Source organism: Dermochelys coriacea, chromosome 7, assembly GCF_009764565.3.
Source record: "Dermochelys coriacea isolate rDerCor1 chromosome 7, rDerCor1.pri.v4, whole genome shotgun sequence".
Classification (NCBI taxonomy): domain Eukaryota; kingdom Metazoa; phylum Chordata; order Testudines; family Dermochelyidae; genus Dermochelys; species Dermochelys coriacea.
In genome coordinates this window covers 48,676,286-48,745,681 of record NC_050074.1, presented here as the reverse complement: position 1 = coordinate 48,745,681, position 69,396 = coordinate 48,676,286, and the positions used below count along the sequence as shown (strand labels likewise).

The window sequence follows — 69,396 nt, the reverse complement described above, 5'->3', positions numbered from 1 at the left end:
AAGGTGCCACAAGTACTCCTTTTCTTTTTGCCCTTTCCCTCTGTATCACCCCCTGCACCAGGACCAGAAGGGGGTGATGTAGAGCCATTACCCTGGCCCTGGGCCACTGGGGGATTCCCACTATTTTGAGAGAATCCTACAGGAGCCAGATCCATGTTTCTGGTTCTTTGTGCCCCCAGAGCAGGGCAAAGCAGCCAGAATAGAGGTGAGTGTCAGGTGCCGGGGCTGGAGTCATGTACGGTACCTGATGTCTCCTCTCGTGCATGGCAGCAGGTAACGCAGAGGCCGGCAGGCCAAGGCAGCAAGCTCCGCGGTGCTGCCTGTCAGACAAAGGCCCAGCGTGCATGCAGGAGGCGACTTTCCATATAATCCCCTAAGAGACAATATTTGCCATTCGCAGAGGATCAGCAGAGGCCTCAGGATTACTAGCCTTGTTACCAACTGGCGCTGTGGGGTTATCACCAGGAGAAGTGCCCGCTGGGGGTCCAGCTCTTAGACATGGGATGCCAGAAACTGAGGGAGGCCAATGGCTGTTCTGGCAGAGAGGCCCAGCACAGGGAGCGGTTCGGTGGCATCTCGCTTCATCGCTCAGCCCTCTCAGAAAGGCTGGATCCCCCAGTGAGACATGGAGACAGGCCCCATCCAGTCTCTACACGGTCACTCTCTCCTCCCCACCCCCACCCCCAGCTCTGCCGTGCGGACCCAACACCCCAGCTCCCAGTGCTGGGCTGGGACCCAGGAGCCCTGGGGAAGCTCAGGTCCAAATTCGAACTCTGCACCTGGACTCTACATCTGTAATAGGCAGAGCCAAACTCCTGGACAGATCTGGAACCCAGGAGAGCTGGGATCTGGATTGGAACCCCTTAGCACCAGCCTAGCTGTCCTCTCAAAGGAAAGGCATTTTTCATTCACAGCAATGCAGCCCGGACCTGAGGAAGGGCCTCTCCTGGATGGGAAACCCTGCTGGTGCATTAGTAGGGGAAGAGCCAGGGAAATTCCTCCCTGCGAACATCCCAGAATGTCCCTAAGGAACAGATTCCACCAACCCCCCTCCCCCCCCCCACTTGTTGGATCATATTAAAGAAGTTCTGTATTAAAATCACAAATCAGTTTGATTCCCTGTAGTTTAAATTCCAGGGTATTACTAATTAAGAGGTCTCTTGGTTTTTGGTACTGTTTTTCTCCCTCTCTGTATGAAACTTGCAGGCTGATAATTGTGTTAGTACGTTCTAAGACAGAGTCTGTTCTCAAAGCAATTCTTTGTAACAACAACTACTCTCACAGAGAGAGACTCAAAGCAATACTCTGTAACAACAGAAACAGCACCCAGAGACTCCCCGCCCTTTTGTTGTATTCATCTCGCTTTGTTAACAATTGTGATTAAAATAGAGATAGAGGTTGTATGTGGATGGATGCTTGGTATGGATAATAACTGAATGATCAGGGAGGTGCCAGCCTAAGAATCCAGTGTCCATCGGCTGAAGAAGGCATCAAGTGGAAAAAACCAGAGGACCCCCGGAGGGCAGACTGGAATCCACCCAACAGCCTCAAGGATGGGAGAACCAAAGAACAAGATAAGATCTGGCAGCACAGAGCTGTCAGGAATGTGCCATCTGCTGATTGATTCAGCAACAGCATGATGAAGCAATTCCCATAGACTGGCATAGGAAGAAATTCCTATAAAATGGACTCTAGAAAGTGAGAACTTTGGGGTCTGATTCTGCAAACCAACTTCCAGGAGCATCAGATGAGCATCTGACAAGGCCCTCCTCCCTCCTCATGTCCAGGCCACCTTGTCCAGCCTCATGTCCAGGCTTGACATGAGCAACTCTAAGGCTGGTAACTATGATAACAACCTTGCAGAACCTGTGTGCGTGTGTGTATGAATGAATGTGTGAATAAATATGAAACTGAATGGAATGTTATAGCTATAACTAAGTGCTTACCATGATTCTTTCTGTATTCACAATAAATGTGGCATTTTGCCTTTTTCTCTTTAATAAGATCCTGCTGGTTTTTATTTTATTGGTGTAACTCCCTCATCCTTTGGTGCTGGAGATCCCACCCCTGGCTGGACCATGAGCTGCAGGGACTGAAGCCAGGAGCTCTAGATCTCAGAGCATGGGCAGCTGCTTCACAAGCTCAGAGACCCGACCTGGGAGCTGAGGCTGTTACAGGCTCATCAGCCTTTACGGGGGGCCTGGCCTGGCCCACGGTCACCCAGCACCTTGCTCCGTCCCACTCCACATACCCCTCTCACGTAAGTGGAAGGGCAAGTCCAGCCCTATCCTTCCCTCCTCACATCCTCATAGGAGGACCTGCCGCTCCCCAGCCCCCCAGCCCCCTGACGAGGATCTGACCCCAAGCCCACCAGTCCCATGAGCTATGAGCTCTCACACCCCATAGCTTGTGACACACAAAGAACAGTCATTGATACGCTGCTCAAGGACCCACATATTTCCCAGCTACTCCATGCACAGGAGCCCAAGCCGTCAAGTTCAGATCTGGGTGCTGGTGCCTCTGCCTGGCCATTCCCTGGGCACAAGAGCTGCAGAACCCCCTTCTCCTTCACAGACTGCCCATGCAGAGCCATGGTAGGGGGATTTTATACTCAGCTATCTGCCCAGCCCCACTTCTCTTTGATGGACAGGTGACTCAGCCAGTAGCTGCCTCCCCTTTGCTCAGAGTGATGGTTTCACAGCCTCCCAGTTCCATTTCCTGTGCTGGGATGGGGGGTGTCTTGTTGCTCAATGGCTGGCTGCTGTTTCACCACAGCCCAGGGCTCAGCTGGCCTGGGCTGTAGACGTGAAGGAAGGAGGTGCCTGGGCTTGGGAGACTTACTGCTTTATCTAGGATCTGCCTGTGCCGAGTGCCCATGGCACTTCCCCCTCAGCGCTCAGTAGTACAGACAGAGAAGACAGTTCCCAACCACCCCTCCCCAGGCTCGGGGAGCCCTCCAGCTTCCAGCATGTGGGCCCGTGAGTCTCTTCTGGCCCAGTTCTCTCCGAGGCACCTCAGGCTCCTGAAGGGGAGAAGAGAACACGTGCTGCTTCTCCCCCACCCGTGCCTACCCCCCTGCATTGCAACAGCCTGGCCCCTTGGCAGCGATTTCTCTAGGGCAAGGCCTCTCAACCTCTGAAAGGGGCCAGGGCTGCCCTCCTGCGTGCCGCCCAGGGGCCCTGCTTTCCTCTCTCCCCTTCCACAAGGAGCCCTGCACACTTTCCATCTAGTCCAGTCCCCCGTGCTGGAGGGCAATTAAAAAGGGATTAGCTGGCCCCGGAGCATCTGGGAGCTGGCGCCTAATCCAGGCAAGAATTCTGCACATGGCTAGGGCTGTATTTGGGGGCCTCTGAGTGACAATGGTGATAGGAGGCTTCCCCTGTGAGATCCCCCATGTCCCACCCCTATAAACCTCAGAGGAAAACCTGGGCACTGAGGTAGCTTTGACCAGCCACAGGCACTTGGTCTTTTCTGATGCGTTTGTGCCATGGCAGGTACTTCATGATGGGAAAGCAAGGAGACAAACTACCTCTCTGGCAAAAAGCTGGCTGCTATGTTTGTACCACTGTCCTCTACTGGGCGGAACTCAACTGTGTGTCATAGGCCCTGTACTGCTCTAATAAATTTGTTAGTCTCTAAGGTGCCACAAGTACTCCTTTTCTTTTTGCGAATACAGACTAACACGGCTGCTACTCTGAAATGTCTGTTGCCCTATCCCCACGGTATCTGCAGATATAACTGGTAGCTATGTAGGTTCGTATCCTGCAGATAGCAGGATCTTTGCCCTTCCACTTAGAGCCAAGGGTTGACCTTCCAGCCCTGAGCTCCAGGGGGAGGCAGCAAGCAACGCATTTCCAGCCATGCTGGGGGCATCCGACACAGCTGCTTTCCTGGCGGATTCCCTAAGGAGATCCCAGGCATTTGCTGCCGTTTGGAATCTGCTCAGACCTTGGGGCGTTCCACAGAAGCCTCCTTCAGTGCCAGGACGTGCATCGATGCAATTCTTATCCTGGGCTACGTGGCAAGAATGCTACATGTGTCTTGGCACCAGGCTGGCAAGGGCGAGGGGCTGGAATGGAATAAAGCAGCTCCAGGGACCAGTGCTCTCTTCTTTGGGAGCAATTAGCAGGATCAGACCAGATCAGCTCAGAATCCAAGCCAGGCTCAGAAAGCCTAGTTCAAAGGGCTTGCATGGCTACCAGGGGCCAGGCCACAGGGCATCTGCCTGCTAAAAGAGAGAATGCAAGAAAATTGCTTGTCAAGGCTGAAGTGAGCTGGGGGGCAGGAAAGCAAATACAAATGATCCTCTGTACCCACAGAGCCATGGCGATGGGTCCTGCCCCACAGAAACATCTAGGGATGCTTCAAAGGCTGCATGGGGTCTGGGACAGGCTGGGACTTGACACCCCTAGCACAGGCAACAATGCCCATTGGATTCTGCCGCAGAGAGGGATGGGCACCCCAGCATCAGATCTGGTCTCTGAACGTTGGGGGCTTGCCTTTGGGTTGGCCCCATGATAAAGATGGATGATAAATTCCCCCCCCCCCCAATTTGTTTGTCTCCCTTGTGCCATTTGTCCTGCTCCCTTTCCAAAGCAGCATTTGGACTCAGCCATTCCCCAGCTCCCCACAAGGCAAGAGGGGCAGAACATTTGTTAGATGTGGAGACTGGAGATGTCACTGCACCGCTGGGGCATGCTGCCTCCTCCACTGACGAGCCTGGCATGGGGCACTCTGCCCTTCTGCCTCTGTGTCACTCTAACTGGGTGAGGAGTCAGCGTGGGACAGCACAGTCTGTGCTCAGGTCGGGATGGTGCTGCGTGGCCAACATGCCGTAGGCCTGCTGACTACCCAGTGCTTGGTCTCTCTGCCAGCATAGCGCCGGGGATTAGGTGCCAGTGGGCTCAGGAGCTGGACAGAGAGCTCCTGAATGCATTTCACGTGGGCCACCAGGCAAGCCTCAGAGGATTGTTTCTGGAGGTGCCTTCGGCTGGATTTGAACTGGTAACTGGGAAAACTCCATAGCTCATTCCTAGGCCCATGAACCCCCAGTTCCCATGCGGCACTTGCTGCCACGCTCCTGCATTGCAGAGTGGCTTTGACCTGCTGAGTTGTACGGGGTCATGTGCTGCCAGAGATCCTGACCATTTGTGGTTATCAGAGAGCTCCAAGTGGACGGGCCTTAACCGCTGTGTCCCAGTCAAATCCCCTTTGTGGTAACTGTATTCGGCCTCCCTGCATTCCCACTGAAGTTTTAGATGGACACAGGATGCTTCTTCCCTTCCTGTCCTAAGCGGTTGTTGCTGTGCACTGTTAAACAGATCCGGGCTAACATGGGCTGGGGTGATAGAGCCCCCTCGGCCCTGCAGCCGCCACCAGCCCTTGTTTCTGCTTGCGCTGGGGGCGGGATGGTGGAGGGAGGGGCAGGAAGTGGGTCAGCCTTTGGGTTTTCATAACCAAGAAGAGGAGCCTGCGAGTTCCTCGGCAAAGACAGGCATGTCTGGCTAGTTACTTGGCAAAGAGGCGACCCCTGGATCCTCAGCAAGAGGGAAATGGCTCTTCTTAAAAGGACTGTGTCAAAACAGCCTCTCTCTCGCCCCACAGGCCTGCTCCCTGGGTGTGTCTCAAAGTCAGATCTGCCAACTTTAGTGTTACTGACCAGAACACAGTATTGCAGCTTTTTGGTAACAATGGTTATGAAATGAGGGTTTTCCCCCAAAATAGTTTCATGTTTTCAGCAAAAAATTGAAATGCAAAATACTTTGGCCAAAAAAGGTTCATTTGGGATTGCCACCGCGGTGCCTCACGGGAGTTGTAGTTTGGTTACCTCAGGCTCCCATTCTCCTCTACAGTGCCAGGCTCCCTCAACCGACTATATCGCCCATGCTGCGCCTCAGTCTCTCCTCTTGGTGCAAGGAGGCAGTGCATCATGGGAGATATAGTCCAGCTGGAGAGCCCAGAGAGGAGAGGAGAATGGGGGCACGAGGCAGCCAAACAACAACTCCCACAAGGCACCAGAACAACGCTGCAGTGTTAAAATATTTTGGCTTTCAGGTTGGTTCAGTTCTTTGATGACAACTCGCAAATGCCATCTTTTGACCTCTGAGCGGAGCCTGTCTGATCTGGAGTACCCGAGAGACCCCAGCCGTGCAACCCACATGCCCATCAGCCATGTCCCCAGGCAGAGCCATATTTTCACCACCAATCTTGTAGTACAATGAGGTTTTGTCTCCTGTCAGACTAGGCAGTGGCAGGGAACCAGGGCTCTGGGGTTTGTTGCTCACAGAGCCAGTGCAAACCCCAGACAGAACAGCACTTTCAAAGCAATCTTCTGCGTTTCGTGGGGACATGGGGAGCTGGCCAGACAGCCCTGTGTCCGCTCCTCCGTCCAAGTCAATTCATGGGGCTTGGCTGGGACATGAGCTCATGGAGGTGAATTTCACCTGTCTCCAGGACCGGTGCCGTATGAGTATCTTCTGCCACCTCCCCGGCCGCTACCACACCTCAGCGCTGACCCGGTGCCTGCTCCAGGGCCGAGCAGCCAGATCACTCTTGCAGACCACTTGGATCTTGGCCCCTCTGTTGCGTCTGCCCACCAGGGGGCAATTAGTGTCTGACGAAGCAGTGGGCTCTGTGCCCACCACCTCAGAGAGCTTCCATCTGTTGCTTAGGGTCGGAGCAATCACCCTTGGGCCTTGCCCTGCATTTTCCAGCCAGGAGGAGAGATGGGCTGTTGACATCTGTCTCCTAACTCACCAAAGACAGCTCTTTGGGGAGAGACAATCCCGGGCCTGTTTTATTTATTTTCCTCATACCCTAGCCTGCTCCTGGGTGCCAGTGAGCGAGGACAAAAGCCCTTTTCCTGCAATCTCACTGGTGCTGGCCCCATTTTGTTAAAGGACAAAAAACTGTTTGAAAAGCAGCCGTTGTGGATAATTAATGAGTTTCCCCCACCACGATAGCAGGAGTAGGAAAGAACTAAAGACTGGCAAGATAGACGGACAGTTCAGGAGAGATCAAAAAGATTGGGACTGTTTAGTTAGAGATGAGATGTGTAACGGGGGCTACAGTGAAGACATACAAAGTTGTGAGCAGTATGGAGGACAGAGCTCCTGTTTACCAGCTCGCAATACAAAAGCAGCGGGATGGCCGAAGCCAAAACATTTAAAACATATGCCAAGAAATATATTGTTGTTAACCTGAGGGACCCCCGGCCACATAATATTATCGAACTTTTCAAAGGATTTCAATGGGAGTAAGGTGCCTAAATACCTTTGACATCAAAGCTATATTTATCAGGATTTACTTTAATCATCCCCTTGCTAAGATACTTTCAAGAGGACATACACCCCCTCTGGTCAACGGCTCCTGTCCCTTCCAGCGTCCCCCCCGGAAGAGAGTGTTGTATCTTAGCAGCGAAGGGACGTGTGTGGGTGTGGAAACGCCTCCCTGCCAGCAGCACCAGGTGGGCCCTAAATAGCCAAGGCTCCCGCAGGAGGTGAAGGTGCATTGATCAGGCCGTCACTCTCCAGCCCCCGGCACAGCCGTTCTCCGCCCCTCCTGCGCCAGCCGGGGGGGAAGCTGAACAGAGGTTATTTCAATATTGTGCGAGCCATCAGTCAAGCGAGTTTAAACCTGTCAGGGTGTCCACTGGGCGCCTCCGAAAGGCAGCCTCTGATGGATTCCCCCTGTGGCAGGAGCCAGCGCACCAGGCTTGTCTTTAACCTCCTTCCCCGGGTGATAGATTACATTTTTGGCTGGGGAGCTCTCCTGAGTTCTGTTCTGGCACAGGGGACACATGGCAGCAGAGACAGAGGAAGCCTGAATTGTTATAGAGCACCCTGGCACAAGCCGTGCCCTAGGCAGGCCAGCAGGTTGGATTCCCAGCTGGCATTGTCTGGGCGTTCACTATATCTGCAGTCCCAGATAGCTAAGCCATAGAGATGTTTCTATATAGCTGGCAAGAGCAGGGCACTGCTGTGAGGAAGCTCACAGCATCTGAGTTGTGGCACATGGCACCAGGGCCAATCAGAGGGGCAGGCCAGGAGGGCCATTTGGCCTGGGCCTCAAGCTGAAAGGGGGCTTCAAATTTAGACACTTGTTAATTTTCTGGCATTTGATAAATTTCACAATTTGTTTTTATGCGCATCCCTATCGGACCAAAATGTGACACTCTCCCAGCATAGAACTGTAATTTTAAATAAATAAGAGAACTATTCAAATTATGTCTCACTCTTTTTTTGGTTTCAGCGTAGCAGCCGTGTTAGTCTGTATTCGCAAAAAGAAAAGGAGGACTTGTGGCACCTTAGAGACTAACAAATTTATTTGAGCATAAGCTTTCGTGAGCTACAGCTCACTTCATAGGATGCATTTGGTGGAAAATACAGTGGGGAGATTTATATACACACACAGAGAACATGAAACAATGGGTTTTATCATACATACTGTAAGGAGAGTGATCACTTAAGATGAGCCATCACCAGCAGCGGGGGGGGGAGGGGAGGGGGAAAGGAGGAAAACCTTTCATGGTGACAAGCAAGGTAGGCTATTTCCAGCAGTTAACAAGAACATCTGAAAAGGAGTACTTGTGGCACCTTAGAGACTAACAAGCCACAAGTACTCCTTTTCTTTTTGCGAATACAGACTAACACGGCTGCTACTCTGAAACCTGTGAAGAACATCTGAGGAACAGTGGGGAGTGGGGTGGGGGGGAGAAATAAAATGGGGAAAGTAAACAAAGTAAAACTATTTCCCCATGTTATTTCTCCCCCTCCCCCACTGTTCCTCAGACGTTCTTGTTAACTGCTGGAAATGGCCCACCTTGATTATCACCATAAAAGGTTTCCTCCTCCCCCCTTCCTGCTGCTAATAGTTCATCTTAAATGATCACTCTCCTTACAGTGTGTATGATAAAACCCATTGTTTCATGTTCTCTGTGTGTGTATATAAATCTCCCCACTGTATTTTCCATCAAGTGCATCCGATGAAGTGAGCTGTAGCTCACGAAAGCTTATGCTCAAATAAATTTGTTAGTCTCTAAGGTGCCACAAGTACTCCTTTTCTTTTTTTGGTGCCTTATTTTGTTTTCATGTGTCATCATTTTTTATTTTTATTATGGCTAGGGGCCTCAAAAGCTGGCCCAGGCCTCTCTGGACCTCTGAGAGGGGCTGCATGGCACCACGTGGCCCCCATTACCGTAGTCTCGTGGGCCTCACAAGCGCCGATGTATTTCTCCTTACCCCTGTGCGGCAGGGCAGCTCACAGCACCTGAGGGCAGGCTTGCATGGGCACATGGCACTACCCTCCCAGGGGCTGAGAGTAACGGGGGGGAAAGGCAAGAGGGGGTTTGGCGGGGCAGGAGCGTAAAACTCAAAAGCTGCAGTGATGGATTAGGGGGAGGGGCCTGACTTCCGGATGTGGCAGGGGTGACTGATGAGCCCCCCAGAGGGGTTAAATCCCCGTCCCAAAATTGCAAAGGCTTATCAGGGAAAGGCTCCAGAATTCGGGCTGGGGAGAAGCCAGCAATAACCAGTCTCTTCCTTATGGTGCCAGGCAATCCCTCCAGTGAGAGGCGGCTCCGAGCTGCAGCCTCCCCCCCCAGACGCAGCGGCTGCTGCGCTCACGGTGGCTGGGCTCTGTGCTGGGGGCTTTTCTCTCTGGTCCTGCAGCCGCCTTGCACGGCTATACACGCAGCTCTGCCAGTGCCCCTCAATCCCGACATGCAGCCCTCTGCCATCCCAGCCCTGGGCCCCTCTACCCAGCTCTTCCATTCCAGCTTTAAGCCTCTCCTGAGCACTACAGCTGGGAAAGCCCTGTTAAATCTCCTCTAATCCACTGCCTTTGGGCCCAGAAGGATTCTTTCCTACAGCACAATCTTAATGCCTATCCGCATTTAAATTTCCCAAATGAGGGAGCTTTCACCCCTTTCCTGGGGGAGAGGAAGGAGGAGGTCAAGGTGGTAGCCCAGCACTTGGGAGTGCAATTCCTGCTTTGCCATAGACCTCTTGTGGGGTTTCAAGCAAGCTGCTTATGTCTTGTCTGCACAACTCTGGCAGAGCCCACTGGAGAGGTGCGAATAGCAGAATGCTCTAACTGCCTCACACAGACCCTGCTGGTATGCTCTAATGGTACCTCATTCACATTCACGCGGTCCTGTTTGAAACAGGCAATGGGAGCCGAATACCTCTTAGCATGCACCACCAGCTCTACACAGGGCGGTGTAAGCACACCACGGGAGCACGTTTCACAAATCATGCCCCTCTAGTGCACTTTCCCGGTGCCACATGGATAAGCCCCTTCGTCTCATTGTGCCTCACATCCCCATCTGGGGATGACAGCCCTGCCCTGCCTCACTGGGATGTGTGCGGCTAAAAGGTTAAAGATAGGGAGGTGCCCAGACACTAGGGTGAGGGAGGCCAGAGAAGCCCCTAGCTAGATTGGAGATGCTGCCACAGCTTCATACATCGAGGAAGGTTTTCCTGATAGTCATCTATGCTGAATTTCAGCCCATCCTTCCTAGCAAACCCCCCCCCCCCCGGCAGGCTGTCGTTACCCCTTTTTTGACCTGAGGGGCTGCTCATGGTTCAGGGTCCTGGGGCCGTTCCATCTGGAAGGAGAAATTGTCGGAGTCTGGTATTTTCTTTGGTGCTGGCTTGTTTATTTCCAAGGCCCATCCAGCCTCTCTGACCTCAGGAGAAACAAAGAACAAGAGCATGTAGTTGCAGGCCTCAGGAGCCAGCAGACCCTGGAGCTCCCTCTCTAGCTTTTCCTTGCTCAGAGGTGACTGCTCGGCTGCCCTGCGATTTGCCTCTGCCTCTCTCTGTTCTGGTCTGTTCTCAGGGTCCCTGCGTTCTGCCTTTTTTCACACATCCACCTCCTTCCCCAAATCAATACCCAGCAAAGCCCACACCGCGCACAGCTCTGGGGTGGGTTCCCATAACCTGCCTTAGGCGGGCACTGGTGAGGAATGCTGTTATGTTAATTGAAAGGGCAGTTCATACCCAGGCCCTCTCAGAGGTCCAGAGAGGCCTGGGCCACTTCCAGCTTTTGAGGCCCCTAGCCATAATAAAAATAAAAAATGACAATACTTGAAAACAAAATAAGGCACCAAAAAAAGAGTGAGACATCATTTGAATATTTTTTTTATTTAACAAATGCTTTTCTAGCCTTTTTCTGTGCAAATGCACTAATTATTGAGGAAAAATCTAGATTTCGTGCAATGTCACAGTTGATATTAAGCATGGCAAGCCCACTCAAATGGTCTTGTCCCATAGTTGAAGAGTGATAGTTTTTTACCTGCTTCAACACGTTGAAGGTGCATTCACCTGAAGCCACTGATGCAGGCAAACTGACAAAAATACGCAATGAAATTGTGCTATTAGGAAACACCCCAGAGAGTCTAAGTTTGAGTATTTCTTGAAGCAATTCCTTTAGATTGCAATCCAATTTAAAGTTCATGGAGTATCAGAGTTGGAAGGGACAGACCTCAGGAGATCATCTAGTCCAACCCCCTTCTCAAAGCAGGACCAATCCCCAATTTTTGCCCCAAATCCCTAAATGGCCCCCTCAAGGATTGAACTCACAGCCCTGGGTTTAGCAGGCTAATATTCAAACCACTGAGCTATCCCTTCTTTGTTGCAGACATTGTTCAGCTGCAGAAAGTAGATCTTCATTACTCAGTCTGTTGAACTGACAAAGAAACCCCAAAAGGGTACAAATTCGTCTCAGTGACTCAAATCAACACATAAGACCTGACTGAATAGAGTCAGTGATGACAGGGAAGACATTGACCCTATAATGCGGCTCGGCATCGGATTCAGTAGGTTAGTTGTAATTGGAGGAGAACTCAGATGAAATGCCAATATTCTGTGTTACTAATTTGGACTCAGTCAGGATTGCATCCCATATTTCGCAAATCTGTTGAATGTCATTGGGGTGAAAGTAACTTAAAGGACTTACCAGTACGCTGGAGTCCTGAGCAAGGGGGGGCGGGACCTCAATTGGAAGGGGTGGGGCCTCAACTGGAAGAGGTGGGGTCTTTAAAGCCCTGGGCCCTTTAAATCACAGGCGGAGCCCCAGGGGCTCCCGGCTGCCGCCTCTACCCCGGGGCGGGGCTCTGGCAGCAGGGCTCTGGCGAGATTTAGAGGGCTCGGGGCTCCGCTGTGATAGCGGCAGCCAGGAGCCCCGGGCCCTTTAAATCACCTCCAGAGCCCCGGACCGCTGCCACTATCCCAGGGCTCCAGCACTGGGGCATGGGTGGAGATTTAAAGGGCCCGGGGCTTTAAAATATTGCTTTTGAGCAGCATTGCTCTTGTTTATAGTTCGAATGTCAATCACAGTCAAACCTGTAGTACTCATGAATTGCTCTTGCTGTGTAAGATCTACATCCTGATCTTCCTGTTGCTGTTGAGTTTCTTGATCATACACAGGATCTTCTGCTGCATCTAAAAGAAAAGGAGTACTTGTGGCACCTTAGAGACTAACAAATTTATTAGAGCATAAGCTTTCGTGAGCTACAGCTCACTTCATCGGATGAGCTGTAGCTCACGAAAGCTTATGCTCTAATAAATTTGTTAGTCTCTAAGGTGCCATAAGTACTCCTTTTCTTTTTGCGAATACAGACTAACACGGCTGCTACTCTGAAATCTGCTGCATCTGTTACTGTTGGCACATCTCCTCTTGACTACTGTCCTCATATTCAGGTATTGGCATTGAAATATCACAGACACAGATACAGACAGAGGGATAATGGCAAAAATTTTCAAACGTGTGTCCTCATGAAACTCACTGTACAAGATTGTCCTCACAGATTTTCACCTTGAATCTGGGCCTATAGACTATGATGGCCAAGCTACAAAGCTAGGGCTCAACCAACCAACCAGTCACCTCTTTTAGCTACTATATGAAGATAATAATGAGAAATTGTCACACATAAATAATTCCTTAGTCAACTAGACGTAAAACTATAAAGACACTAACATGTAACAATTCTCTATCTTTCAACACACACTTGATCCAGAATCAGGGGGAGAGATAGCTTGGTAGTTTGAGCACTGGCCTGTTAAACCCAGGGTTGTGAGTTCAAGCCTTGAGGGGGCCATTTAGGGATTAGGGCAAAAATTAGGGCTTGGTCCTGCTTTGAGCAGGGGGTTGGACTAGACGACCTCCTGAGTTCCCTTCCAACCCTGATATTCTATGATTTTATGATCAGCCACTAGTAGCAGTTTGTTTATATAATCAGTTGATCTGAGAGAACACGTTCATCATGGTCTAATCTTGTGCCATCAGAATCGATATATTTTTATGAACATTTTTAATTCTTTAATATGACAAAATCTATTAACAAAAAAATTGTGTATTTTACCAAATCACATCTCTTATTTGCTTAAATTTGCAGCTCCAAGCTAGGAGAGTGTCACATTTTGGTCCGATAGGGATGTGCATAAAAACAAGTTACGAAACTTATCAAATGCCAAAAAGGTCTACATTTGAGGCCCCCTTTGAGCTTGAGGCCCAGGCAAAATGGCGCTCCTGACCCCTCCTCTGATTGGCCCTGTTCACACCCCTCTATCTCAGCCAGGTTTGAACTTGACCCATGCCAAGGTTTCACCCAACTCATTCCACTGTAATTCATCTCTCTCTCTCGGGTATCCCCCTGGCCTTTTGGGTCCCTCCACCATTCCTCCCCTCTGTGCTGTCAGTGTAGTCCCAGTAAGGAGGAGCCCTAAGCCTGACACGTTAGTCCAGGTGCAGCAGCTGGTGGTGCAGAGCCCGGCCCTTCCGTTGACTCCACTTGGCTTCATGCCATAACCTGCTGCTGTGGGCTCGTTTCTCCTGCAGGACTCAGCCCCTCCGTTGCCTGGTCGCCTTCCCCTGCTGCAATGCCCCGCTGCTGCCTTTAGACAAGGGCAAAAACATCTCTTCACAGCACGGAGGTGCCGGGAGCACATCTTATCCACCCTCTGTACTCTGGTCAGCAGTGGAAGACAGACTCTCCGAGCAGGCCCCACCCAATGCAGGAGGGCACTCGGGCTCTGATGAGGCAGCTCAGATCCCCTGAGGAAGGCCCGTCAGACTGAGCCGATCCCCACGGGGGCAGTGGTTTCCTGTGCCAGCTGTCTCTTGGGGCTCATGCCTGGCTCTGGACGATACCCCATGTTTGTCAGACTCAGAACAGCCACCAGAAACTCCATACGGTCTGCCCCATGGCAGCTGGCCCTTGCAAAGGAGATGGGACTCTGCCCCACCTGGGACACAGCCCCCTCTCCTCCCCAGATGGGGAGAATGAAGATGACGGACCTCAGCCAGGCCTCTGCCCTATCCAGCCCTGAGGACAGGGAAGGGAGGGGTGCTGATGGGCTGGCAGATGGCTGCCGATGCTGCAGGGAGGAAACCAGCCCCTGCAGTGGACCCCAAGCATCAGGAGAGGGAAGGACTCCAGCTAGGTAGGGCTGGGAGCGAGCTGCCCAGGCAGGCAAGAGGCCGGCCACCAGGAAAAGCCCTCAGAGCCAGTTTGAGAAAGCTGGAAGCTGAGCCTGGAGGGGTGAAAGGCCTTTTGTTTATTTAGCTGGGGTCTCTTATCAAAGGTGGTGATGGAGGTGTCCAAGGGACTGTTAGGGCCCTGAAAAGGGGCTGATTCTGAGTGACTCAGCCAGAGGCCTGAGCCGTGCAAATCCCAGGGTGAGGCAGAAGAACTTGGTGAGGGGAAACTGAGGCAGGGACTGCTGCAGAGCCCCCCCACTCCCCCTCCCAGGGCATGAGGGGGCAGTCTAGAGACCTGTGACAGGTGTAATTGTGTAGCTGGGCTGTGGCCCCATGACAAAAGGAGTGGACTGAAATAAAAAGAACAACTGATATTTCCACCTGTTCTGGCCCCACATCCGGCAAGCTGCTGCTGCGTGTCTAGGAGCAGTACTCGCACCCAGGCAGCCAGCAGGAGGCCTGAGATCTGGACACACAGATGCAGAAAGCTCTCCAAGCCAGCGCAGCATGGTATGCAGGTGGACAAAGAAGCTCCAGCCATGACGCAGTGCCCAGTCAAGCCTTTTAGGACGGAGACAGACCTGAAGCCCTTCGTGGCTCCGAAGGATTCAAAGCCCTCTGTAACCTTCCACCCTGGACCTGCGCTGATTTCCTCTCTGCACTTCATGCTCCTTGGGGAGGGCTCTCAGAGCGCAAGGCTCTTTCTGGAAATCAGACAGCCCCAAATGGGAGACGAACAAAACCGAAGTCTCTGGTGAAGGCAGCAATTCCAGGAGCAGCCGAACATCTTCCACAAGTGCCTGGCAAAAGGAGGAGACTTGCCAGAAACATACATGGCTCTGCCAGAGTGGATCTGAACTCTCACCAGACCTGTGCTACGTTACAAGGCTGCAGCCACCTCACCAGGGCAGAGAGGCTCCTGGTGGAAGGAGCGGTATATTTGTATTCCTGTTGTGCTCTGGAAGGAGATTCTCTCCAAAACAGCTGAGGGGCTCTGGGGTAGAAACGAGTCCTGGGCAGGAGACGACAGTCCCTGGAGTCGGCAGAGCTGATGGGTGTACAGAGCTGTGGAGATAGGGACAAACACCCACCCCAGTCATTGCTTCCGAAAGAGCTTGGCCATGCACAGCGAGAGATTTCCTTTCCTGGAGTGGAAACTCAGCCATCCTTGCCGTCAATGACATCCCCAGATAACGAGAGCTCCCAGCAATGCTCATCAACATGGGCCTCACTGCTGTGTACATTTGGGAGCCATTCCCGAGGTCCCCGGACCTGGCAGCGGCTCCTAACATTTGTCACGGAGTTCCAGGCTCAGTGCTCAGAACCGCTCGGGGTGAAGCCAGGCAGGACTCTGGGGCAGCGTGTCCCTCGGGGAGCACTCTCACCAGGGCAAGGAGCCTCCTCAGCTTCAGCACCTCCTGGGTCTGACCTTGGAGAGTTCAGTCCCCGGTTCACCTCATGAGCTCCCCTCAGCAAGTCCCCCTGGATGGGACACCTGGGGAAGCCTCACGCACCCCCAGAGGGGCCCTGCACCCCACTCCACAGCCAGCAGCGACTCTCAGCCAGCGTGTGACACAGAAGATTTATTAGTTGACAGGAACACAGTGTAGAACAGAACTTGTTAGCACAGAAATCAGAGACTTTCAGCCAAGTCCATCTTGGGGGGAGGGGGAAATCCGGAGCCCACTCTGGCCCTCCCCCCAGTCCCAGATCAGGAGATTAACTCACCTTCTGCAGCCCGGCCTACAACTTGACCTGCTGCCCCGCCTCCTTCCTTTGTCTCATCCTGGTCTGCCCCTTCTCTTTGTTCTCCAACAGTTCCACTGGTTCTTGAAGGGGATGAGCCCCAGACATTAGTTGCCAGGATACAGAGGGTCAGCCATTCTCTGTGCCCAGGCAGCACCTGCCCTCTAGGGGTTTCTGCAACGATCACACACCCTTGTCCCACCACCTACATACAGAGTAACAGGGGAAACTGAGGCACAAAAACACAGCATTCAGAGAAAACATTAAGAACATTCCCACTTTGTTGTTCGTAGGCAGTGCTCAGAGCGTTTGCGCCAGAAGGAGGCTACATCACACACCCCAAGAACAATGGGGGTGGGGGAAGAACTGCTACAAGCCGCATGAGTAGGGCAGTCAACACCAGGGCCGGCTCCAGGCACCAGCGAAGGAAGCAGGTGCCTGGGGCAGCCAATAGAAAGGGGCGGCACTCCATCCGTCATTGGGGCGGCACGTCCGGGTCTTCGGTGGCAATTCGGCTGCGGGCCCTGCAGTCCCTCTCTTCCTCTTCGGCGGCACTTTGGCGGCAGCTCAACCAGGCTTGGTTTTTTGTTTTTTTTTCCTTCTCCACTTGGGGCGGCAAAAAAGCTGGAGCCAGCCCTGGTCAAACCCCACTTGCTTGAGGACTGTCTCCAGCTGAACTTCTGATCAGGAAAAAGGCCGGGGACCATCTCTGCCTGCGGAGCTGAGCCAGCGTCAAGCCAAGCAGCCGGGAGTGATTCCAAAGGAAAGAGGCGACAAAGCTAGAAATTTTGCTGAAGAGTAAAATGCATGACCAGAGCTAAGCCCAGGAGCTGGGGTTGGGCTCAAGTGAGCCCAGTGCTTGGGAACAGTTCTGGGACCAAGAAATCTCCTGGGTCACGCAGACCCCCAAGGGACTTCTCCACCAGGACTGAGTTCCCAGCCAAGAGCGGCCAAGCAGGGCACAGCAGACCTCTCCTAAAAGACTTGGGGGCCAGATCCTCAGCTGGTGCAAACTGCCCCAGCTCTATTGACTTCATGTTTATGCACCGAGTTACACCAGCTGGAGGATCCAACCCACCCGCTATAGTGACTGTCGGTAATTCAGGTTAAAGCCAGTGGTGAGCTGGAGCCAGTTCGCACCGGTTCACTGGAACCGGTTAAGGGCTTCTAAATTTAACCGGCCAAAAGTGGCACCTTAGGGCCAACTCCACAGGTGCTCCAGCCCTGGAGCACCCAAGGGGAAAATTTGGTGGGTGCAGAGCACCCACCGGCAGCTCCCAGCCCCAGCTCACCTCCACTCTGCCTCCACCTCCTCCCCTGAACACGCCGCCCCACCCTGCTTCTCTACCCCCCGCCCCACCACCACCAGCTTCCCACAAATCAGCTGTTCACACGGGAAGCTGGGGCAGGCTGAGAAGCAGGCCGCGGCTTCCCACTCAGGCCCAGGGAGGCGGAGATGAGCTGGGGTGGGGTGGGGTGGGGGGGCACGAGGAGGGCTGCCCGCGCCACAGCAGGTAATCCCGGGGGGGCCATCTGGGTGGCGTGTCAGAGAGCAGGGTGGGGCGAGTTGGGACAAGGCTGGAATTCTTCCTGGAGAGGCAGCAGGTGGGGAGGCATGCGGGGCGAAAAGGGGGAGTTTGGGCTGGATTTCATGCGTGCTGAAGAGAATGGTGCCAGGCTGAAGCAGTATTGTGCCTGTGGAGAGATCTCTGTGGGTGGGGCCTGCAGGGCTTACTGTGGGGGCCGAGTGGGAGGAAAGTGGGAAGTGGGTCTAGGGCTGTGACAGCCCGGTACCCAGCGAGGGGGGAAGCCCCAGAGAGGGGTCCCGATTCTACGCCTATGGGCCCGGGGTTGTCACTGATGCCTGTGCAATGTGGCACCGTCGCCCTCACCGGGGAAGTGTCTCAGATCCATGTCAGGGCCAAATGGGGCCTGGAAAGCGTTGTGCCCAGTGGGCAGTGCTGGGGCATAGCCCTGCACCCTTCCCAGCTCCCCTGCTGGCCGGCAAACCCCACTTGCCCCCAGATGTTGTCCTCAGCATCCACTACACCTGGCCTGAGGCTGGGAGCTTCCCTGTTGTCCTGGCCTTGCCCAACCTCTGCCATCCACCCCTGACACTGCTGGGGTAGGCCCAGGAGCCGCAATGCAGATCCCAGGGCCAACAAAGGAGCAGAGGATTCTGGTCTGGGGCAAGAAATTGGGGAGCACCTGGCCTGCTCAGCCTACAGAAGGGCCAGGAGCCGGCAGCCAGGTTGGGGAGGCGGCTCTGGGCTCAGTGGGCGCTGAGCTTTGGAGCTGGATGGGCCAGGTGGGCAACCCTGCCTTGGGGAGGCTGCGCTGTTACTCAGACTGAGCAGGTGGCACCAGCTTGGGGAGCCACGGGATGCTCACAAACCAGCCAAAAATTCTTCCCATTGATAATGGAAATGTGCCGATAGGCAGGGTAAGAAAAACGCTGCTTAAGAACCTATTGGGGTTTAATTGAAGGAGATTTACTGTTATGTCATGTCAACAATTTGTGCCTTAACTTTGCAAATCTCCCTGCCTGCTGTCTTTAAATCATTATTGTCTGATCCACCCATTGTCCAACCCCCCCATAACTTCCTGCAACTGTGAAAATTTAAATCAATGAACATTTTTTAAAAGGCTTAAAAAACACATTGATCTCCTCCGTTCAAATTATTAATAAAATAAAAACTAAATCCCGCCAAATCCGCTGGCATGAGCCCCCAACACTGCTTTGTGGAAACTGAAATACATTGATACAAATGAAATGAACGAAACCACGGGAAGACCTTCTCCTCACTGTTTTTTGCAGCTCATGTCCTAGAAAATGACGTTTCCTAATGGAGAAACCATCGACAACTGGGTTTTTTGGCATTTCTTTGCCAGCCAATCAAATTTGAGGCTTTTGAAAAAGACGTAACCTTTGCTGGAGGAGTCAAGGATCCTTTTCTCCTTATGCTTTTACAGTCAGCCTGTTCCAGTGCTGATCTCAGTTAGATTCTGGCTGATTCGTTTATCTATTTATTTATTAAGTTGGGCCTTATATCTTCACATGACTAAGGAGCGAAAGTTCCTTTCTCCTATTTCCTGAAGTATTCTTTCAACTTTATTTTTCTAAAGGCACAAACCAGATGTTGCTCTTAACTCGAACTCACCTCTTAGGGGGATGGGTTTAATTTTTTGAGGGGGGAGGAGAGGAAATCCATCCGTTTCTGAGTTTGAATGACTTAGGGCCCATATACTGCTCTCTGTGGCCGGAGGGCGAGAGCACTGATCAGAGAGTCAGGACTCCTGGGCTCCCTTCATGGATCTAGCAGGGAGGGGAGCCGGATATAATGGTTAGAGCATGGTGGGCTTGGAGTTCTGTTCTCAGCTCTGGGAAGGGAGAGTTGTCTCATGGCTACAGCATGGGGGGACTGTTAATCAGGACTCCTGGCGTCTGTTCCCAGGGGTGGGGGAGAAGTGGGGGCTGGAGGTTAGACCAGGGAGGCTGGTAATGAGGACTCCGGGGTTCTAGTCCCAGGTCCAGAGGGGGAGGTGGGGCCTAATGGCTAGCACATGCAGGACTAGTCAGGACTCCTAGGTTCTGTTCCTAGCTCCAGAGCAGGGAGTCGGATCTAGTGGTTAGTGCATGTGGGACTCCAGGACTAGTCCAGACTCCCGGGTTCTAAGCCTGGCTCCAGAGCGGGGTCTAGTGGTTAGCGCACTGGGAGTCAGGATTTCATTAATTCTATCCCTAGCTCTCCCGATGACTCACTCGATGACTTTGAGCAAGTCGCTTCCTTGCTCTCTCCCTCTGTTTCCCCCTCTGTAAGAGGATGCAGGGGACCATTCCTCCCGCGCAGGCTGCCAGGATGGGCCAGGCCCTGAGCTCCTCCCAGGGCAAACGGGAGAGTGATCCCCCAGGCATCATGCTGGAGCAGGGATGAGTTCCCAGTCCCGCTTCTCCCACCCAGCTGGGGCACCACCAGAGCCCCTCTTCCAGGAGCAGGGGCCTGCGGCAGGAAGCAGGCAGCTCTCTTCTAGGAGGCTGCAACATCATGGCCAGGCTCAAATTTCCTTCCTCCTCTGGCTAGTTTTGGAGCTTGTTTTTCTCCCCTGCAGCCCGGCGCCCGGCCGCCGGCCTGCACCCATCTGTGCGGGAAGAAAGGCTGGCGCAGGAGGAGTGGATGTGGCAAGCGCCCTCCCACCCCCCGATGACCTAAGCAGAGAAGGAATCCAGGCGATTGCTGTGCCAGGTGTTTGCAAGAGGGCTGGGCCGCTGCTTGGGGATTGCAACTGAGCTGGGCTGGCACTGAGCATGTGCAGGAGGAGCGGGGCCCAGCTGTTGCAGGAGCCATAAATCCTGTGGAGGCCGCATGGTGACCCCAGTTCTCTGGTGGCAGTGCCAGGGACCCCGCGCTGACCCCTGTTCTCTGGTGGTAGTGCCAGGGACCCCGTGCTGACCCCTGTTCTTTGGTGGCAGTACCAAGGACCCCGTGCTGACCCGTTCTCTGGTGGCGGTGCCAGGGACCCTGCGCTGCCCCCTGTTTGCTGGTGGCGGTGCCAGGGACCCCGCACGGCCCCCCGTTCTCTGGCAGTTGTGCCAGGGACCCAGCTCTGCCCCCTGTTCGCTGGTGGTAGTGCCAGTGACCCCATGCTGCTCCCTCTTCTCTGGTGGCGGTGCCACGGACCCCGCGCTGCTACCCGTTCACTGGTGGTGGTGCCAGGGACCCTGCGCTGCCCCCTGTTTGCTGGTGGCAGTGCCAGGGATCCTGCGCTGCCCCCTGTTTGCTGGTGGCGGTGCCAAGGACCCTGCGCTGCCCCCTGTTTGCTGGTGGTACTGCCAGGGACCCCATGCTGCTCCCTCTTCTCTGGTGATGGTGCCAGGAACCCCGCACTGCCCCCTGTTGGCTGGTGGCAATGCCAGGGCCCCGCACTTCCCCTGTTTGCTAGTGGCAGTGCCAGGACCCCGCACTGCCCCCTGCTGGCTGGTGGCAGTGCCAGGGACCCTGCACTGCCCCTGTTCACTGGTAGCAGTGCAAGGGATGCCGTGCTGCCCCCTATTGACTGACTGGGAGTCAGGAAAGGACACCTGTTCTTTTTCCAGCTCTGGGAGGGGAGTGGTATCTAACAGTCAGGGCAGAGGATTGGGCAGCAGGATTCTTGGGTTGTGTAGATAGTTACTGCTGACTCATTATGACTCTGAATGAGTCACTTCCTCTCCCTGTGCCTCAGTTTCCTCCTCTGAATACTTTTCTGTCCTCTGGGAGCTTCTGGGAAGGTGGGAGTCAGGATTCAGAGTGCTGTGGTGATTGTTACTCACCCGTCCCTTGCTCCAACATTGCCAAGGCCCCTGTGCTGACACACCAGGCATTGCGTGACTCAGCACTGCAGGTGGATGGCCTGCAGATGTTATCCCTATACCTCTGGAGGAGCAGCAGCATCTGCTGGGCTCCGGGTGGAGCTCTTAGCTCTGCCCTCCAACCTGCACCCTGCTTGGTAGGAGAGATTCCCCCCTCCATGCCCCTAGTGAGGGGGTCTCAGAAGGTCGCAGTGTCTGGACCCCCCATGGCAAATTGCTGGATGTTCCCAGGGGCTGAGCTTGACTATGCAGGAGGGAACATGAGGGTTCACATCGGTCTGGATAACAGTCATGTCTCAGTCTTGGGGCTCATGGCTGCTGGACTCCGTCCGCTACTGTGGGAGGTGGGTCTGGTTCTGTCCCATCAGTGCTTCCATCCCGCCCGGGTAACAGCAGAAATGGCCCGTTAGCCCAGAACAGCTGCTGGAGCAGTGGCCCTTGGAGATACCTGCAGGGGACAGAACCCCTTTGGTTGGCACTGACCGAGGGCTGTGGGAAGATCCTATGTCCTTAGGACCCGGTAGGCAGCATGCAGGGCCATTTCAGGGGCCCACACAGCCTCTGTGAGCTCCAGAGCCTGGAGCACCCCGCCAGGGGGTAGCCTCAGGAAGGGCCCTGGGCAGGCAGGCGGGGAACAAGATGTGGGCAGGCACTTGGGGAGCATCTGGGATGGTGCCCAGAGAAGATGCTCATTCCTGTCAATTTTGGCCACTCTGGCTCTGCGCGTCGGGGGATAGGCCTGCTGAAGCCAGGAGAAGGCGTCCAGTGCACCAAGGAGGTTGGGGTGAGGAATCTCTGATGATGAGCAAGACAGAACCTTCCACGGAGGTGTCCTATCTCAGGACTGGGCACAGACAGGCTGCCACAGAGACCCCAGTCTGTGAGCCACACAGGTGCTGTGCTCTTGGCCTGGGGTCAGTCCTTTCAGCTCAGGGTGATGCCAGGCCACAAGATATTGCACTACCCAAGCCGTTGTCTGACAGCTGCTGTCCTATCTGCCCAGTCCTTGGCAGGACTCGCTACCTCATCTACCTTGGCCGGCACAGCTGGATTGCTGTGGAAACCGCCGTCTGCTGAGCAATGCAAGTCTAGACACTGCTACTGAGCATCAGGAGCTGAGACGCTGAGGGGCCCCAGGTCGTGGGGCTTCTCTGAGAAAGGCACTCCCAGAGCCTGGCCAGTGCTGCCCAGCAAGTCCGTGGAGGGCATGGTCCCTACAGGGGATAATCTGTGCCAGTGGGACCCAGACTAACCCATGTGTGTCGCTGCCCCTTTCTAGAGGCTATAGAATCTGGGAGTCTCCTACTGCGCCCAAGATAATGGGCATGGTCCTTTAGCTCAAGCAGGAGAGACTTGTGCTTTGAGATCCCATGATCTCAGGTCCAGTCCCTGCAGACGTCCCAGCCAATGCGTCCCTGGCATGTCCGATGCTGGGTGAAATGGACTGAATGCCGTTATTTGCATGGCAGAAGTACCCACGAGACGCCCTCCCAGACCAGGGCCTAAAGTGCCGGGCGCTGGACACCACATATAACAAAGAGCTCACAACCTATGGCTGGATTCAGCACGAGCAGACAGGCAGGCAGACAGGGAGCACAGGGCACCGAGGAGAAGACATTGATCATACAGGTTCTTCGCAGCAGCTGCTGGACAGAAAGAGCTGTGGTTCTCCTGGGCTCTCCTTCTCGCAGCCTGAGCTGCCTGTTGTCACCACCAGGGGTCTCCCAACACCTTTGCCCAGGCTGAGTAGTCCCAGAATGGCCTGTGGTGGGCTTGTCCCCAACCAGAATGGGGCTGGGGCTGGACCTGGGTCCCAGGTGGGTGCAGCATGCTCCCCGCTGGGCCAGCAGTGAAAGGGTTACGTGTCTGCACGTACCCTGGGAACTCCTTGTTTAAACAAACAAGCCGGGGCGGGAGGGCATGGGTAAGGAGAAGCGATAACGTCCCTACCCTGCGGAGCCACCTGGGTATCCTGGTGACCTGGCAAATGTGGCCAGCCATGGACAGCACTGCTGGCATACCCCCCATATCCCCTGTCAGTGCCCACTGCTGTGCCAGGCAGATGCACGCCAACCCTACTCCCTGATCGACTCCTGGACCTCCCCACCAGCCATCCGGAAATGCTACAGTGACATAGCTGTGGACTTTCACTCATGAGGTATGGCCAGCTTCTCTGCTGGGCAAAGCTGGCAGCTCTCAGGGCCGGATCACAAAGGGGCAGGGTGAGCATGTCTGGGCACCTCGGTCACGTATCTGGTGGGCAGTGGGCACATGGTGGCTTTCTTGTGGTCTTACGGGTTGTAAAAAACCCTGGCGTGGCCTGTAATCTTCCCCTCTCTTAAAGCCCCCTGATGCCAGAGCACCCTTCCTCACTTATAAACTGCCAGCTCCCTAAGTCAGGTCAGGGCTAGCAGAACTGGTCAGGAAATGAGGATTGTTTCCCTGCCAAAAAAAAAATAATAATAATCTGAAACACTTCGGGGTTTTCTTTGATCATTTTCTTTTTTAAATGTTTTAGAAATGTTTCAGGTTTTTGTTGAAAACCCAGGAACCCCCAATTGTGCTTCAATTGCTACAACCTCAAACAGCTGCAGTTCACAGGGGGAGGGGGACAACGTGGAAGATTTTGACAAAAATTAACAATTTTTGTGAAAATTTCTGGCTTTGCAAAAAAAAAAAATTTGTGCTAAAAGCTAAAAGTTTGGCTGGAGAATTTTTGCCCAGATCTAATGAACTTTCTTTCTTTCTTTCTTTCTTTCTTTCTTTCTTTCTTTCTTTCTTTCTTTCTTTCTTTCCCACATGGCTCACGCTGGGCCCTGGGATTTTATTTTTTTGGTGCAAGGACAATTGCAAAGCCCAGGCTGTTCCTTTACTTAGTTTCTCAAATCAGATGCAAAATTTCCACAGCCTGGTGGGACTTTTGGTGGCGCATTTGGTCACGCTTTCCAGAGTCTTTTGCCCCCTGGGGGCAATGGGATGCATGACAGCCCCGTGCATGTGCGGGGCGAAGGTGGGAGATAAGAGATACCGCCTTTCTTCCATGCTGGTTTTATCTTGTCTAGTTAGCTGGAGAGCTCTTTGGGCCGGGAGAGCAATTTGGCGCAATGAGGCCTGGTCAAGTTATTAGCTTGTATTCCTGTAGCACCAAGGAGCTCTGGAATTCCAGTGTGCGTGGAGCTGTACAAACCCAGACAGGGTGCTGCCGGTTGCAATCGGGCTATTTGGAGGGTACTTACTATGCAGAAGGAGGCTGAGGGAGGAAGGCAGACCCTGGGCTGTGTCAGAAGGTGGGAGAAGGGCTGTCGAGACATGGGGTTGTGACTGGGGGTTAGGGGATGGTGGAACGATGTACAATGCATAGCTCTCTCTAATAGGGGATTGGTCATGCTGTGGGGTGCCCAGCGGGACTGTGCTGGCCTGTGGAGGAGATGCAGTGAGGAACCAGCCCTGGGCATGGGCCTGATGGACCTCTGCGCGTGCTAGGGAGAAATCCAAGCGATGTGTTTGCTCAGCGCTGGCCTTGGCCTCTCCCCAGAGGAGTCTCTGCGACAGGCTGAGACCTTCAGCTGGGGACATGCCAGCCAGCAGCCAAAACACAGCCCAGCCAACACTCACTGCTCCCACCGGGCTCAAAGCGCTGCCAGGGAGTGTTTACATCTCACTTCGTACAACAGGACCCCAGTGCTCAGCAGGCAGATATGGAGCAGCTCCCGACCCGCCCTTCCCTCTGCTAGGGCAGGCTGGGAGCATGGGGCTCCAGGCCACAGGACGATCCTGCAGGAGCTCCCCTCTGCCCTTCCCCTACCCCACAGCTACACCTCCCCCGACTACCCAATTCCCTGGGTATCAGGTAGCCTTCCTGGCTCCTGGAGCAATCTAAATGGCCTGACTAGCTGGTAGGTAGCACCATGGCTGGTGTCATTCTGAGAGTGACAACAGGGCAAGCAGATGTCATGCCAGGAGCAGCATGGGCATAGGCACTGCCATCATCCCATCACTGGGTTCTTGGTGAGCTCTGGGCAGGCACCGGGTCTGGCAGTCCTGGAGACGGAGCCTGCTACATACCCCTCGAGTATACCCCATGACCTCCACTACCCCGCTGGCCTAGGACAACCCCTCCGTGGGTGGAAGGGGAGCAGTGGCCTGGTAAAGGATGGACGAGGACTCCCGACTGGGGTCACCCAGGCCCCTGGAAGTTGGCATGTTGCAGTGACTTCACATCAACTGCTGACCAGGGCTTGGATTTGAACCCCACTTCCCATCTTCACTAGCCCCTTCCTGAGCATGCAAGGAACTGCCCCTGACCCAGAGAGGACAGATCTGCCTACACAGCTACTTCCACCTTGCCCCCAGTTCGTTGCTTTCCCATCCCCAGGCCTGTTTCCCTTGGAGCGCAGAGCTGGCATGGCAATGACAGTGGCCGAGGGATGAGCGCAGAGGTGTCCATGTGACCTGACAGCTGCTGGCCAGCCGTGGGACATGCAGAAAGGTGGGGAGCGCGCAGCACCATCCGCTGCACGGCACTTGCTATTCTTGGCAGCGCCGGGTGGAAAGTTAGAAGCATCAAAAGAATTTTGTTTTCCTTTCGCTGGGCTGAAGCCAGGCAGCTGGGCCACAGCTGAGCAAGGAGGAGGCTGACGGATTCCATCATCTACCTCTAAGCCAATGACCAATACTTTGGTCCGTGGGATCTGTGACCAGCCATGAAATCATTGCACCCGAGCAGGCTCCTCCATACGTTTTATGTCACCTTCATGCACACTGATTCTGCTGCATACGTACCCCACTGGATATATAGGTGCTCTGCTGTGCCATCACTAGGGGCCTTGGCTTGCCAGCTCACGTTGTAGTGGAGGTCTCTGGTTCAATCTGCAACCTTCAAACCAGCCCTTGCTGGAGCCAACCAGAGGAAATGGGAATGGGACCAAGTTCCTGGTGTCTCTTAACAAACAGGGACCATTTGCTCCCCATTGTTTCTGCACCAGCTGGGAGTGTGGAGAGCTGTAGAGCGTCCTCCCAGCTCAGCAGGAGGATCTCTATTCTCTGGTGTCACTAGAGGGCTTCTCCCGCCTTCCTCCTTTGGCCTGGAAGAGCGATCAGGAGGCGTTGAGCTCTGTGAGTGGGCTCCTTGCCTGAACACTAAGGGATGGAGGTGGACAGCTGCTGTGCCAGCGTTGGGCGCACAGTGTGGGGCACAGCCGTACAGTCACCAGCATTGCAGAGGATCCTACAGACAGCAAGAAGCATCTATGAGCTAAGAGGCCGATCTCCAGAAGAAATGGCCTCACTGCGTCAGCCTATTCCCATCCTGGGCTTCTGTCCAGCTCTGCTGGTGCCCCAGAGTCCTGCCAGCAGCCCCGTCTGCACAGCCTGGCCTGGGCTGAGACTGCGCTAATTCTGTGCAGTGGATCAATATTCCCCCTGGACTGGATGGACCTGAGCCTCCCACCCCCATACACGCAGCCCCAACACTCAACATATTCCCACCCAGCTGCTGAATCCCGAGTACCCCCCGTGGGTGAACCTGTGGAACAACAGCCCCAAAGGCCAGCGCCCCAGAGCTCCACCGCAGCCTGGGGAAAAGCTGGGTCTCCAAGAGGAAGGGAAACAGAAACCCACCAAGATGCTCAAGTGGCATCTGCCTATGAAGCCCAGATCTGCAGCTTCTCCAAAGATGGGGGTGTCTGGTCTCCCCCCTCCCCCACATAGGGCACAATGTCCGGTCCTAGATCAGAGCCAGAGTTTGAGCGTTTTAATCCCACTCAGGACTGTGCCTACCCCATATGGGAGCCACAGCGGAGGGGACCAGGACTGAAGGAGGCGTTCCCGGCGTGGCCAGGCAGTGGGGGTGTGGTGAGGGAAGGGCAGAACTTAATTTGTAATGAAATAGGGACGGGGGCTCAAGCAATTTTTTTATATTCATAACTGACACAGCAAGCCCAGGGGCGCCGGGGCTCTGAACTGCCAGTCTCAGAGGTGCCAGGGCTCTGATCTGCCAGGCCCAGAGGCGCCAGGGCTCTGAACTGCCAGGCTCGGAGATGCCAGGGCTCTGAATTGCCAGGCTCAGAGGTGCCGGAGCTCTGATCTGTCAGGCCCGGAGGCGCCAGGTCTCTGACTTGCTAGGCTCGGAGGCGCCGAGGCTCTGACCTGCCAGGCCCGGTGGTGCTGGGACTCAGTCCTGGCACAAATTAAGCACTGGGAAAAGGTGTCCTGTCCCTGCCCTGGATGGCTGGAGGCCATGGCCCTAGGGCGGCTCCCTGTCAGTCTGAACGAGGGTGCAGGCAGGGAGTGGGGTGGGAAGAGGCCAAGGCATGCGTGGGGAGCAGAGAAGCGCTCAAGGTCACCACACTTGGATGGCTCCATCCTGCAGCTGCAGGCCTGCCAGAGCCATTTCGGCCCACACACATCTCGGAAGATCCGGGGCTGGTGAAGACTCAGAGCAAAGGTGGCACAACCCGGGGGCCTGGCCATGCTCCAGAGACTCTCTGGACACCGCTCTGGAGTTCAGGGGAGGAGACAAGACTGAGCCCCTCTCTTTGCCTGTCACCCCCCTTCTCCCCTGCCCAAGGATCACGCAAGAAGCCCCAGGCACAGCCATGGGGCTTGGCTGAGGAGGGGACTGGGCCATGGCGGCTCTGTGGGCAGCTGTGGTTGTGCGAAGGGGCAGCTGCCAGTCCCTGGGGCATTGGCAAACAACCTGTTCTGCAGGATGCCGCGGTGGGCAGGGTGGGGGAGGGTCAGCTCGCGCCTTGGGCAAAACACTGATTACAGTGGCCAGGTGCTGCCTGGAGCCAAAGGGTGAGCCACTCGCAGCCCATGGGGTGACAAATGAGCCCCGAGCCCCTTCCCCACCCCTCCGGCTTCCCAGGATAAGGGCAGGAGCAAATGCAGGGGTCAGGGCCTTGGTGTGTGAGGGGCCCTGCTGGTGGGAGCATGGCTGTGCATGGGGGTGGGGGCGAGAGGGTAGCAGAGGTGTAAGGGATGTGTCTGGGAGGAGCTGCGTGCTGGGGATGTGTGTGGGGGAGGGCTGTGTATGAGGTGGATAGGTGTTGGGGGTACATGATGGGAGTGCAAGGGGGTGTTGGAGTGTGTGGATGTGTATGATGCTGAGTTATGTGTGCGTGTTGGAAGTGTGTATGAGGACAGGAAGGGTGCTGGGGGTGCAGGAGGAGGGGTGCGCTGGGGGTATAATCAGGGGTGCTCTGTGGGTACAGGAGGAGGGGTGTCAGGGGTGTGCTGGGGGTATGATGAGGGTGTGGAGGGTACAGGAGGAGGGGTGCATTGGGAGTACATTGTGGGGTGTGGGGGTGCAAGAGCTAAGTGGCATCCTGGGGGTCGATGAGGGTGTGGGGGTGCACTGGGGATCCAGGGTGTGTGCTGGGGGTCAAGGAGGAGTGTGAGGGTGCACTAGGATGCACTGGGGTGCAGGAGGAGAGGTGCACCAAGAGTGCCCTGGGGGTGCAGGAGGAGGGGTGCACTGGAGGGTTCCGTGGGGGTACGATGAGAGGTGTGCGGTGCACTGGAGGGTTCCCTGGGGGTACGATGAGGGGTGTGGGGTGCACTGGAGGGTTCCCGGGGGTACGATGAGGGGTGTGGGGTATGCTGGGGGTGCCCTGGGGGTATGATGAGGAGTGTGAGGGTGCACTAGGGGGTGCCCTGGGAGTGCAGGGGGTGCAATGAGGGTATGATGAGGATGGGGGGGTGCGCTGGAGGTACAGCAGGAGGGGGCGATAGGGGGTGCCCTGAGGGTGCAGGGGGAGGGGTGCAATGAGGGGTGTGGGGGTGCGCTGGAGGTACAGCAAGAGGGAGGCGCTAGGGGGTGCCGTGGGAGTGCAGGGAGGTGCGCACGCCCTCGCTGTACAGCTCCTGTTCTCCGCCCGCGTAGCGTGGCTCGGCGGAGCCCCAGCCCACTGCCCAGGGAGCCTGCGGGCCGGGCAGCGCCCCCTTTAAGTGCCGCGAGGGAGCCGCCCTGCCTGTGGCTGCGCTGGGCGCTCCCCTCCCGTTGGCCCCGCCGGTCCCCGGGGTTGGAGCCAGCAGCCGCCGCCGCCGCCGCCGGGTAGGCGCAGGCCGGGTCCGCGGGGTGCCGAGCGCACGGCCGCCGGGGACTCCAGCGGCCCCTGCCGGCTCCTGCCAGCGGCCGGAGCCCGCCCCTGCCGCCCTGAGTCCGGAGCCCCCCGGGAGCCCGCGGCGAGTCAGGTTGGTCTCCCTCCTTCCCCGTCCACGCGGGCTCTGCCGCGCTGCCTGCCCGAGGGGCGGCCACAGGCGGGAGGCGCAGCCCCGATCCGGGGCGCCGGGGGAGGGCCCGGCCCGGGCGTCCTCCTCACTCTGCTGCCGCCCTCTTGGGGGCCCCCAGGCGGGCGATGGGTCTCTCCGCCTCCCGGCCGGCCAGCCCTGGCGCGGAGGCAGCGCTCGGAGCAGGTGTTGCGGACGGAGCCTTTCCCCAGAGCCGCTGGCTTCCTACTCCTGCGGGGCGGTGGACGCCACGGTGAGGGGCCGAGGTGGCTCAGCGCGGAGAGGGCTGGGCGGGGAGCAGCGGACGGAGGGATCCTGGGGGTGCAGGGGGACCATGTGCGGGTGCCGCGGGGAGCGATGGCGAGGCTGCGTGGTGCAGGGGTTGGAGCGGGGCTGGGCTGGACCTCAGGCCTCCTGGATTCTATTCCTGGCTCTTGGAGGCGGTGGGGGCGCAGGTGACAGGGGCTGCGGAGAACTGGTTTGAGTTCCCAGCTCTGTCCTGCTTCCTGTGTGAGCCTGGGCAGTCACTGCCCCGCTCCGTTTCAGGTTCCCTGCCTGCGCAATGCAAGTGCCCCATGTACAGCACCTCGAGCTGAGCGCCTGTTAGGGCTGGATGGGGCGTACGTGGGGGCAGGGGCACAGAGTCCAGGGTCAGACTGGGGCTACCAGGCCCTCCCAGGGGCGGAGGCAGAGATGTCCGAGCCAGGCGCTCCGGCCTTTGGGGTTGTACCATGCACTTAAGTCTCTTAGGAGAGTGGCCGGCTTTCCCAGTGTCAGCACTTCCCTAGGCGGCTCCCGGGCCAGGCTGCGGGGGACGGGATGGAGACAGGCCCAGGGGTGAGCTCTGTGATAGAGACGGGCTCTGCCTGCTGCTCCCCCATCTCAGCGCCACCCCATCTCTGACAGCACTGTAGTACTGAGGGGTCTGGATGCCAGGGGCTGGGCTGGAGGTGAGGGGGCTGGGGGAGATGAGGGCCCCAGCACCCCCTGTCTGCTCCCAGCGGTGATCTGGCGGGTCCAATGTGGAAAAGACTGTTTGGGCAAGAAAACTGGGTCCCCAGGGGCTGATTCCGGCAGATCTAGGATCTGAGCAAGCATGTGGGGGGTGATGGGGAGAGTAGCTTAACTCCCTGCAACCTCCCTGCTGCCTGCAATGTCCCCCTGTCCCATCGTTCTCCTCCCCACATCTGGTGGCAGGCCCCTGGGGAAGGCATAGATGGCTGGTCCTGAGGTGTTTGGGGCTGGGAGCCATGCTAGTGCTGAATGGGGGGCGGAGGAGAGGGCGGCAGGGGCAGACCAGCAGGGGGAAGGCTGCAGGGGTGGGGGCTAGATAGTGGGGGAGGCTTCTAGGGTAGAGCCAGGGCACCTGCAGCGAAGGCAGGGTGCCCCCCACCATGGCCATCGCCCCGAGTCTCCAACCTCCCATCCAGCAACGCCATGTACTGCCTTGCTGGCCTTGATTCCCTTCCTCCTGCTTCCCCCAGTGCAGGCGGCTCGTTGAGGGGTCTGTCCCAGGCCCAGAGGGGGGCATTTTTAATCATGCTGGGTTCACAGTTGCACCCAGTGCTGACCTTGACAACCAGCAGCTCGCCTGGGCTCTGGGGTGAGGGGGCAGGACTATGGCCTTCCCAGCTGACTTCTGTTTTGCCCGTCATCTGATCCCGTAAGACACTTTTACAGCCTTTCAAGTGTGCAGCAGTTCCCAGGCTGGCACCGGCCCCAGCCCCGCCAGCCAGCCACAGCCTCGCTGGAGTTTGCTTTAAAGGGACAACGTGTGTCCTTTGGCCAGTGGGGAGCAGGGAGCACGTCCTGTGAGAACAGCGCTGTCTCGGAAAGGAGCAACGTGTCAGGGGGTGTCCCACCACCCTCCAGGAAACCTAGAGATACCAGGTCTCTGCGACTGAAATGGGAGGTGTGTGTGATGCCTCGCTCCTCTGTTCTCACCGGAGAACAGGTGTCACCTAACTGGATTATTCTGCACTCTGCATTGCTGTGGTGCTCGCACAGGTGTTACCTGCTCGATGGAATGCGCGTTATTCTGGTCAATCAGTAACGAGACCTTCTTCTATTTCTCTAGGGAATTATATCAAAGTCCATCCATTCATCCCCATACACACACACACACACACACACACACACACACACCCCCATCCAGCCATCCAGCCATCCCTGTACACACCCACCCACCCATCCCTGTACACACACCCATCCAGCCATCCCTATATACACACACCCATCAATGTACACACACCCCCCCATCCCCCCACCCATCCATCCCCATACACACACACACACCCATCCATCCATCCCCATACACACACACCTGTCCACTCATCAATCCATCCCTATACACACACACACACACACACACACCCATCCAGCCATCCCAGTACATACACACCCATCCAACCATCCATCCCTGTATATACACACACACACACACACACACACACACCCCATCAGTCTATCCATCATCCATCCGTCTATCCCCCTACACATCCATCTATCTATCTATCCATCAATCCATTCATCCATCTCTCTCACACACACACACACACACACACACACACACACACACACATCCATCCATATATCCCCGCACATACGTACATCCATCTGTCCATCCCTATATCTAACCTTCTATTTCTCTATCCCCCTATGCACCCACCTACCATCAAAATGCAGCTGCCTCTGTGGAATAACACTACTCAATGGGGAGGGGGTGAGTGGTTTTTTTCAGGGGGAAGGGGAGTGAAGAAAATCTTCCCCAAGTGACACCCACCAAGGAGGCAGAACTGGAATGTGCTTTGGCCAGGATCCTGGGATTAGCACTTACAGGATCACAGGATTTTTTTAAATGACTGCGATGGGCCGTTAGTCTTGGTGGAGGACTGAGTGATCACAGATCTTGCAGCAGGATTTCTTTGGGAATGGGCAGTGATCTAGGGACAGTTCAGTCGCCCACCCACCCATACATGTCATGCTGAGAAACTGTTGATTCCTGTGACTAAGGACACAGCTGGGCACAGAACTGGCAGCATGCCCTGGGCCTTCCCTACCTGGCTAAGGACCATTGACACCTGCCTTACAGAGGGAGGTGAACGCCACCTGTGTAGGGAAGTGGGAGATATGTTGGCAGATATTTTTGGGGGGGGGTGCTGGCTGTAGGCTGCAGTGGGGGGTGTCTGGCCAGGCAGGGGAGATGCTAAGAGGTAACAATAATCGTAGTTGTGTTATTTCTCGGTCCTCCCCTGCTACCTGCAGCTCCTCTTGGTCTGGAACTGTCATGACCCCATGCCCCACAGTGTTCCTGAAGAGGTTAAATCAGGCTCTTTCCAGCACTGACCTGTGCTGTGCCCCCCCCCCCCCCCGCCCTCCACACACACATTGGCCTCCTGTAGCTTGACCCATGGCCGGTCGCTGTTATGGCTGGTGATGGCCCTGCAACCAGGGTTGCGTCCCCCTGGCCGCGTGTACTCAAGTTGATTTGCATTAATTGTTCAGTCCGGGGTTCTGAGAGTCACAGGGTCCATCGCTGGAGAGAAACCAAGACCTGCCACATTTCTCCTCCTGCCTTCTCCTAAAACTATATTGTCACAAGGAATTTATAGTGTGGACGGATCTAGAGGTCACAGCTCGACCAGCCCCAGCTCTGCCAGGCGCTGTACAAACCTAGAAGAAGCTGCCAGACTAAAAGACAAGACCCTGGTGATTCAATTTCAAGCCGTCCAGCATGATCGTGGGTGGGAGTGGATTGTTTGATTTTGCGGGGGCAGGGGAGTTGTTTGGCTAACGAATGTACCATAAGGTTATGCAATTAACCCCGGGGGCAAATGACCCCCCAGCTCCAGTACAAAAGTGACAGGATGATGTTCAGAGCTGTTGACATGCTCGCCTGCGTCTGCCGCTAAACAAAGCTGCTCTCAGCTTCCTCAGAAATAGGGCCTGAGCTAAGGGGCACTTCTGCTGATTTCATGGGGCGTTAGATTGGGCCCGGGGACAGCAGAGCCATGAAAAGTCAAATGCAACTCTGAGGCGGCGGCTGAGTGTTCCACTGCGTCTCAGCTCCCGTGTGACTGGCCTACCCAGGACTCCCAGATCGGGAACTGGTTCCCATCGTGTTCGGGTTTCGAAGGGTCAGATGCTGTGGGGGGAGGCTCCCCCATGAGCTGCAGGGGCCCCTGTGTCCCAGGGAGTCACTGCTGTGCCGTCTCCATGACGATGGGCAGAAATTACAGGCTTCCTTCCCCAGCAGCGATGCTGGTCTGTCCCCGGGCTCCGGTGCTGAGCTCTCCTGGCTGCCAGACAGGTGCTGCGAGCCCCGAACCCGCGGTGCGGGCACGTGCCTCCGATGGCTGCAGGCATCGGCTGGACTGGAGGACTGAAAAGCAGGCGCCCCGAGGCTGAGATGCTAGGGAACTTGCAGAGCCGGTTTATGCTTTGCATGCGCCACCCAAGGCAGATCATGGTCAACTGGTGGGGGTTGCACATTGCTCTGGGATGGGCAGGAAGCTGCATCTCTTACCTATGGGTCCATGGGTCCTAGCCCTGCACCCCTGAGAGCAGCTTCCAGGCAGCAAGGGCACAGATTGATCTCCAGCATTGCGAGTGACACAGCCACGTCTTCAGCTCAGGGCATGGAATGGCCTCTAGGCAGCAGGGGGTCGTGGCGGGTGGCACTGATGGCATAACGCAGCGTCGCAGTGCTGGGCTGTGGTGGTTTGATTCCCTGAGCAAAAGCCATGAGGTGGCCACCTGCCTGCCCAGCAGCCATCTCGCTAGGCTCAGCCCTGCCTGGCAGAGGAGAAGGATGTTATGTATGTGTAGATGTTGCCTTCCTAAATACTGGAACCAAGGAGTCCTGGCGCCCAGGCCCCTGCTGTAACCACTAGACTACACTCCCCAAGCAAGAGATGGGAATAGGTCCCAGGAGTCCTGGCTCCCAGCCCCATAAATCCCATCCCCGTCCCAGAGCTGGGTAGAGAACCCAGGAATCCTGGCTCCCAGCTCCCCACCACCAGCAGGCAGCTCCCGGCACTGGGGCCTGCCCAGTGCCTCCCCAGCTGGCTAACTGCACCTCCACATGGGAGCCCTGATGACGTGGGCTGCCCCCCGCACAGCCTAGGGATCTGATGCCACCGGAAAAGAGGCCGTGTTTTCTTGGCTTCATCTTCTCCTTCTCCTCCAGTCTAAGGAGGCAGCTGCTTCCAAGAAGTCGCATGGGGGAATTTTCTGCTTTTTGATCTAAAGCAAAGTGAAAGCTGCTTTGGCTGGAGCAGCCCAGCCCAGGGGAATGTGGAACAGCCAGCGTGGGGGGAACAGAATCCGTTCCAGGAGGGCTCAGGAGTTCGGATCCAGTGGTATTTCTTGCCCTCGTTCCCCATGGACTCCCAAGGCAGAGAGCTCACTGATTGCCTGATTTGGATGCACACCCATGGCCCCTAGAGTAGCTCCAGAACATGCCCTGTGCTCGCTCCATAATTGCTTTGGGAAGTTGATGTCACTTAATCACAGCCAGTGCAGGGAAGCCGTTGCACAAGCCGCATTGACTGTGATGCCGCGGTCCATTCCCTTGGCAGAGGAGCAGGACGGGACCGGGAAATAATTCCTTGGGTGGTCAGGGGGGGAGGGAAGACAGGAGGATCAAACTCAAAGGGGGATTCAGTCCCAGATGTGGGGGTGGGGCCTGGCAGCCCTGCTTTGCTGAGCTTCTGGCTAGCGGAGGTTAGTGGGCATCATTCTGCTCTCCTTTGCACCCGCTGACCCTCATAGACTGCCCAGGGGCGGCATAGTGCAGCGTTTGGCCTCTTCTATGTCCAATCAAATGATAGAAGACAGATAATCCAGCGGTGATGGGGCTTGGGCACCGATCCAGCGAGCATTCTCAAGTTACTTGCATTAGAACGACACACAGCCCTTTTAGTCTGTAGCTCCCAAAGCACCTCACTTTCCAGGTGCAGGAAACTGAGGCACAGATGTGGCTTACCTAGGGTCACATGGCCAGTCAGTGGTCATACTGCCTTAGTCTGGTCTGCTCCTCGTGCATGGGGCAAGCCGCATTTGACTCCACAGGACTCTGGGGGAGAGGAAGTATGGTCTAGGGGTTAGAGCACTAATTGGGGCTGTGGGAGATTTGGTTTCAGTTCCTGGCTCTGCCACAGACTTTCAGTATGGCCTCGGCCAAGCTACTCTCTGTGCCTTCGTTTTCCCTCTGTGAAATGGGGCGTGAGCCCTGCCCTGCCCTGTTGTTCAGTAGATCCATAAAAGGTGGTGGGATGAGCTGCTCAGATGCTGTGGTTGCTGGCTGGGGGCGGGGGGGGGGGGGGTCAGCTGGGCACATAGCCCTGGGACTGAAATATTTCAAACTCATCTGTTGTCCTGACATTGCACATCTTACAGATTACTGATGTTCCCCAGACTGTCTCATGGAAACACACTCCTCAGCCACATGCTGCTAACGGCGCTGAAGATCCTTCAGCCCAGGCGGACCTAGTCTTATCTCTTGCATAATGCAGGCCAGAGAACTGAAGGGGTAATGAAATCCAGACAGGTTGCTTTTCTGCTGTAGGCCTCTGGATGGCATTGTATGCGTCGCTGTGGGTGATTGGGGCATTTGCTGGAGCCAGACAAAGCAAACCTAGGGCAAGTGTTTCCAACCAAAAAACTTTGCTCAAGAAAGAGTTAAGGCTGGAAGTGTGGTTTAGGGCCCGGCAAACTCCCCACTGCAACATTCACTCCAAATTTGACACCGTTATGCTAGAAAGTCTGGAAATGAACAGCCAAGCCAGTGCCTGCCTTCCCACCCCCCTCCCCGTCTGATCCTGTCCCCTCATTCATCCTACCCACATAACCTTAACTCTGCCCCCTGAAATTTGCTAAGATACATGCAAAGGTAGAAATAAGTCGTGCCTGGAAGATCATTGAGTCTCACACCCTATTCAAGGGAGCTGCTCCCAATAGGCTGTGGCCCACACCCTTCGTAAGTTCGCTTACCTGGGCAAGGCCCATAACGTTCCCTGCTAGCAAAAAACAATGTGCAAGAGTAACTCTGCAATGTAGTTAAAAATACAGAGGTTAATGGGTGTGAACATAAAACCTACACAGCCATAGAATCATAGACTTTAAGGCAGAAGGGACCATTATGATCGTATAGTCTGACCTCCTGCACAACGCAGGCCACAGAATCTCACCCACCAACTCCTGTAACAAATCCCTAACTTATGTCTGAGCTATTGAAGTCCTCAAATCATGGTTTAAAGACTTCAAGGTGCAGAGAATCCTCCAGCAAGTGACCCATGCCCCACGGTGCAGAGGAAGGCGAAAAAACCCCAGGGCCTCTGCCAATCTGCCCTGGGGAAAAATTTCTTCCCAACCCCAAATAAATGGCGATCAGCTAAACCCTGAGCATGTGGGCAAGACTCACCAGCCAGACACCCAGGAAAGAATTCTCTGTAGTAACTCAGATCCCACCCTATCTAACTTCCCATCACAGGCCATTGGGCATATATACCGCTGGTAGTCGAAGATCAATTAATTGCCAAAATTAGGCTATCCCATCACATCATCTCCTCCATAAACTTATCAAGCTTTGTCTTGAAGGCTGTTCCAAAACATCACTCCTCTGATGGTTAGAAACCTTCATCTAATTTCAAGTCTAAACTTCCTGATGGCCAGTTTATATTCATTTGTTCTTGTGTCCACATTGGCACTGATCTTAAATAATTCTTCTCCCTCCATGGTATTTATCCCTCTGATATATTTATAGAGAGCAATCCTATCTCCCCTCAGCCTTCTTTTAGTTAGGCTAAACAAGCCAAGCTCTTTGAGTCTCCTTTCATAAGACAGGTTTTCCATTCCTCGGATCATCCTAGTAGCCCTTTTCGGTACCTGTTCCAGTTTGAATTCATCCTTCTTAAACATGACGGAGACCTAGGGAGCCCAGAACTGCACACAGTATTCCAGATGAGGTCTCACCAGTGCCTTGTACAATGGTACTAACACCTCCTTATTTCTACTGGAAATACCTCGACTGATGCATCCCAAGACCGCATTAGCTTTTTTCATGGCCATATCACATTGGCGGCTCATAGTCCTCCTGTGATCAACCAATACTCCGAGGTCCTTCTTCTCCTCTGTTACTTCCAAGTAATGTGTCCCCAGTTTATAACAAAAATTCTTGTTATTAATCCCTAAATGCATGACCTTGCACTTTTCACTATTCAATTTCATCCTATTACTATTACTCCAGTTTACAAGATCTTCCTGTATGATATCCCGGTCCTTCTCTGTATTGGCAATACCTCCCAGCTTCGTGTTATCCGCAAACTTTTTTTAGCACATTCCCGCTTTTTGTGCCAAGGTCAGTAATAAAAAGATTAAATAAGATTGGTCCCAAAACCAATCCCTGTTGAACTCCACTAGTAATCTTCTTCCAGCCTGAGAGTTCCCTTTCAGTGTGACCCACTGTAGTCTCCCCTTTAACCACTTCCTTATCCACCTTTCAATTTTCATATTGACCCCCCCATCTTTTCCAATTCAGCTAATAATTCTCCATGTGGAACCGTATCAAATGCCTTACTGAAATTGAGGTAAATTAGATCCACTGTGTTTCCTTTGTCTAAAAAATCGTTACCTTCTCAAAGAAGGAGATCAGGTTGGTTTGACATGATCTACCTTTTGTAAAGCTATGATGTATTTTGTCCCATTTACCATTGACCTCAATGTCCTTAACTACTTTCTCCTTCAAAATTTTTTCCAAGACCTTGCATACTACAGATGTCAAACTAACAGGCCTGTAGTTACCTGGATCACTTTTTTTACTTTTCTTAAAAATAGGAACTATGTTAGCAATTCTCCAGTCATATGATACAACCCCTGAGTTTACAGATTGATTAAAAATTCTTGCTAACGGGCTTGCAATTTCATGTGCCAGTTCCTTTAATATTCTTGGATGAAGATTATCCGGGCCCCGATTTAATCCCATTAAGATGTTCGAGTTTGGCTTCTACCTCGGATGTGGTAATATCTACCTCCATATCCTCATTCCCATTTGTCGTCCTACCATTATCCCTAAACTCCTCATTAGCCTCAAAGACTGAGGCAAAGTATTTGTTTAGATATTGGGTCATGCCTAGATTATCCTTAACCTTCCACTCCATCCTCAGTGTTAAGCGGTCCCACTTCATAATACCAAAGAGCTCGTTCACAGAAATATTCTTCGCTACCCACACAGCAGCCTGTGACATGAGAGAAAGCTCTGGCCTAACAACATGCCCCCGCTATATTCCTTCTGAAATTATTATTACATGTTTAATAAGCAGTATGTAGCCCGCAGCAGCGTGTGGTGGTAACGGAACAGAGCAAGAGAGCAGGCTTCGCCTCAATGAGCAGTGTGAGTCGGGGTAGTGCGGCGAATGATGGAGTATCGTCACACCTTGCCTGGACCTCTTTATTGTGCATTTCCAGCCGTTGACATCTGAGGGCTTTTTCAGGGGTAGAATCTGGGCAGAGAAAGTGTAAAGAGGTTTTGGGAGAGTGTCTCTGGCTTCTGCTCAACCAGACTCACTCGGTTTAAACGGAGGGCTGGGTTGGAGAATTTCCCGTGGTTTGTCTTATTAGTGAAAACCAAAGATTAAAATCAAGTGCTCCTCCAATATCTGCAGGCAGGCTCAGAGCCAGCACCTCTGGGTCTGATGCCATGCAAAGGAGAGAGGCTCTTTCCTGGCCTCTTGTGTGGGTTGTGCCTGGGTCCCTCTAAGGGAGCTGGGGTTGTTGCTGCAATCCTAGGGGGTGTGGGCTGGTGGACAGAACATTGGGGCGGGACTCTGTAAATGTGTGTCACCCATTGATCTGCTGAGTGACCATTGGCAGGTCCTGTCCCGTCGCTGGGCCTCAGTTTCTCTGCCCATCCTTTGTCTTGTCCCTTTAGATTGCTGGCTCTTTCTTGGCCCAGTGCCCAGATGTTCCAGGTTGCTGTATCGCTGTGATGCTCAGTTGATCTCAGCTTGTCAGGGGAGGCTGCTTATACTCAGACCAGAGAGGAATGGGTTCCTTCAATGTTTGCTTTATGGCCCCGCGGCATGCTGAGCTTAGAGTGGCTTTAGTGGGAGGCTGGGGAATGCCAGTGCGTTCCAGCCACATGGTTTGTTCTGGTTGCGGCGCCACTGCAGTCATGTACCAGAGCAGCCTCTAACCCTTCCTTTCTGCCCTCCAAGCTGGCCGCTGCGGTGAGGTAGGTGGAGAGCAATGGGTGGGGTAGGCTTTAATCCACACTGGAAACATGTGGGACTTAAAGTTTTCTCTTTAGAAGATTTTAAACACGTGGGGTGAAAGCTGGGGGCTGTGGGTCCAGGATTTTACCCTTGGAGTCTTAACATGGAGGTCAAGTCCTCTCTCTTCTCTGTCCCCTCTGTGCCCCCAAAACACCCCACCTGATCCCCTTTCATTCCCCCTCCACACCCCACCAGTCTCCTGCTGTCCTAACTCTGCTACATCCTGGCCCACTTTGCCTCTGCCACCATCTTTGTGGACCCCCCCCCCCCAGCTTCATCCCCAGACCTCTGCCCCTCGGGATTTGTCCCCTAGCCTCTTGTCGCCCCCCCCCCCACCCACACACACACCCACACACACACCCATGAGAGTGTAGCCGGGGGCAGCAGCAGCTCAGGTTATAATTTTAAATCCTGCTGTGTAGACGTCTTTGCTGATCTCCTCTTCCCCGCCCGACGTGGAATTCTATTTGGTGGGTGGGGATTTCAAGGGGATTGTTTTGTGTCAAATCAGAGCTGTGACAGGAAGCTCCTGGCTTTAGCTTGGATGATGTCGCAGCTCCATAATGCAGTAATGAAGAGGCTAATGCATATGTACGCCATTGCCCTCTGCTGGAGGACATCAGAATTGCACCCCCATGTGTCATAAGCCCTACATTGTGTACCTTCAATGGTGATTCTCCTTTAGCTCTGGGGGTCAGCACTCAGCTCAAAGTGCGTACAGAGGGGTCTTTCTGCTCCAATTCACTCCTTCCTTCTAGCTCATCTGCAGATGTTGCCTTTCCCTTGGGGAATACAATGGTTTCATCATCCCCCTTGGTTTTGTGTGGCAGTTTTCTGCTGTCCTTTTTGTGTAGCCACTTCTGTAATGCAGCTTTGCATTCCTGCTCGGTCTCTTTGTCTCTCGCTGCTTGGAATGCAAAGGCCTTTTGTTGGCTGCTTTGCGTTCAGTCGGCACGGGGAGCAGCACTGGCCACTGGGAACCAGCAGGGGGCACTCAATGACACAAACCCTGGCTGTTCTTGTAGGCCCTACATTAAAGGAGACAGCTAAGAAGTGGCTGACATTAAAATATGTAAATAAATAAAAATAAACTCAGCCCAAGTCGCTAATATGAGGTCAGGCGCTGGAGTTCTCAGTGCTGCTACATTAATCCCCAGTTGCAATTTGGCACTGTTGTGTTAGGTGCTGTGCAAATGGGTCACGAGCGAATGTCCCTGGCCAAAGAGCATACCATCGAATCAGCTGAAGGGTAGGAGCTGAAGTGAGTTGCCTGTGCTCTCACAGGCGGTCAGTGGTAGAGCTGGGATTAGAACGCAGGTGTCCTGACCCCTTGCCTACTGCTCTGCCCGCTGGGTGGCACTGCCTCGCTAATTGCTCCGTTGTAACTGAGCTGATCTTCTTGACGGGGGTTCATAGCAGCTGGCCAGGAAGCAGTTTCCTCAACCCACAAATAGTTTTGAGAGTTCATTTTTCTCCCAACTCGAGTGAGGAGGAAAAGTGGAAATCTTGGAAATATTTGCAAATTGAAACACTTTTTTTTTTTTTCGTTTTGGGTCAATCGAAATGTTTCCTTTTAAAATATTTCCTTGTCCCTCTCCGCTTGGCACTGGTGAGGCCCCAGCGGGAATACTGTGTCCGGTCCTAGGCCCACAGGAGAGTAACAACAATGATCAATGGTTTAGATAACCTGACCTGTGAGGAAAGGTTAAGAAAACTGGGCATGTTTAGTCTTGAGAAAAGAAGCCGGAGGGGGAACCTGGTAATAGTCTTCCAGGACATTAAGGGCTGTTATAAGGAGGATGCAGATAGATTGTTCTCCGCAGGACAAGAAGCAATGGGCTTAAGCTGCAGCAAGTGTGATTTAGGTTGGATATTAGGAAAAACTGTTGAACTCTCCCGATAGTTCTGCTCTGGAACAGGCCTCCAAGGGAGGTTGTGGAATCCCCGTTACTGGAGGGTTTTAAGAACAGGTCAGACAACCCCCATCAGGGCTGGTCTAGGATGACTTGATCCTGCCTCAGCTCAGGGGGCTGGAGTTGATGGCTTCTCGAGGTCCCCTGCACCCCTTCAGTCCTGTGATTCCATGATTTCCACTTTTTTTTAATCTTTGTTTTTAGTCTAGTTTGCTTCAATTTAGAAAGGAAAAGTGGCTTTGAACCAGCAAATTGGAATTTTTCATTTCAAAACTGTCAAAACAACCCGATGGCAAGTTTGAAACTTTTTTCTGAGCTGGGAGATTGGCCGAGCCCAGCCCTGCTTCGGGGACAGTTCCAGTTTCAATGAATTGGCATCTTCTGACAAAACACAATGAGTCACAAAATCCCTGCCTGGCCCTAGTGCTTGGCCCTGTCAGGTCAGCACAAGCCCAGCTCTGCTGGGCTCCAGATGTGCAGAACCCAAGGGGGGCTCTCGGCCCAGATGTGGCAATTCTCAGCAGGCCAGATGCAGATCCTGGCAGGAGGCCACCTGGGCCAGATCTGACCCACCTGCTGTTTTCCAAGCGAGTGCCAATGCGCCCAGATCAGAGAGGGGCTGGCCCAGGCATAAACAGCTGCGCAAGGTGCAGGGTGAGCGAGTCTCCGTCTCAGACCCTCATCTGGAGCAGAGACCCCTCCAGCTGCTGGCTTTAGTGGGGTCCTCCCACTGCAAGGGTTGGACGGATCTGACCCAAGTCTCTCCCAGCCACCTGCCCCACTCCAGGGAGAGCAGGAGGAATGTGTGTCTTGCCAAGGGTTATTCCTCCTCCCCGGAGGCGGACTCTGAAATCACCCTCCCCCCACGCCTTGGGGAGGGGGCTGTAATCTGAGCTCACTGTCTTCCTCGCGCCTCTGCCTTTCCAGCTGTCTGAGGCTCAGAGTCCAGCCTGCGGAGGAGCTGGAAAAGTGACCATGATCCACACGCTGCTGCTGCTGCCACTCTGGATCCTGGGCGGATGGGGCAGGATGATGGGCCCCCACCCCCGGCTCAGACTGTCCTTCCAAGGTAAGCACAGTGCGGCCCTGGCGATGTCTGGGACAAGAGGTCCCGGCCAGATCACGCGGATCTGTGGGATCCCCATTCTGCCACCAGGCCTCGGGGGGGTGAATGACCTGAGTGGATCTATAGGCATCTCTGGGGGCTGCGCCTCCCCATGCCCTGTTAGATGGGCAGTCACACGGAACCCGTATGGCATCCCTTATCCAAGCTGTATCCGGAAACGTGTGCCCAAGTTAAACAATACGGGACACGGCAATGAATGACAGATCACCGCAGGACGGTTTCTGCCATCAGCTGCCACTGGCATAAATCCAGTTGCTCCACTGACTGCCGAGGAATCCAGGCTGGATTCTGATCTCGGTTGTGTCAGCGGTGCACATCCTGCATCAGCAGGGGTAACTAGGATCAGGTTCTCGCTCTGCGTTCGGGGAATAGGGTACATTAAAGCCTCCAGTCCCAGAGACAGAGACAGAAGAAGGTGGATTTTCCTGGAAATGAAAGCTGCCCTCCCATAGTTGTCCCGCCACGGCCTGCAGCATGAGGGGTAGCATTAGGGAGTGGCATTGGCATAGGCTCTGATGATCAGTATTCAGGCTGGATTCCTAGCAGCAGCCTCGGGAGCTAGATCCCCAGCAGGCCGGAGTCGGGGGTGACTGTAAAGTGACTTCAGCAGAGCTGTGCCAGTCGGTGCCAGCTGGGAATCTGGCCCCCAGGGCTTGGCTGCAGTTTATGCGGGTGCCCCAGCTCTGGGTGATCCCCAGGGGGTAGAGTTCTGGAAGGGATTATGGGGCTTTGGGCTGGGCCATGTATGGCACCAGGAGAGCTTTTCTTGTGGGGTTCTGGCTAGGATCAGAGCCAGCCTACACGAGGCAAATGCTGTGCCCAACCCAAGGGGCAGGTGGGAGCTTGCAATGAATTCTTATTACAGCCATGCCAGGCTGCCCATCAGTGTGTTGTGCCCTTCGCCCTGCCAGGCTGATACTGGGGCAGCTCCACATCCAGGCTGGGGGCTCCACCTGATGCTGCAGAGAAAGCATGGGGCGCAGAGATGCTGCATCCTCCTTGGTGGCCCGGGAATGCCCACGGGCAAGCAGCAATGTCATCCACAGCACTCTGTCCCTGCAGGGGTGAACCCCATCAGTGCTGCAGGCCAGCCCGGTAGCTGGACGTCTGCAGCCTGGCCGGACTCCCCATTGTGCGGGGGGCTGGCCCACCCCATTCATTGTGGATGGTTGATGTTGCTGGACGAGCAGCTGCCTTCCCGTCTGTTAGTGGGGGCAGGGCTATAACTTGGGTCACCTACCGCCCCCCTCAGCTCCTCAGGTGGGATCCAGATTTCAGCTCAAGGAGATGTGAACCCTCCCCCTTTTCCCAGACTACAGCCTGTGATTGCCCCGTCTTCAGAAGGTCTCAAGGTTACATTTTCAAAGCAAGAGGAAAGGTGGTTACCCCCAGCCCAACCTATACACCCTGCCCTGCTCGGACATGTATATGTCTCAGGGGAGCTGGCTGGCTCGAGGAGGGGATCTGGACCTTTTCATCTCCAGGTCCCAATTTCTGATCTGGCCCTAGAGCAGGGGGACTGGCTGGCCCCAGGTTTGGGAAGTACAGCCCTGAGTCGCTGCTCTCCAATTCACCCCAGGGTGTGAGTGACCCCTGGCATTTCCCAGGGGTTAATGACCATGTGACATGGGTTCGGGGGTGGGAGGTGGCAAGTGTCCCCCAGCCCTTACCCTTTAGGCAGCCTTGTCCCCTTGCTGGAAGCCTCAAACCCAAGGAGCAACTGGGGGGTGCAGACACCTTCCCCTCTTGCTCCTTACAGGACCCACCCTGGGGAAGATGGGGGTGGGCTGGCCCTGCTGCTTCAGCTCTCTGGAGAGGGCCCTGGAGGGCTGGAGCTGGCCCCTCTCAGCAGCGGGAAGAAAGGGGCCTTCACAGGGGTGATGCTGTGGAATGAGTGGAAGCCATGCAGCCCACCCCCCGCGCATCCCCCCCATCCAGGCACAGCTCCTGACAGCCTCCTGCTGCCCAATGAGCACTGACCCCAGCTCCGCCAGGAGCTTGGGTACAGCAATGGGCCAGGCTGCAGCAGTGCCTGGCCTCAACGCTGATCCCACACATAGCGTGCCAAGAGGCCTGGTGCTCGCTGCTTGCGGCCTCAGCATTGAGGTGCCTCCTGGTTTCAGGGGCCGGTGCGGGCTCTCATGCCCTCAGGGACTACTCTGACTCTCCCCGCCCCGGCACTGGGGGCTGCCAGGGAGCATGGCATGAGGCCATTGTGCCAGGGAGTGCCCAGGGTGTGTCCCAGGGTACCCTGCCAGTGGGCAGATCGGTCCAGTTTTGGCCCCTTCCCACGGTTAGTGCGGCACACAGGAGCTGGGGTGCAGCTCAAAACAGAGCTCTGTGTCCTCCCTCCTGGGGGATGAGGTGGCTGGGGTGATCAGTAGCAGGGCGCTGCTGGGCTGAGAGCAGAGGCCTCCGGGAGGCCTTTGCCCTTTCCACTAATTTGTCCGTCAGCCAGAAACTCATTAAAGAGATATGTGGGGGGGGGGCTGCCTTTTGAGCGGTTTCCAGAGTAGTTGCTAAGCAGCAGCGTGGGGTTGCCGGGTTACCTCACATGATGCCAGTCCTTGAATGCTCCCGGTCAAGTTCCTGAGCAGCCGGTGTCAGGCAGAATTGAACCAAAGGGGAAATGGCTGGCATGGGACAGGGAAGGGTTCGCTGTGAGATGTGGGGGATCTCCTGGCTTCTCCAGCCCCAGCCTCTCTCAGTCGGGGCTCTGCAGGGAGGGGGGCAGGAGCACTGGCTGTCAGGGGGGAGCTCCTCGCTTCCCCAGCCCCAGCCTCTCCCAGCAGGGGGTGCTGTGGGTCATGGGGCACGAGTGCTGGCTGTCAGTGTCCCCAGTCCCATGAAGTGTGTTTGCTCCCAATTCCTGTATCTGCTGTGTTACTTTCCCATCTGGTTTCAGCAGCATGTCACTGACCCCCTGATTGGAGCCCTGTCCCCATCCCCACTTCAGAAGTGGGCCCAGATTGCGGAGCAGCAGTGCCCTGCTCCCAGGTGTCCCGCTGCTGGACAGGGGCCATGGCTTCCAGGCTGAGGGTCTCTCCCTCACTGGAGCTGTGTACCCCACCGGAGGAGACCTAGCTGGGCTAGCCCACGGGCAGCCAGAGCAGTGCGAGTCCATGCCTAACCAGCAGCGCTGTATTGGCCCCCAGCTCCAGAGACTGGGGATAGCTTGTGGCCCCTCCCGGCGATACTGACTAGAGAGGAATGTGAAACTCAACAGCCTGGCTTTGCTCTCCTGGCCAGGTAGCACTGGGAGGCCGTGGGACAGGCAGGCGATTGTCTCCTAGTGTCCTGGCAGCAACAGGAACCTGCCAGCCTTGTGCAAAAGGAACGTCACAAGAGGCAGTGGGGTCCTAGACACAGGCTCCTCCCTGTGTGCCCCTTCACCCCCGCACCGCATTGAGCCCTTCCCTCCTTAGGCTGGCTCCAGGGTCCTGGACGGCAGGGGAGGCTGCGGGGGTGCAGGCAAGGCCTGGCTGGTGCTGCAGCAGGAAGGGGTCAGAGCGCAGAGAGGGATGTGTTGGCACAGTGGGGGAGGAGGCAGGAAGGGGTGGCCTGGCAGCAGGGGAGGGGGCAGGGAGCAGTGTGGGAGGGGATGGGCTAATGCTGCTGTGGAGCGGGATATAGGGTGAGCTGGCTCATGGGGGAGGGGGCAAAGGGGGGGCTGGGAGCAGTGGGGAAGAGGCAGAAAGGGGGTGAGCTGGCTCTGTAGGGAAAGGGGCAGAGACCTGGCTGGGCTCTGGCCCCTGAGCCATGCTGGGCTGTGTGGTCCTTGCAAGCGCTTCTGGCCCAGGCTGCCTGTCCCCTGTGAGCTGCTCTTCCCCGCCTCCACACAATGACCCATTTGTTCCCGCTGTGGTCAGCAGATCAGGCATGGTCAGCAGATCAGGCACCGTGGGGCAGAGAAAGGGCCTCTTCTCTGGGGAACAGCCTGTTGTGCTGTGCCGTCACTGACGTGGTGAAGCTGATGCGGGGAGGGGGCTCCAAGACAGAGGATCCAGAGACAGGCCAGGGATGCAGAGAGAAGCAGCAGCCCCTCGGCGCCCCCATGCACCCTCTGCCCACCTCCTAGATTGCCCCAGCCAGGGCAGCTGAGCAGGTCTGTGGGGTGCACAGCTGCCACAGCCCATCTTCTGGGATCATGGCATCCAGCTGACTGTGCCACCCCCCCCCCCGGAATCTGGGGGCTCTCTATGCTGGGGTGCCCAGTACATTCAGAACCACTAGTGCCCAGTCCCATTGGGTGCTTCAGTTTCTCCTCCCCAGCCTATTTAGATTGTGAGCGCTGGGGACTCTCTCTCACTCTGGGTCTGGCACAATGGGGCCTCTAACCGCCCCCCCAAGGCACCGCTCTGTGCTGGGCAGGGGAGTCCTCTCACCAGTGCTATGGTCCCTGGCATCCTGACATCATGCAGCATCACTTGTGGGGCACCTGGCCCTGAAGGGTTAATTCCTTCTGTAGGAGCCTTCGCAGGACAGCAGTGCCAGCGTTGGCAGTGCTCGGATCGGATCCAGGGCTAATTCCACAGCCTCTGCCTTCCCTGGCATTTAACCCTGCCAGGAGGCAGCTGGCCTGGCCCTGTACTCCCTAACCCAGGGCTCCAACCTCTGTATTAACCTCTTCAATGCTGCCTCTGGCATGGGCTAAGCACAGGTCTAGGGCTGTGGAACCGACCTGCAGACGCCGCCAGCCCTGGCATGCGTGAGCTGCACACAGCCTGCGGTATGAGATCCTACAGAGAACAGGGGAGGCTAAATGGGAAACATTAACACTCAGGGTGCCGCTGACATGAATGTTGTTGGGTCTGCCCTCTGGAAAGGGAGTGGGGTCTAGTGATTAGAGCACGGGGAGTGAGAGGGGGGTTGGGAGGACTCCTTGGTTCTATCCCTGGCTCTGGGAGGGGAGTGGTGTCTTGTGGTTAAAGCAGGGGACTGGGAGTCAGGATTCCTGGGTTCTATTCCTGGGGTGGGAAGAGGGTCTAATAGGATGGGTTAGAACTGGGGGGGGCTAAAGGCCAGGACTCCTTGGTTCTATCCCTGACTGTGGGAGAGGAGTGGTGTCTTGTGGTTAAAGCAGGGGATTGGAAGTCAGGATTCCTGGGTTCTTTTCCCACCTGTGACAGTGTCCTTGGATATGTCTACACTGCAATAACTGAGAGCCCAGATCAGCTGGCTCAGGCTCGCAGGGCTAAAAGCGTAGACATTCAGGCTCCAGCTAGAGCCCAGTTTCTGAGACACACCCCCTGGTGGAGTCCCAGAGCCCAGGCTCCGGCCCCAATCCAAACGTCTACACCGCAATTTTCCAGCCCCACAGCCCAAGCCCAAGCCAGCCGCCTTGCGGCTCTGTCACTGCCGTGGAGACGCACCCCCGGTGGCCCAGCTCTCGGAGGGGTGGTGCCCATGGGCGCACACTGGCTGCCCTGCTCTGAAGAATCGGGCCCTGAGCGCTGTCCAAAACTGACCGCGGTGGCCTCCCAGGCCAGGTCCTGTGCAGCGGGTGCCAGGAACCAGATGACTGGGGCTTGGGGCGGCGCTGTTCTCTGGGCCTGCGCTGCCCATCCCCGACACTGGCCGTCTCCAAGGCCCAGATCCACAGAGGTGCTTAACTCCCATGGGAGGATGGGAATCTAAATACTTTTGAGGACCCAGGCCCAGGGTCTTTGCATTCCATTCCCTTGGCCTCTGATCCCTGAGAGAAGCTGAGAGCCGGGGCGGGGTGGAGCCGGCCTGATCCCAGCCCTCATGTCTCCCTGCAGAGTTAAAAGCACGCCATGGGCTGCGCACCTATGGGCTAGAGCGCTCCTGCTGCTACGAAGTGCTGCTCCTGGATGAGGAGCGGGGCCGGCTCTTCGTGGGTGGCAAGAACCACTTGGCCTCCCTGAGCCTGGACAACATCAGCAAGCAGGACAAGAAGGTGACAGGGCTGCACAGCAGAGGGTGGGGGAATCTGGGCACCCACCGCAGGGGAGGGGCAGAGAGCAGAGGCGCCCGCTCGGGAGGCGACATTGCCAGCATTCCAGTCGCCTGGCCTCCCCCATGAAATCGCAGGACCAACCGTCCGGCTTGAATGCCGCAGGGGGGTCAGCTGATGCCTCCGCTGCTGGGATCCTGCCTCCCCACCACAACTGCTGGAGGAGCCCCTGCTCCCAGGGCGCCATGCAGCTTGCATTGCATGTCTTGAGCGTGCAGGTGCTCAGCTGGGCAGGCATGGCCATGCCCAAAGAGGCATGGAGGGCTGGCACATTCGAGCCACATCCCCAGGCTGCTCTGGCTGCTGCTGTCTCAGGGCACAGGACAGAGAGGGAAATTGGGAGCTCCTCTGCATGGGGCATGGTGGGGCACATTGTCAGGGCAGGGGCCTCATTCCACCTCCAGGGACGTTGCCCCTCCATTCCTAGTGTGAACTGAGTTGGGAGGGTCTCAGCCTCACCTTTGCAGGCCAAGCTCCCGAGCCCAGCACCACAATTCATGCAGGAACTTGGGCTGGGCTGGCAGCAGGCTGTGGGCTGGCATTGAGGAGCCCATGGGGGGAGAGGAAGATGCCTCCCCCTGACCTGTCCCGCTCTCTTCCCGCAGATCTACTGGCCGGCACCTGTGGAGTGGAGGGAGGAATGCAACTGGGCCGGCAAAGACATCAACGTATGTGCTTCAGCCAGGCTGAGCTGGGGGGGGGTGGGCAGGCTCCCCCACTGAACCTGGAGCCCCCGTCCTGGCTGTGCAGGGGTTGCCAGACCCCCTGCCCTGCAGGGGTTTCTAGCCTGGCCTTTGTGTTGGGCACCTTGGAGCAGCTCCTCAAAGCGCCTCATTGCAGCGATGGAGCCCTGCCCCAACCGCCCTCCCCTGGCCTGGTCTGCGTGGTGCCCAGTGCGGAGAGTGGGCAGCCCAGCCCAGCACTGCCCCATGGGAGTCAAGTGTGTTGGGGGGGTCAGACATGCGGAGTTTGGGGCTTGCCCCCTGTTCGTATCTCCCCTGCTCCAAGGCAGGGCGTGGGGCCTCGCAGAGCCCAGACCTCCTGGCCACAGGCCACCTGGGATCCCGTGACAGGCTGGGGTTAGACCACATCTGACTCGCAGGGAGCTGGCTCAAGGGCGCGGGGACAGCGTGGGGTAAGCAGGCTGCCACAGGCTGAGGCCGCTGCCCCCAACGGTTCTGACAGCCCCAACGGTGAGGGGCCCCAAGGATTGGGCGATGCCAAGGCACCCGAAGTGGCCCAGCCAGTGTGCTTTTGGGAGGGGCCCCTGTGAGGCTGGGGGTGACACGGCCCTGTGGGGCAAAAGGGATCTTTCCCTGTCCCTCGCCGTGGCACCTGGAGGGCCAAACCAGAGGCTGCCCGCCAGCCCGTCTGCTCCTATTGGGCAGTGTGGGCCATGCCATCCGGGGACCTTGCCCCACTCTGACCAGGCCACAGTCCTCCCTGGAGATAGACTAGGCCTGGCTGCCGGGACTTGCCCCTGGCTCAGGTAGTGGGGGGGTTCCCAGAGCTGCTAGCACACAGCAATGGGGCCTGCAGGGGGTGCGGGGAGGCACAGCACTTGCTGGGAGCCCAGAGTCTCTTCAGGGAGCCCCCTGGGCTGCGTGGGGAGGTACCATCCTGACAGGCTGCTGGGAACTGTCCGGGGAATGGGCTGCCAGTAGTAGTCCCGGCCAAGGGGGGATCAGTGCAGTGATGCAGGGTGGCAGCAGTGAGCAGTCAGCGGGCTGCAGGACATGTTGTGGGTACCGAGTCCCCCTGAGCTAGGGATCCCCCGGGGGCCAATTGCTGCGAGGCTGGGCCCAGGCTGGATTGGGCCCAGGCAGGATCAGGTCCAGGGAAGCCAGAGGCGGGATGGAGGGAGGCTGATCCAGGCAGCTGAGAAGATGCTGGATGAAATCCCAGCCCCAAGGCAGTTGGAGGCCGAGCTCCCATGGGGTGGGTAGGGAGGCGCCCCAGTGACTGTTTACTGAGCATTTAACCCCTTCCCAACCAGACACCCACCTGCCACTTTCCAGCATGACCTTTTTTTCTTCAGAGCCTTGGCGGTACCCAGCAGAGGGGGAGGGGATACAAGGACCCACCCCGAGGCCCCAGTAGAAGCTAGTGATGGTTGCTGCCCCCAGGCCCCCACTTCATCAATCAAGTGGCTGGGAGACACAAGGGCCGATTGTTTGCCTGGCTGGGCAAGTGCTGGGCCTGTCTGCCGGGCTGGGGCGTGGGTGGCGTTCAGAGCAGATGTGCTGGGTTGAGGGTCCCCCACCCGGGGGAGGTTGTGGATCACAGCCCCAGGCACTCCCCAAGGGATGCTTTGTGCTTTTCTGCCCCAGTGCACTCTGGAATGCCTGGTGGCATTGTGCAGGCAGGATGGGGAGGTCCTCTGGATGGATGGGGAGGGGGAAGGCCATCTCTGTGTTGAGCCTGGAGGTGAAGGGGAGCAAGGAGTTTTTTCAGCCTGGGCTTCTCCCAGGGATCTTGGGCTAGTTGCTGCCTTGCTCTGGGCCTCAGTTTCCCCACCGTGAAATGGGGATAATATTTCCCTACTGTGATGGGTTGGATCACAGAAACCCCCTTGGGACTGCCAACTGATGTGCTGAGACTACTTCTGAGCCCGTTTTCCCAGTCAGCTTGGGACTCCAGAACCCTGCCTTGTTTGAGCCAGACACGCTACCCTGCTGCAAACACAGACCCAGGTCTGAACCACGTCCCACAAGCTGCAGGCTTAACTGAAAACAGCTTAAGAAGTGTTCCTGTCTCCAACACTCAGGTACCCAGCTCCCAATGGGGTCCAAACCCCAAATAAATCCATTTTACTCTGTATAGAGCTTATACAGGGTAAACTCATCAATTGTTTGCCCTCTATAACACTGATAGAGAGATATGCACAGCTGTCGCCCCCCCGCCATATTAATACCTACTCTGTGTTAATTAATAAGTAAAAAGCGATTTTATTAAATATAAAAAGTAGGATTTAGGTGGTTCCAAGTAATGACAGACAAAACAAAGTAAATTACCAAATAGAATAAAATAAAATACGCAAATCTATGCCTAATACAGTAAGAAAACTGAATACAGAGAAAATCTCACCCTCAGAGATGTTTCAATAAGCTTCTATCACAGACTTGACGCCTTTCTAGTCTAGGCACAATCCTTTCCCCTGGTACAGTCCTTGTTCCAGCTCAGGTGGTAGCTACGGGATTTCTCATGACTGCAGCCCCCTTTGTTCTGTTCCACCCCCTTATATATCTTTTGCACAAGGCGGGAATCCTTTGTCCCTCTCTGGGATCCCACCCCTCCTTCTAAATGGAAAAGCACCAGGTTAAAGATGGATTCCAGATCAGGTGACATGATCACATGTCACTGTAAGACTTAAGTCTTCATTCCTCCCAGCCTGACTCACAGGAAGGCCTGCCTGCAAACAGAGCCATCCACAGTCAATTGTCCTGGTTGATGGGAGCCATCAAGATTCCAAACCACCATTAATGGCCCACACTTTGCATAACTACAATAGGCCCTCAGAGTTATATTTCATATTTCTAGTTTCAGATACAAGAGTGATACATTTATACAAATAGGATGACCACACTCAGTAGATTATAAACTTCGTAATCGCAAAAAGAAAAGGAGTACTTGTGGCACCTTAGAGACTAACAAATTTATTAGAGCATAAGCTTTCGTGAGCTACAGCTCACTTCATTGGATGCATCCAATGAAGTGAGCTGTAGCTCACGAAAGCTTATGCTCTAATAAATTTGTTAGTCTCTAAGGTGCCACAAGTACTCCTTTTCTTTTTGCGAATACAGACTAACACGGCTGCTACTCTGAAACTTTGTAATGATACCTTACAGGAGACGTTTTGCATGAAGCGTATTCCAGTTACATCATATTCACACTCATTAGCATATTTTTATAAAATCATATGGAATGTGATGTCACACAGGGTGGGAGGGGGCAGACAGGGCAGGAGTGGGGGGCAGGAGGGGCCCAGGCAGGGCCAGGCTGGGGGTAGGCAGCAGGAGGGGGCTGGGCAGGATGGGGCTGGGGGAGGGTGAGAGGAGGGGACAGGGCAGGGATGGGGGGCAGGTGGCAGGAGGTACCCTGGCAGGGCAGGAGGGGGCAGGCAGCAGGAGGACCCAAGCATGGCGGGGCTGGGGGCAGGTGGCAGGAGGGGGCCGGGTGGATGGGCAGGAGGTTGTCTGGGCAGGGCTGGGAGCGGGTGGCAGGAAGGGCCAGGACAGGGCTAGGGGTGGGTAGCAGGAGGGCCAGGACAGGGCTGGAGGTGGGTGGCAGAGGGGGCCAGGCAGGTGGCAGGAGGGGCAGGGCGGTGCTGCATGGCACACTGGTCTGGCTGGACACGGCCGTAGCAGCTTCGCTTCCATCTGGTTTCCTGCCGGCAGCACTGAGCCCGGCTCCTGCGTTGTGGCAAAAGGCAGCAAACAAGCAGCCTGAGGCCTGTTTGTCTGTCTGGGGTCACTGAGAGGACCCCCTGACCCCACTGTTTACCCAGCCGCTGACCCTAGAGGAGACACTGGGCAGAAGTAGCCTTGAAAGTGCTCCTGTTCCCGGTCGGCTCTGCCCTCTCATGCCAGGGTCCCTGGGGCCAGATCCAGCTCTCTCTCTCACACTCACTCACACACACACAGAGAGAGAGAGAGCCAGGGCTGCTGTGGGTCGGGAGTGAGGAGCACCAACAGAGCTGGGGAGAGAGCCAGGGTCTGGGCTAGCAGGGACTGCAGATCGAGATTGAGGAGGGGTACCAGCAGAGTTGAGGGGAGACCAAGGCTGGGATAGCAGGGGCTGTGGGTTGGGAGTGAGGGGCACGATAGGGCTGTGGGGGCAGCCAGGGGCTGCAGGTCAGGATTGAGGATTGACAGAGCTGTTGGCAGATCCCAGGGCAAGGCAAGCAGGGGGCTCTGCAGGTCAGGACTGAGGACACTGACCAAGATGGGGGACAGCAGGGAGGGGGTCCAGGACTGCAATATCAGCTCAGTTCCAGGCTGGAAGTGCGGGGTGGGGGTGCCAGGCCCATCCATTTCCTTCCTTTGGGTTCTCATTAGTTTTACTCATTTTCCAGGAACTGTCAGACCCTCACTCTGAGTTATGTGAGGATTCCCCGGCAGCACCCTCTCCTGGCACCCTGCCCTGCCCACGGCACCAACAGGGCCATGATAAGTAGCAATGAGCAGAGGCTTAGACATGCGTGTCCAGGCCCTGGGTGGCACCATCTATGCCATGATCTGACCCGCCTGCAGCTATTAGCCAAGCGGCAGGGACTGGGGCAGCAGCTGGTGCCCCACCCCCACCCACTGGCTCCAGGAGCAATGCCACTGCTCTTGGGGTTCCCTTCTCTCCATCCCACTGGCCTGGCTAGCGGGGGTCCGTGTCACACCCCAGCCGGGGCAGCGCCTCGTGAGATGGCAACTCCAGACAGGCAGGCCCTGCCACTCACCAGGCACTGGGCCTAGGTGACTCAGGGCTGGGATGGAACGTCGCTGTCCACACACCTGGAACAGTGAATCACTGCCCCGGCCAAAGGGGCAGGGATACGGGCGGGGCCCCACAGCCCTGAGGGCAGCTCCAGGTGCCTGGCGGGGACCGGCCTGTATCCTTGTGCCCCTGGAATGGCTCAGGGCAACCGCAGGGGGGAAGGACCTGCCTGGATTCCCATCACCAGCTGCCCTGGTGTATGAGTCAGCGTGTGGGAAGCCTTGGCCTGGGGGCTCCTTGTGTGGGGCAGGAGCTCCCCTACAGCCAGCGCTCCTGCCCTGCCCCCTCCACAGCGCCCCCTGCTGGGAGGGGCTGGGGCTGGAGTAGCTGGGACCTCCCCCACAGCCAGCGCTCCTGCCCCATACACCACAGTGCCCCCTGCTAGGAGAGGTTGGGGCTGGCATAGCTAGGAGCTCCCCCCATGGCCAGGGCTCCTGCCCTGCTCCCCACAGTGCCCTCTGCTGGGAGAGGCCAAGGTTGGAGTGGCTGGGAGCACCCCACACACAGTCAGCACTCCTGCCCCACACACCAAAGTGCCCCCTGCTAGGAGAGGCTGGGGCTGCTGGGAATTCAGTGTGTTTCTGAGACAGGTGCAGGGGAATGGGGGGGTGAGCAGCCTTTGGGCCATGCTACAATGAGATTCTGTTGGCCAGGGATGATGGCACCCCCAGAAGCGAGGCAGGGAGCCAGCGTTAAAACCGACGTCCTGGCCTCCAACTCCTGGACATGGATCCTAATGCTGGGACCTTGCATTCCAGGGGCCAGGGCAGAGGGGCCAGGGAGCCGGCTGGAGCCCTGGGCTCAGACGTGTTGTTGGCCAAACCCACCTAGAAACCCCAAGGGAGCAGTCGCTCTGGTCTCAGCGGGGAGAGCTGTGGATCCGGGGCAGCCGCCACCCTGCCCAAGACATAGCGGGGAGCCCATAGAGAGCTGGACAAAGTGCGGACCAGGGTGGTGCCGGCTATGGGGGTGCAGCAGGAGACATGCCCCCTGCCAGACCCCGCCCCACTCACCCCCCAGTTCCCCTCACCCCGTGTCTTTCAGGCCGAGTGTATGAACTTCATCAAGATCCTGCACCTATACAACCGCACCCACCTGTACGCCTGCGGCACGGGCGCCTTCCACCCCTCCTGCGCCTATGTGGAGGTTGGCCAGCGCATGGAGGTAGGGCCCGGTGGGCACCCCTGCTAAGGGACAAGTGTGAGCCGCCCTCCCAATGCCCAGGGCATCCCCTGCCCGCCACCTGCCATGCAGGGGCCCCATCTGGGGCAGATGGGGTGGGGCTGGTTCTGTTAGCAGCCTGACCCCAGACCCGCCCTCCCCCCAATCGCTGACGTGCTTCATTCCCTCTCTCCAGGAGCCTGTCTTTAAGCTGGACCCTGCAGCCATGGAGGATGGCAAAGGGAAGAGCCCGTACGACCCGCGGCACATGGCCGCCTCCGTGCTCGTGGGTAAGAGCCACGACCCTGAGCTGGCACGGGTGGGCCTCCTTATCGTCTGTTGGGCCCTGCTGACTGCCACCTGCCCCTGCCCCTCACCCACAGCGCCCCCTACTGGGAGAGGCTGAGGCTGGAGTGGCCGGGAGCTCCCCCCACAGCCAGCGCCCCTGTGGGCAGAGGTTGGGCTGCCTCAGGCACTGCTGGCTCATGCCCTCGGGGGGGGGTGCTGAGGGCAAGATGCCAGTTCTGTGCAGAACCAGGACACAAGAGCCCCTGTAGGTCATCAGGGACTGTCCCAGCTGAGGAATCTGAGCCTTGAATTCACCACTGAGCTGGGGGAGGGGGGTGAGCAGGGCCCAGGCTGTGGGAGTCGGGGATTCACTTGTTAACCCTCCTAATCCCCCGGGGGTGCCCCTGTAAATTCACCACCACTACCAACAGTGACGTCTGGTGAGGGGGGTGAAGTAGATCCCTTGGCTGTCTGAGGAGCAGGGCGCCCGGCCTTTCCCCTGCCGATGGGGTGAAGCAGGGGGAGATAGGCAGGGAGGGCTGGGCAGGCCCATGTTTAATGCCCCCCACCCCTCTGATCCCTGCCCCAGGGGAGGAGCTGTATTCCGGGGTGGCCACCGACCTGATGGGCCGCGACTTTACCATCTTCCGCAGCCTGGGGCTGCGCCCGTCCATCCGCACCGAGCAGCACGACTCCCGCTGGCTCAACGGTCAGTGCTAGGGCTCGGGGGGTGTCTAGGGAGTGGGGCCAGGCCTTGGGGGTCCCCAGGAACATAATCCTGCTGCTGCCCAGGGGCCAATCCCTGGGCTCGAGGATGCTGGGCCGCGTCCTGAATGTGATGAGTTTGGCAGCCTCAGCCAAGCTCCTAGTGAATTTCACTCCCTGTCCCAGGGCCTGCTCTGGCCCAGCCCCTGCGAAGTGGGCGGGGGAGGCTCCCAGATCTGAGCATGCCAGTCTCTGGGCACAGGTGGGAACAGCAACATGAGCAGGGAGGCAGAGCCAGGCCCTGAGTGTCTGTCTCTGGGGGGAGATTTCAGAACTCGGGGACAGGCGTGTGTTATGTGCTCCTCCTGATTACTGGGGGCCCTGTGCCCCTGCTTGTCCCCCCTTGTGCATGCCCCTGATTGGGGGTCATTTCCCAAAGGCTGAGGGGCACTGGCAGGGCTCTGGGGGAGAGCCAAGGCTGGAATTGTAGGGGCTGCGGGTTGGGAGTGAGGGGCACTGGCCGAGCTGGGGGGAGCCCAGGGCTGGGATAGCAGGGGCTGCAGGGTGGGAGCGAGGGACACCAGCAGGGCTGGTGAAGAAGCTTTCCCAGCCCTAATCCTGTGGGCGTCCGTGCTCTGCTCATCCCCTTTGGCATTTCACTGACCCGCCCTCTGAATCTCACCATCTGTCATGCTGGGATAATGAACCCATAGTCCTGCAAGAGCTTCTGGCCTCATTCACCCTTGGGGGGCCTCATTCCCACCCCTTACCTGGCCATGCCTGGCCCTGGGATTTGCTCTCAGCTCTCCCCCAGCATCCCCATCCCTGCAGACAGCGGCTGGGGGGACTGCCAGGCTGGGGCTGCCATGGGCCCTGCCCACGCTCTGCCCCAGCCCTGTTCTGCCTGGAAGGTGCCATCACCTGGAAATGGGCAGCACCAAGAATAGCAGAATCCCTGGGAGTGGCTCGAGACCAACCTGAGACAGTGCAGTGACCTGGCACCCCCAGGCTCTGCCTCCCAGGGCACCAGAGCTGGGCTGGACTGGGTGCAGGAATTGCCAGGCAGAGCTGTGGCGGGGAGCCCAGGGCTGGGCTAGCAGGGGGTAGAGCTTGGGGGTGGGGCTGGGCTAGCAGGAGGTTGGGGGACTGCGGGTCGGAACTGAGAAGCATCACCCGTCTGCCCCGTACCCACTCTTCCTTTTCTCTGGCCCTGGACCCGCTCTCATGGCTGGGCTGACTCTCCCTGTGGAAGCTGGTGGATCTAGGCTGCCACCTAGTGGTGTGTGACTGCAGGGCCCCCTTTGAGTGGGGAGCATTTGTGGGGTGATGGAGCTGGGGCAGGGGATGGTCTAGCTGCGTGGGCATGGGGAGCCCCCCAGCTGTGCATTCCAGGGGCAGGGGGCTGAGCACGGCAAGTTGTGCCCAATCCCAGGCTGGTCTGGTTGGCCGGGGCGGGTCCCCGATGTGGCACGGGCAAGGAGGGTACTGGGGGAGCCTGGAGCTGCCTGTGGCAAGGCAGGTAACGTGGGGGCAGCAGGTGGGTGCCCTCTGGCCTCCCCCAAACCCTCCCAGACAGGCAGGGGACCTGGGCTGCATCTCCAACCCAGGTGCCATTCCCTGCTGAGCCAGTTTCAGACAGCAAAGCCCCCACCCCTAGCACTGGCAGAGCCTGGCTGATCCCTTGGCAGTGCAGAGCCCACGTGTCCCTGGCCTGGCTCAGGCTCAGGCTGTTAGCTTCAACTCTCGGAAAGGGAGAGCTGGGGGCTAGAGCAGTAGGGGTCAGGACTCCTGGGTCCCGTTCCCTGCTCTGGGAGGGGAGCGTGTGTAATGGTTAGAGCAGTGGAGACAGGGTGTCAGGACTTCTGGATCCTATTCCTTGCCATGCCACAGATTCACTGGGTAACATCCCTTCTTTGTACCTCAGTTTCCCCCTGTGTCGGCCAGGGGTAGGGCACTGCCCCACACGGGTTGGAACGCAGATCAGGTAGCAAAGTGCTGGCAGCCCCAACTGGGCCGAGTGCAGCCATTACTCGCTCTACTTTCTGCCTGAGCGCCTGTGCTGGATGGCATGAGTGCCTGGGTCTCACCCTGCCTGACCCTCCCTCCCCTGGTTCTGCCATGCCCAGAGCCCAAGTTCGTGGATGTGTTCTGGATCCCGGAGAGTGAGAACCCGGATGACGACAAGATCTACTTCTTCTTCCGTGAGACGGCGGTGGAGGGGCAGCAGGGGCTGGGCAAGGCCAGCTTCGCCCGCATCGGGCAGATCTGCAGGGTGAGTGCTCCCATGCCCACCCGGCCCCGCTGGGACAATGGGACTCGTCCCTTTCTCTGCACCCCTGGGGGGCCAGGAGGGATGGGTGTCACCCCCATCTGTGCTCCACCTGCACAGCAGCGACACTGGGGTTGGAGCCGAGCTTGCCTGGCATATGGGCAGTGGCTCTGCCAGCCGAGCCTGTGGGATCGTTCCCCAGCTGCGCTGGCAGGTGCCCCACGCTGGGGACAGCTCAGTCGTGCTCTCCCATGCCACCGCGGCGGGTCCGGCCCAGAGATGGGGAGTCCATCGTCTGTCGTGTCCCGGGACGTCCTGGTGGGTGGAGGGTTTCTCTGTGGACGGGCATCCTGCTGAGCCAGGAGCTCCCTGCATGCCCCCTGCCTGGCCCCCTCTCAGTCTGTCTGCCCGGCCCCACAGAATGACCTGGGTGGGCGGCGGAGCCTGGTGAACAAGTGGACGACGTTCCTGAAGGCCAGGCTGGTGTGTTCAGTGCCAGGCAGCGACGGGGGCGACACCTTCTTCGACGAGCTCCGTGAGTGGCGTGCGCCAGCTGCAGGGCCACTGACTGGGGTGGGGGGTGCTCTGTGCCCGGACGGGGATGGGGCGTGTGGGGAGGCTACGTGCTGGTGGTGGTGGAAGGGGGCTGGTCATGTCAGGCGGGGGAGGTATTGCTGTGCACCCTGGCTGGGCAGCAGGGGCCAGGAGGGGGGGCTGATCAGTGACTCGCACATCCCCCTCTGCCACTCACAGGTGACGTCTTCCTGCTGCGGACGAGGGACACACGGAACCCCCTGCTCTACGCCGTCTTCTCCACCTCCAGGTACAGCGGGGCCCCCCCAATACCTGCCCCCCCAGCATGCCAAGCACCCCCAGTTCTGCACTGCCCCCGCCAATGCCCGGCCCCCCAGATCACCTGGCTCCCCCAGCCAGCTCTGCGCTGACCCCCAGCGCGCCTGCCCCCCCACATGTTCCCCTAGCTCGCTATCCTGCCAGCCAGCTCCGCACTGACCCCTCTGCTCACACGGGGCCCCCCTCAGCACACCCAGCCCCCTCAGCCAGCTCATCCAGCCCCACAGTGCATCTGGCCCCCAGCTCGCCCATCCCCCAGCTTGCCCATCCCCCCAGCCAGCTCAACGCTCCCCCTCCATGGACCCCTCACCAAAGCACCCACAGGTTCTGCAGGTGGACCTGGTGTAGGGGGGCGCTCAGGCTCAGGGACCCCTCATCCTTCTCCTCCAGCCCCATGCCCACTCTGACCCTCTTCTCCCTGTGCCCCTTGCCCTTCCCCCACCTCAATGCCCTTTTGCTTCCAGTGCCCCGTGCCCCCCTCACGCCCTTGCTTGTTGCTTTCCCCGCAGCTCAGTGTTTAGGGGCTCCGCCGTCTGCCTATACAACATGCACGACATCCGCCGAGCCTTCCTGGGGCCCTTCGCTCACAAGGAGGGGCCCAACTACCAGTGGGTGTCGTACCAGGGCCGCGTGCCCTACCCTCGCCCGGGCATGGTATGTGCCGTGGGCCCCAGCTGGCTGGGAGGGACCTGAGGCAGGGGGCTCCCCCTGCAGCCAGTGGGAATCAGCCCCCCCCCGGCATCCCTCAGTGGGGCTGTGTGGCTGCCCGGGCCCCTTGATACCTGCCTCTCCAGCCCTGCATCCTGCCCGCATCCTAGAACCCTTGAGCCCCATGGCTCCTCTGCCTGAGCTTGAGGCCTGGTGCCTCGGTACCCACACACAGCTCTGCCAGCCTGACCTGGGGGGAAAGTCCATCCTGCCCCCGGCCCAGAGGCCTGTAGGGGCAAGGGGTGGCCAGCCGTGAGAGGGGCCTGGGCAGTGGGGAAGGCTCAGCTGCTGTCGGTGCCCTGCAGGAAGCAGCGGAGCCAGGGCTATGCAAGGTCTCAGTACCAGTGAATCTGGGAGGGTAGGATGGGCGCTCGATGCCCAGCACAGAGCTGGTTCATTGGCCAAAACATCCCCCCACCTCTCCCAAAGGAAAATGACTGAGCTGGTTCTGACCAAGGGGCCCGGAAAGGATGAGCCGCAGGGGCTGTGGGTCGGGAGTGAGGGGCACCAGCAGAGCTGTGGGGGAAACCAGGGGCTTGGAGGGCAGGGGGCTGTGGGTTGGTAGTGAGGGGCACCGGCAGAGCTGTGGAGAGAACCCGGGGCTCAAAGGGCAGGGGGCTGTGGGTCGGGAGTGAGGGGCATCGGCAGAGCTGTGGAGGGAACCCGGGGCTCAAAGGGCAGGGGGCTGTGGGTCGGGAGTGAGGGGCATCGGCAGAGCTGTGGAGGGAACCCGGGGCTCAAAGGGCAGGGAGCTGTGGTTCGGGAGTGAGGGGCATCAGCAGAGCTGTGGAGGGAACCCGGGGCTCAAAGGGCAGGGGGCTGTGGGTCGGGAGTGAGGGGCACCGGCAGAGCTGTGGGGGAAACCCGGGGCCCAAAGGGCAGGGGGCTGTGGGTCGGGAGTGAGGGGCACCAGCAGAGCTGTGTGGGGAACCCGGGGCTCAAAGAGCAGAGGCCTGTGGGTTGGGAGTGAGGGGCACTGGTAGAGCTGTGGGGGGAACCCGGGGCTCGGAGGGCAGGGGGCTGTGGGTCGGGAATGACGGGCAGCAGCGTCTCATGTGCAATGGCCAGTGCCCCGTCCCCCCATTTTCCACAGCTGACCTCGCCCCCTCTGCCCCCTCAGTGCCCCAGCAAAACCTTTGGCACCTTCAGCTCCACCAAGGATTTCCCCGACGACGTGATCCAGTTTGCCCGCAACCACCCGCTCATGGCCAATCCCGTGCTGCCACACAGCCAGCGGCCCGTCTTCCTGCAGACCAGCGGGGACTACACCTTCACCCACATCGCCGTGGACCGGGTGACAGCCGCCGACGGGCACTACGACGTCCTCTTCATTGGCACAGGTGCACCCACTGCCCCTCCCGGAGCCCGGTTGCTCCTGCCAGCCCCAGATCTCCCTGGAGCTGTCGTGGGCTGAGCCCGGGACCTCTAATGTTTCGCCCGCGCTGCACATGCCCAGTGAGCACCGGGGCTGCCCGCGCCGCCCTGAGGCCCTCCTGCCGCGCAGGGAGTGGGCATGTGGCTAAGTGCAGGGATGAATAGGGGAGTGACAGTGGCTCAATGACTGGGATTCTGTTCCCTGCCCTTTTACTGGCCTGCTGGATGAGTCCCTCTCCCGCTCTGTGCCTCAGTTTCCCCTCGGTAAAATGGGGATAACGATACTGCCCCAGCCTGAGAGCTGTGGGGGCTGAGAAGAAGGGGATTCTGCCATCCTTGCTCATGCTAAGCCATAACTGTGACCTCTTGGCTACCCTGGGACTGCCTTTGCCAGTCAGGGCCCCCTTCTCTCAGTGCCCACGCATAGATCTGGGAGGCTGACCCTGGGCAGTGGGGTCCTGGGCCTGCATCTCTTTCCAGTCGGGTGTGAGTGTGTGGGAGCTGCCCGGGGGTGGGACATCTCAGCTGTAGATGTTACCATGCCCTGTCACCCCTTTCCTCCTCCCCTCCCCCCCAGCAGATATTGGCACAGTGCTGAAGGTGGTCTCGGTGCCCAAGGAGAGCTGGCAGAACATGGAGGAGCTGCTGCTGGAGGAGCTGCAGGTGTTTAAGGTAGGACAGTGGGCAGGGCAGAGAGGTGCCGGGGGCCTGATTCCCCCCTCCCTTCCCCCCACACACCTGTCTTGTTGCAGGCTGGCACAGTCATGCCCCCCCACCGCTCTTTCTACCCCTCTTCTGTGCTTCGGAGCTGGTGAAGAGTAACCTGAGCCATGGGCTGGAACTACTTTGCCTCCATGTATCCCTTCCCTCTTCTGGGTGCTAAAGGCAGGTGCCACATACTAATGATCTGGGGGTCTCAGCCCCAGGGGAGCGGTGGCCATGTGGCAACCAGCCCCTCCCCCCAGCAAGGTGAGTGACTGTGTGCCTGCCACATGGGCCCGTCCCCTCTGCCCACATTGGGTGGGGCCAGCGGGGCCGTGGGCAGGCAGCCCTGCCCCTGCCCATGCCCCTGCCACCCACATTGACCCAGCATCGCCAGCCTGACCCGACAGATGGAGCCAGGATTCCTGAGTTCTATCCACAGTCCCGCCATTTGCTGCGCTCGGGTGCATCATTTGGCCTCTTGGCGCCTCACCTGTGGAGTGGGGCAATGGAGCTGACACCATCCCCCAGAGAAGTATAGTGAGATCTCCCCCTGGGCATGGCCTGGACAGATGGGCAAAGTACCAAGCACCAGGCTATGCCAGGAGCCTGGCATCTGCCTGGGCTCCCCCTTAATGAGCCTTGTGCTCTGTTTGTCTCGGCAGGATTCATCCCCCATCACCAGCATGCAGATCTCGTCCAAGCGGGTGAGGAGCCCAGCGGGCACAGGCAGCATCTGAGAGGGTTGGATGGGAAGAGATGTGGGGTGGGGGGGGGAAACAGCTGAGGGATGTGCTGGCTTTGACACTGTGCCAGGATGCTGGCTGTGGTGCTGTGCCAGCTGTGCTGGGGTGCCAGCCGTGGCTCTGTGCTGGCGGTCCCGGGGTGCCAGCTGTGCCGGGGTGCCAGCTGTGGCGCTGTGCCAGGGTGCCAGCTGTGCCGGGGTGCCAGCTGTGGCGCTGTGCCAGGGTGCCAGCTGTGGCGCTGTGCCAGGGTGCCAGCCGTGGCTGGATCCAGGGCAGGCACTGTACCCATCTGTGTCTGTACAGCCCCTCGCATCCAGTGCCCTGGAGCCAGCCATTGTAATAACAAGGGTAGGGCCTGCTGGGGATTAGCGCCGTATTCTGGCACAGCATTGTCCTTGCGCCACCGGAGACCGAGGAAAAGTAGTCCCAAGTATAGGGGCTGGAGGAGGTGTAGGGAGACCGACCCACGTGTCGGCCCATTACTTGGAGAGCTTGGGGTTGCCCTAGTGACACGTCCAGGACAACCAGTGTGGGTGGGTGCTGGGCTGGGCAGCCATCTGCCCCTCCCCCCAGCTGGTGCACTTTGCCGGGTCCCTTGCTGCAGTCTCCACGGCTGTCCCTCGGCCTCATCCCCTGCAGGAGAGCTGGGCTGGCCCTGACCCGCCTTGACCCGAATGCCCCCCGGATGCCCTGGTGTGTGCATCCGGTGAGTGAGGCTGGGCACTGTGGCCGCCCCATCCCAGGGGAAGATTCTCCCCTCCTTTCCCCAGGCTGGCACTTCCTTAGATGCAGGCCCCATGGTGGCAGTGACCTCCTGGCTACATGCTGTGTGGGCACTTTCCTGGGGATGCAGTGCCGTGGCATGCACCCAGGTGCTGGATCCGCCCCCAACTGTCTGGCCTTGCCTCTCCAACAGCAACAACTCTACGTGGGCTCCCCGACGTCCCTCTCCCAGCTGCCCCTGCACCGCTGTGGGATCTATGGCAAGGGCTGTGCCGAGTGCTGCCTGGCCAGAGACCCTTACTGCGCCTGGAATGGCACCAGCTGCACCCGCTACATGCCCAACACCAAGAGGTACGGCCCCTTCTACTCCAGCCGCATGGGGCCCAGGGGCGCCTCACTCAGATCACTTCCTAGCTGCTCCTGGTAGCACTGAGCCATCGGGAGGATGTCATAGGACCGGAGAGGATGTCGGGGGACTGGGGAGAGGCATGCGGGGGGTGCTGGCTGCATCAGAGCCTCCCCCCACACTGGAGGGTTTGGGGTAATATCTGGGGTAGGGTTGGTGCTGGGATGATCTTGTGCCAGCCTTATCCTGGGGCTAGCTGAAGCGGTAAGATCAAGCCCGGGGAAGGAGACCTCTGTTCAGTGCCACAGACTCCCAGGGTGACTTTTGCCTCAGTTTCCCCATCTGTGCAATAGGGAGAAGAGCCTTGCCCTGCCACCCAGGGGTGTGTGAGGGGAGCAACATTTAAAGAGCGTGAGGTACCCAGATGCTAGGGTGATGGGGGGCCTGGTAGGGACCTTGGCGCTGCCAGTGGTCAGCATGCCAACAGACTGTTCAGGACAGCGACAGCCCCTTGTTAGGGACTGACAGGAGCGATGCCCTGGTCCCATGTTGCAGAGCTGTGGGGCTCCACACCCAGGGTCCAGCAGGGCGCCCAGTGTAGGGTGCTCCTGGCGGGTGCTGGGGGAAGGGGGCTTGCTCCCCAGGCACTAGGAGAGGCTGCCAGAGCCCTTGTACTCCTCAGAAAATGTCCGTCCGTCTGTCCATCCCCTGCTGTGCCCCACCCTGACCCCTCTCCCCCTACAGGCGTTTTCGGCGACAGGACGTCCGGAACGGGGACCCCAACACGCTGTGCTCTGGAGGTCAGTGTGCCCGCTCCCTGCCCCCAGGGTACCAGCTCAGCCCTTAGCCCCCGTCTGTGTGCCCATCCTCCCAGAGAGAGAAGTGCCCGGGCAGGGCCACTGCCACCCGCTCATGTGCCGCAGGATGTGGGGTGGGGCGCTCCCCCTGCTCATATGCCTGACATGAAGAGAAATGGCCTCGGCGCAGACACCTGGGGGGTGCTAGTTTATGCCCACTGCGTGGCCCATGGCTCTGGCGCATGCCAGCCACACTCTTCCTGTCCCAGTCACCCTGGTGCATTCGCTTGTGCCTGCTCCATGCCACGTGTCCCAAAGGCTCGGGTATGTTTGTTTGTGCCAGCCCCGTGGCCTGGCTGCCCCCGTGTTTTTCCCGTGCTCACGTTCTCTGTGGCCCATGCCCAGCAGATCCACACCGGAGCAGCGTGCCGGAGAAAAAGCTGTATGGGGTGGAGGGCAGCAGTGCCTTCCTGGAGTGCATGCCCAAGTCCCTGCAGGCCCGGGTGCTGTGGACCTACCAGAAAGCCAGCGACACCCCGAAGAAGGAGGTACAGGGCCCCCCACCCCCAGGAGACGGGCTGCTCGGCCTGACCCACTTGCTGCATTGATATGGGGGCATCAGGCTGGCTGTGTCCAGGCTGGTCAGAGCCAAGAGAGACAGGCTGGCACCTATCATATCCCAGGCTCCTGGATCCCTGTGCCCTTCCGGCTGGGCTCCAGCTCCCCACTCCCATCCTCTGCCCCTTCCCACCCCACTTACTGCTGCGTATGCATGACACATGGCCACCCCCAGCCAGACTCCTCCTGGCTGCATAAATCCTCCGGCCCCACCACTTCGCTCTCCCCTCCTGATCCCTCCCTGGTGCAAGGACACCTAGTCCAGCCTGGCCCTGCCCTGAGCAGGGGGAACCGGGAATAACTGCCATCCTTCCCCTGTGCCAGCTTAGAGTCAGCTCCAGCTTTGAACCAAACTCTCGGCATGTATCAGGCATCTCTTTGCTCTGATGCCCCCTCGGCCCATCCCTGCCGAGCAGCACTGGCACAGCCCATGGCCCGCTAGCAGCGAGCCCTGACCCCAAGCTACCCAGCCCTGCCGGGGAGGCCAGGTTGGTCTGCTGAGGCACTGCACTTTGGCCCTGGTGCCAGCCCTGCTCCCCCGGCTCCAGCTCTGCCTTGTCTCCCCGGGCCCACAGGTGCAGCTGGATGAGCGGGTGCTGCAGACGGAGCGGGGCATTCTCCTCCGCAGTGTGGTACGCAAGGACGCCGGGCTTTACCACTGCCAGGCCACGGAGCACGGCTTCACCCAGACCCTCCTGCGCCTCTCACTGGAGGTGATTGGCGCCCGGGAGGAGGCACCTGCCGAGCCAGCCAGCAGCAAGCTGTGGTACCAGGACTTTCTGCAGCTGGTGGACCACCCCAACCTCAGCACCATGGACCAGGTCTGCCAGCAGCTGTGGGGCCGCACGAGCCACCAGCCCAAGAAGAAGCTGCCCCTGCCTTCCCCGCTGAGCATCCAGGCCAAGCCCCACAAGTGGAAGCATGTGGAGGAGACGCGAAAAGCCCGCAAGCGGCGCACACACGAGCTGCCCCGTGCCGAGAGGGGACCCCGCAGCGCTGCCGCCTGGTGACCTGCCGGACTCCTGCTAGGAGACAGGGGAGGGTGGGGTGGGCAGGGGGGAGACCGGTGAGCCAAGCCAGCCATGGGTCCTCTCCAAGTGTAGCTAGGCGGGGGCATCTGCGCCCTTGAGACACCCTTCTCCCCTCTAGGTGTGGGGGAGCCCCCAGGGCCTGCCCCATGACCAGAGATGGGGGCCCAGGCCTCAGACCATAGGCTTTGGGAGGCCAACGTGACAGGAGCAGGGGCCATGTGCCATCCAGACACTGAAGAGGCCTCCTGGATCCAGCCATGCCTCAGCCTGGATTGTCCCCTGCGGGGCAGATCAATCCGCATGGGACTGTTTTTGTTCAATTGGCCCTCGGCCCCTGCCCGACGTCCTTTAACCCAGCCACTGCAGAGTCGGGAACCTCCCAGAGACAGCTCCCCACACACCCCTGTTTGGCGTGCGTTGGGGGACAGGAGGCCGGAACCTGGGTTCTCCTGGCTCCCCTGGGGACACGACCACTGTTGTATTTATTAACAGACGGTTACTGATGAATGTAAACCCGCCTCGGGCTGCACCCCAGCCCCCAGTGGATGGGGGGGGGCACTGTTCTGATCTTAGATACATGGACACGTTCCTGGCTGGTGGCTTTTGGGATGGGCGCATGTGGTCCCATGGTGCAGTGGGGGTGGGGGGGTGCAGCAGGCAGGAGATCAGAGCCCAAGCCTTTCCCCTCACTTGGGACGCTCCCTGATTAGAAGTGGGGGCAGGGTGCCCACCCAATGAGGCAGCACAGGAGAGATCACTGTGTGGCCAGGAGGGCTCCAGCTTCCTGCAGGGTGGGGGGAAGGAGGGGAGAGTGGTGGGGAGTGGGAGAGTCGCTGTGTGGCCAATGCCCCAAGTCTTCGGCCCAATCCCAAACCCAGGGAGAACTGATCCATGGCCCCTGGGGAAGCATGGGGCACGCTGGGCATTCGAGGCCGGGAGCCAGCTGGCTCTGAGGCCTGAGCCACAGAGTGCTTCCCCACGGCCACCGTCCCAAACCTGGCTCTGTGGGATGGGAATAACCGCAGGCCTTGTGGAAGTGGGATGTGGGTCCAGACCAGGCACTTTCAGCCCAGCTCTGGCAGTGTCCAGCGGTCATCTCTGGCTGCTGGCCGTTTGTGTGGCTGGCGCTGAACAGGTGAGTCCATCGCAACAGGTCTCCCTTGTTGGGTGTCACCACCGGAAGCCTGAGGCCTGTCTGGGGGTGGAGAGCGGCTTTTGCCCAAGACGGGGGTCGGGTGAGGGAGCTGCCCTGGGTGAGTGGAGGCGGCTTTCCCAGCTGCTCCTGGCTAGGGACAAAGCATTTCAGCTCCAGGCTGCGTCCATGCAGCACCTTTTGCCAGCTGTGTGGCCAAGCGGGTAGTGCAGTGGGCTTCAGGTGACCGGGGCTCCACCACTGCCCTGCTAGGGGACCTTGGGCAAGTCCCTTCACCTCTGTACCCGCTCCTCACCCCCGGCCATGAGGCCTGGGGAATAGCGAGCGCATGGAGAGCAGTCACCGAAATGCTCCAGTTACAAGCTGTGTGTTATGACGTTAAGCCTGAGCCCTGGCTGGCTGTGCCCACACAGGATGGAGTGCATGGCTCAGTGGCCACAGCTGAAGGTCATCAAAACAGGGCCTCTCCCCCAAGGACCAAGTTTTGGCCCAGATCAACAGAGGTATTTAGGCTCCTAACTCCTGTTGCAGTCAATGGAAGTTAGGCTCCTAAAGACCTTGAAGGATCTGGCACTTGGGTGGGTATGTCGGTTGCATAGCGGCTTCAAAACCTACCAGCCTGGGTCTCCTGCCTTTCCTCTCCCCTTTGGGGGTGACGCCACTGACCCCTCTGTGGAGACACAGGTAAGCGAAGAGAAAAGCGCCGCTTAGGTCTTCAGGTGCCAGCTTGCGTGGATGTGATCGCCGCTGCGCCGATGGGAGAAAGGCAAGGCAGGAAAATAGGAGGTGGAAAGAGAAGGAAGGAGGTGGTCACAGGCCGGGCGGGCCAGTGCAGCCCTGAGTGCAGGAGGAGAGGGGAGCGTGGCACGGAACTGGACCCAGCCCAGCGGGACTGTATTATATTAACACAATAAAAGCAATTGATGAACCCTTGTGCTCCTGGTTTTCTGAAATGGGCTGAACCTGCCCTGGGCAGCGCTTTGCTCCTGCTACAGGTGCCTGAGCCACAGAGCCAGGCTGAGGAGCCTTGGCTACTAGAGCTGTACTTGGCCAGGATCGAACCTGGGGTCTCGAGAGCTAGGAAGCAGGCACCTTTTGTGGAAGCTCCTGGGCTCTAGCCTGCTCAGCTGCTCTCTGGGGGCTGGACCAGCAGGCAGAAGGTGTGTAGTAGTGTATGTGCAGCAGGGGGTGCTATTGTAGTGTGCAGATTTGGCCCGAATGGCATCCCTGGTCCTGGGAGGTGTGGGGAAGCTGGGCAGGGGGGCAGGAAGCGAAGGGACACCCCAGGAGTGATGGTTGGCTGAATCCTGAAGCTTGCTCGCTGCCCAGGCTCAGTGGGT

At 57.5% G+C, this 69,396-nt stretch overlaps 1 protein-coding gene across 5 annotated transcripts; it reads left to right on the top strand.

The window, feature by feature from the left end:
• Window positions 1–29,527: 29,527 nt before the first annotated feature.
• Window positions 29,528–68,984, top strand: SEMA3B (semaphorin 3B). 5 transcript variants are annotated; one of them, XM_043518353.1, is made up of 19 exons: window positions 29,951–30,062; window positions 36,227–36,341; window positions 42,921–43,062; window positions 48,882–49,039; window positions 49,702–49,764; window positions 55,628–55,747; window positions 55,941–56,034; window positions 56,622–56,741; window positions 58,864–59,009; window positions 59,427–59,541; window positions 59,760–59,829; window positions 60,368–60,512; window positions 61,687–61,906; window positions 62,521–62,612; window positions 63,308–63,349; window positions 64,305–64,462; window positions 65,202–65,257; window positions 65,660–65,802; window positions 66,448–68,984. In XM_043518353.1, the coding sequence occupies exons 3-19, from the start codon at window positions 42,969–42,971 to the stop codon at window positions 66,880–66,882; spliced, it is 2,271 nt and encodes a 756-aa protein (XP_043374288.1). In that variant the 5' UTR covers window positions 29,951–30,062; window positions 36,227–36,341; window positions 42,921–42,968; the 3' UTR covers window positions 66,883–68,984. The 5 variants fall into 5 exon arrangements, with proteins under 5 accessions (XP_038267232.1, XP_043374289.1, XP_043374292.1 ...); XM_038411304.2 differs by lacking the exons at window positions 29,951–30,062; window positions 36,227–36,341 and adding an exon at window positions 29,528–29,773; XM_043518354.1 differs by lacking the exons at window positions 29,951–30,062; window positions 36,227–36,341 and adding an exon at window positions 29,533–29,773 and having other exon boundaries at window positions 65,663–65,802.
• Window positions 68,985–69,396: the final 412 nt, after the last annotated feature.

Excerpts from the sequence above, each read along its gene's own strand:
- SEMA3B (XM_038411304.2), top strand. The coding sequence starts at position 42,969 with ATGATCCACACGCTGCTGCTGCTGCCACTCTGGATCCTGGGCGGATGG. Across the intron at positions 63,350-64,304 it reads TGCAGATCTCGTCCAAGCGG|CAACAACTCTACGTGGGCTC; the intron begins GTGAGGAGCCCA and ends CCTCTCCAACAG. Across the intron at positions 65,803-66,447 it reads GCGACACCCCGAAGAAGGAG|GTGCAGCTGGATGAGCGGGT; the intron begins GTACAGGGCCCC and ends CCGGGCCCACAG.